Genomic DNA, 72,089 nt, shown 5'->3' with positions numbered 1-72,089 from the left:
GTCTGCCACAAGCATTTGAACTTATGGCACCTGGCTACATAACAAGTATACCCACGGAGTAACCTAATGGACTTGAATTTGATAAATCCTAGAGTCATAGCCAGTTCAATCTGAGATTGGAAAGCAAATTCACACATGAAGGGAGAAACATATACGTATGTGACATGTGATCTCCTAGCAGGAGATCTGAGACATGAGGCCCATCCCCAAAGGAAAAACATTCTGAAATTCATAGCTCTCCTCCCTCTCCACACCAGTCTTGGGAAGCTGCCCAGCCAGGAGAGGAGAGAGTCAAACAGCCCATTGTTTTTTGATCTACTCTACAACAGTCACCATGTTGCAGAGGCCCCAGAGCACTAGATCTGATTACCTGCTGATCACAATTTCCGATTGCAGAACAAGCCTGTTCCCATTAGTGACTCTATACAGTTACAATCTGTTATGCTCTAGGGAATCTTATCACAATATTCTTTTCAGGGATTTCTCATTTCTTCCACCAGTCACCACACACAAGCACACATACTCTCTACCTTGATGTGCCTGACAGCAGGGGGCCCAACTGGAGTCCGAAGGCTGGCTTAGTTTGATCAGCACTCTATACATGTTTCTCAAGGTCTGTATTTTCTGCCTTCTTTAATCCTTCCTTTATGACCACTCCCTCTAGATCCACCTTCCCAAAGAAAGATTTCAAAACTGAAAGAAGGCAGGTAGAGGGTGGATATTTCCACCAATTGTTTCCAATAAGTGGCTAATTCCAAACTTCAGTTCAGTTCAGTTCAGTTCAGTTGCTCAGTCGTGTCCGACTCTTTGCGACCCCATGAATCGCAGCACGCCAGGCCTCCCTGTCCATCACCAACTCCCAGAGTTCACTTAGACTCAAGTCCATCGAGTCAGTAGTGCCGTCCAGCCATCTCATCCTCTGTCGTCCCCTTCTCCTCCTGCCCCCAATCCCTCCCAGCATCAAAGTCTTTTCCAGTGAGTCAACTCTTCGCATGAGGTGGCCAAAGTACTGGAGTTTCAGCTTCAGCATCATTCCCTCCAAAGAAATCCCAGGGCCAGTCTCCTTCAGAATGGACTGGTTGGATCTCCTTGCAGTCCAAGGGACTCTCAAGAGTCTTCTCCAACACCACAGTTCAAAAGCATCAATTCTTCAGCACTCAGCTTTCTTCACAGTCCAACTCTCACATCCATACATGACCACTGGAAATGCCATAGCCTTGACTAGATGGACCTTTGTTGGCAAAGTAATGTCTCTGCTTTTCAATATGCTATCTAGGTTGATCATAGCTTTCCTTCCAAAGAGTAAGCGTCTTTTAGTTTCATGGCTGCAATCACCATCTGCAGTGATTTTGGAGCCCCAAAAAATAAAGTCTGACACGGTTTCCACTGTTTCCCCATCTATTTCCCATGAAGAGATGGGACAGGATGCCATGATCTTAGTTTTCTGAATGTTGAGCTTTAAGCCAGGTTTTGCACTCTCCTCTTTCACTTTCATCAAGAGGCTCTTTAGTTCCTTTTCACTTTCTGCCATAAGGGTGGTGTCATCTGCATATCTGAGGTTATTAATATTTCTCCCAGCAATCTTGATTCCAGCTTGTGCTTTTCCCAGCCCAGTGTTTCTCATGATGTACTCTGCATAGAAGTTAAATAAGCAGGGTGACAATATACAGCCTTGATGTACTCCTTTTCCTATTTGGAACTAGTCTGTTGTTCCATGTCCAGTTCTAACTGTTGCTTCCTGATCTGCATATAGGTTTCTCAAGAGGCAAGTCAGGTGGTCTGGTATTCCCATCTCTTTCAGAATTTTCCACAGTAGAACAGTTAAAATGTACTAACTTAACATTTCAGAATCTCAGTCCAGAAATAGCCAATATTTGGACTTCCCTGGTGTTAGTCCAGGGATTAGGAATCTGTGTGCCAATGCAGGGGGCATGAGTTCAATCCCTGGTCTTTGAAGATGATGCCACATGCCGCGGAACAATTTAGCGCGTGCACTCTGAGCCCACTGAGCCTGCTCTCTAGAGCCCAGGAGTCGCAACTACTGAGCCCACGTGCTGCAATTACAGAAGCCCACACACTCTGGAGTCCATGCTCTGCAACAGGAAAAGTCACCACCTAAGAGCCCACACACGGAAAGGAAGAGTGGCCCTGCTCGCCGCAACTAAAGAAAGCCCACACAGCGTCGAAGGCCAAGTGCCCCCATAGATAAATAGCCAATATTCAGTAGAACAAAAACGTGCATAACATGACGCAACGAGGTGTGTTGAAATAGGCAATTGTGTACAGGTCCTTTAGCTGATGAGATGACAGAAATAGTTCTTAAAAATTAGGACAGATTAAAAAAAAAAAAGAACTAAGTATCCTAGAGATACTGTGGCCTTTGGAGAAATTCCTATCAAACTGGATGCAGCCGTAAGAAAATCAGGTTAGTGTAATAAGATCAGACATTTTGAGTCCAGAGCACCCCTTCCAGCGTGGAAGGGCACAAACCATGCTCTGTCCTGACAACCCTGGGTAAGACAGTCTGCTGTGTGTTCCACTTTCTAGTGGACTTAGGTATGTGCTTCAGGAAAATCCTTTTGAAAACAGAGGGGCTCATTGTACCTACGAAGTTTCAGCGCTTAGAATGTGGGGTCTAGAGGAACATGAAGGAAGTAATTTTCTAGAATTACTCTCTCCTGGTCCCCTTATTACCTAAAGAATTACCTGAAAGTGGGCCGATTAGGCAGGGAACCATGAATAGAAAGACATTCCATAGACCTAGGTGGGGTGCCTCCATTGCGACCCCATGGACTGCAGCCCACCAGGCTCCTTTATCCATGGGATTCTCCAGGTAAGAATACTGGAGTGGTTTGCCATTTCCTTCTCCAGGGGAATCTTCCCAACTCAGGCATCGAACTTGGGTCTCCTGCATTGCAGGCAGATTCTTTACCATCTGAGCCATAACTCCCTCATTTCATTTAGTTCAGTTCAATTCAATCAAAATTTACTGGATGCCTACTATGTACCCAGCACTGTTCAAAGGGCTATAACAACTATGAAAGGAACACAAAGTCCTTGACCACTTGAAGCTGGCCATCTTTCTCTGTGTGCTGAACCTATATTATATGAAGGAATTATAGAACAACACAAGACTATGACTGAGCATTAAAATTGACTTAAAGTAGCAAGTTGACTAGAGTACAATTTTTAAAAATTTGTTTGATGTAATGTCTACCTAATCTCTGATTCCTTATGTACCATTTCACAAATGTATTTATAAAATCATAAAAATTAAATTAATTATTGTTTAAATGTATTAAAATCTATCATAGGGCACATTCTAGCAGAGTGAAAACAAGAAAATAGATAACACCAACTGCTAAGAAGAATATGAATCATTTGGACCTCTCATATATCAGTGATGGGACAATAAATTGGTTTAAACCATTTTGGAAAACTCGTTAATTATCTCTATGAATGTAAGTCTATATATGATCTATTCTACGGTCTATTCTACTTCTGGATTTATGTGCTACTGAAATCCATATATATTTTCACCAAAAGATATGGATAAAAGTGGTTACAGCAGCATTGTTCATAACAGCCCCAAACTGGAAACAACCCAAATGACCACCAATAGTCGAATAGACATGTACCTTACTCACAGCAGTGAGCAAAAACAAACTACAACTATAGGCAACAATATGAATAAGTCTTATGAACATAATGTGAGCAAAATAAGCCAGACAGAAAAAGATGACTACATTATATATGATTCCATTTGTTTAAAGCTCAGGTAAAACCCATCTATCGTGGTGAAACACAGGATGGTAGTTACCCTTACTTAGGGAGAGTAGTTACTGAGATGAGTGCTCAGAGGAGGATGATAGGGTGCTGGTAATGATCTGTTTCTTAATCAGAGAGCTGATTATATGCTTATGTTCACTTTGTATGAATTCATTGAGCTCTATATGATTTACACAGTTTTCTATTAAAGATTTCTATTAGTAGAAAATCAAAGCGCCAAAGAGTTGTAAAAATTAACTTTCAATAGTCTCTGATGAGGGTCAGGAATTTCAGAGTTCTAAACTCTATTTTGTCACTGATTCTCCAGAAAATTTTAGGAAAACATTATTTTCAATACCTCCGGGGTTGTTTTGTGTGTTTTTTTTTAATTTATTGTGGTGAACCTCACATAATATAAAACATACTATTTTCACCATATTTAACCGTATAGTTCAGTGGCACTAAGCACATTCCCATTGTTGTGCAACTTTCAACGTCCACTATCTCCTGAATTTTTCACTTTCTTAAACTGAAACTCTGTCTTCATTAAACACTAAGTCCCCATTCTCCCTCCCAACCCCCCTACCACCTCCTACCCTGGCCCTTGACATCTGACAAAATATACTTTCTGATTACGAATTTAACTATTCTAGGTACTTCATGTAGGTGGAATCAAACAGATTTGTCTGTATCTATTGTATATAGGAATGTCCAATGCCTCTGTTTGAAAAAAAAAAACCAGTAAAATTGACTTTCATTCTTCATTCACCATCTAATAGATTTACCTTTATGGGTGAAATATGTGAAATTGCCTAGCAGTCAGTGCTTTTGACATTAAATCAAAATGAAAATTCAAGTCCCTCATCATTTTCATGACAGGTAATAAAACTCTACTGCCCCTGAGGGATGCGTTGTTATTGTCCAAACTTAATCATTAGCACTATATAATAATTGTCCTGATTCTCTGCTGAACCCAGAGGTGAAGTCTGGGCTGTCTGCCATAAACCTTTATGTAGAAGCCAAATACTATTACGTGACAACACAAATAAGTAATAAGATGATTTCTGATAGTAGGAAGCGCTGTGTGCTCAGTTACTCCAGTCGTGTCTGACTCTTTACCACCCCAGGGACTTTAGCCCGCCAGGCTCCTCTGTCCATGGGATTCTCCAGGCAAGAATATTGGAGTGGGTTGCCATGCCCTCCTCCAGGGGGTCTTCCTGACCCAGGGATCAAACTTGGGTCTCCTGCACTAGCAGGCAGATTCTTTACCCCTGAGCCACTGGGGAAGCCCCAGGAAGTGTTCTGAAGACCATTTTAAAAGGACTACAGCTGGGAGGTGGGGTGAGGGGAAGGAAACAGTTTAGACAGGGCATCAGGGACAACCTCTCTGAGAAGGAGAGGATAAATTAATCTTGTCCCCAGGGTTTGCTCAACAAACAAGAAGGAAATTGCTTCCCTAAGGGGGTCTGGCTTAGTGAGGGCTTGTCCCCTAGGAAGCCTTTCCCATGTCTTGCAAGAGGAACAAAGCTTTCTTTCCCAGAGCCGTCACTGGCCATTTGTCAGGCCACTGGATCGCAGAGCTGGCCTCCAGTGTTTACTAAACAAACCAATGTGATTATCCTGTCAAGTTCTAAAAGAGAAAGACAAAAAATCTTAGCACAAATACAAGGCCACCTATTCAGTTAAAGCTGCAAACCAGGGCAGGGAAAAGGCTGAATATAAAACAGTCAGGGAGAGTTTTAATAAGAGTGAGTTACATAACTTGAGACTTGCTTGAGACTTGAACAAAGGCGTTCTTATCTCAAGGTTAAAGAGAGGGATTAGGCTAGGTGCAGTTTCCAAGCACTTTTCCAATAAACTTTTGGCCAACAGTGAGGCTGGACATTGGGAACTAGGGGTGACACAGGCTACCCAGCTAGCCATTCCCTGGGGTTAATTAGGGTGTCTTCTGGGCCAGGTGTGGATCCTCGGTGCTGGTGGAATTACTGAGTTTCAAAATCATTACCGTTTCACAAGACGAGAACTGTTCCAGTTGGAGGCAACCTTTGAAACCACTGGGCCAACCCATTTCTGTTCTGGATAAGAAGCCCAAGAGGTCATCCAGGCAGTTAGTACAGGACTAGACCCTCTGACACCCAGGCAGGGGCCTCTTCCCCTCCACCACACTCCTGTACCTCTGACACTCCCAGTGGCCCATGATTGCGGTTGGGAGCCAATGGCTGGGTAACACTGAGCACATTGCCCTCACCCTCCAAAACTCGGTGATAGGTGCTGACCCCTATCCTGCCCATTTGAAGCCTTCTCTTTTCTCCCGTTCCTTTCTCTTCTCCTTCTTCCTTCTTTTCTCCTCCTTTCCTTCCTCAAGCCAGCTATGTCCACAACCCACTGGTAGCATGGAGGGACCTCAGGTGGTGTTTCTCTTGCTGGTGGCACTGGAAGGCAGTGTGGTCCAGAAACAAAATATTTTCTCCTTCAGCCTTCTCTTCCACCTCTCTTCCAGTCTAAGCCTTGCCATGCCTGGTGGCCCTTCAACCTGCACCCCCAGCCTTTTCCTCCCTGTTTGCTACAATCAGTACTAGAACACCAGTCAGGTTTAAGGCAGGACCCTCCTCAAGATAACGGCATTTTAATAAGGCACTCTTTAATTCCCAACAGTTTTCAACAAGAAACAAGACACAACAAGAAACAGCAGACACATTTAATAGATAAATACTTGGTGACAGGGCTGTCCTAACCTCCCTTAGATGACAGCTTAGAGGCAGTGGACTCCACATGCTGCTGCTCAAAGGGCAATCAGAGCTGCCCAGCGCCCTGCACTGCCTCCTTCAGAGATTAATCAATAATCTCATCCTGGTATCCATCACCAGCCCTGGCCAGGACTCTGCCTTTAGTGGAACCTATATTTGCTATGCTGTAATCAGAGGTCATGCCCTCTAGTGTTATCCTCCCTGGAGACATACAACACCGGTCAGCTCAGAAATCCTGACTTACACAAAGAGGAAAGAGCTACTCCCTAGCCACTCCTGCCAGTGGGTACAGTAGTTGGGTGCCAGCCAACAGTAGGTGGGTGGCTTCAAGTTTTAAACCCAGCAGAGTGGTCCAAGCTGGTTCTATGGACGCTGAAGTGACTCTGTCTCAGGGACCTGCTGGACCAGGTTAAAGTAGGAGGCGGGCTCTGGCAGGATCGGTAGTTTCGCAGGGGTGTTGGGAATTACACAATCTCTCACTGGACGGACAGGCAGAACTGGCAGGCTCCCTGGAACAGAACGAGGCCTTGGGAAAGAGCTTTTACCCTGCACCTCTGCCAGCATCCCTCATCATTCTGGCTCTAGGTTTGGGGGCTTTAAATGACAAAATGATAGGTCTGAAATTTACTTTGCCACTCCAAAGAAAATTGTAAGACTCCCAGGGGGTTTCAGAATTTTAGAAGTGCTAGTTTGGAATAACTGCCTTCTCCAAATCCCTGCCACATCAGCCAAACATGCCAGAGAGAATGACAACTTGCGTTTTGGTGGGGGCGAGGTCTTGAGCTGCTCCTTTTCTCTTTGCTGAGCAGTGGCTGTCTTCAATTTGCATCAGAACAAAGGGCATCGGCTTCAAACTGGGTGGCTGTGGCTGGGTTGTTTTGCATTTTTCCATCATCTTATTTAGAAACAATGAGATTTTTTTCATTCTTATTGGTTCCCTCCAAGTGGAATGGTCTTTTAGGTCCAGCATACTTCAGGGTAAGTTATGGGTCAGAGAGAGCATGTGTTTAAATTTCTAGCACTGCTTTTAGAACAATCAAAGAATGATATCTCCCCAGGGTGCCCAACAGTCCCAGAGGCCAACCCTTCTGAGTCAGCCAGGGAGAAGGGATGGTTAAAATAAGAAGAGGACAGCCTCTTCAGTGGCCTCCAAGGGCTGGGCCTGATGGCTTCTGATTGAGCTTCTGGAATCTGCCATCCACCTCTACTGAGTGTAGCCATAGGAAAGTGCCACAGTATATCTCCATGGTGTCTCTGGCATGAATGTCATTCATTGAAGACATAGTGTATTCATCACACAAGACTCTCTTTTTCAGGATCCTCAGAACAAATTTTGTTCTGGTCCTAATACTGAGGATAGACATACATCTCTTGAACCATAATGCTATAATACCTTACGGGATTTTGTTTTCTTGGAAAAAGTCTTAAGAACCCAGTTATATATCCTGCATGGATCCTGCATCTGTGGTTCTGTCAGCGCTGCTCTGAGAAGAAATTGCCTGCCCAGACTCTCAAATCCCAGAGGGCATCTCCCATGGACAGCCAACCCAGACCCTGGGCTTCAAGAAACCTGCGTTCATGCGTGCTAAGTTGCTTCACTCATGTCCAGCTCTTTGTGACCCCCATGGATCATATCCCACCAAGTTCCTCTGTCCATGGGATTCTCCAGACAAGAAAACTGGAGTGGATTGCTGCGCCCTCCTCCAGGGGATCTTCCCAACCCAGAGATCGAACCCATGTCTCTTGTGTCTCCTGCATTGGCAGGAAGGTTCTTTACCAACAGTGCCACCTTGGAAGCCCCAAGAAGCCTGACCTTAGCCCAGACATTCCCTGGATCTAATTTCTGTAGCTATATCATTCATCTAATAAATAGTTGTTTGACAATTAACTGCAGGGCACCTACTATGAGTCAGAAGATATGGCCCGGGACATGACAGGCAAAATTCCTTATTCTTACAAAGTTTGCAAGTTGATAGATTCACCCAGCTGAATCTACTTGAGTTTATAGCTATTCCAATGAAATTAACAGGCAGCTAAGGTAAAAACCTCAGAAAAAGACCAGAGGACCAAAATAACAACAGCAAAAAGCTGATCTGAGCCAAAGTGAATAAGGACACCGAGAGGAACTGAAAGAATTATATTTCTATTTGCTGTGAAACCTCAAGCAAATGACAACCTCCAAGTCTCAGCTTCTGCATCTAAAAAGTGATGACACCACAAAGGTTTATCGTGAGAAATGTGAGGGAATATTGATTAAGCTCTTAACACACACTGATAAAGCTCATGAATGTGCTCGATAAGCACTGGCTCCCACCACCTCCAATATTATCCAAGGAAAGGGGCTCTTGACATGGCATTTTGGCCTCATGGCCAGTTTCAGTGCTATGAGAGGAAATGTGGGGAGGAGGGAGGTTGCCATTCTATAGGAACCATGCCTATGGGTCACCTGAAGTCTTATTACTCCCAGTACACTCACACTTCAATTAGTATTATATGATTATTATCATTGTTAGTATTGTTTTGTTGTTGGCGATGCTGGGTCTTCACTGAGGCACACAGGCTTCCCTAGTTGTGGTGTACAGGCTTAGTCACCTCTCAACATGTGGGATCTTAGTTCCCCAGCCAGCAATCGAACCCACATCCCCTGCATCGCATCGGACCACTAGGCAAGTCCGAACATACTTCAATTATTTCTAATCACAGTAGGCAGTAAGGTGACGTCCGTTGTCCCTTCCATTTTACTAATGAGAACAGTTTCCATCTTACTGATCTTAGTCAAAGTTAGAGAATTTTAGCACAAAGTCCAGACTTTCTAACTTGCATCTCCTGTTTGCGTGGTATTTCTTTTGAAGGAAAGAAAAAAAATCTGTGTGATCTTTGTTCCTCTTTTGGCAATAGCAGGCATGTCACTTGCCATGGACAAAAGTCCGAACCGTGCACATTCTAATTCTGGAGTTCTTTGCAACTGGTTTAGTTATTATTTACCTAAAGTTTCTGGTCAAAATGCCTCATTCAATGTAACATCAAAAGGACTGTTGGTTGCAGCCCTGGGATGCACAAAAAGGAGAGTTAAGAAGATTCCGAAAAGATGTGGTTCCCTCTTTGGCTCCCATCTCAGCCTCAGTGAATGGTTCTCTTGTATTTCAAGAGGCTGATCTTCAATACACAATCTAGGCAGTGAACATCACATTTGAATCAACAAGATCCTAAAATCCCAGGATCTTGAAAACCCAGTCTCCTCAGCTTCTGTGCATCGTCATACCCATTAACCCCCACCCACACACATCCCTCTACCCCTCCCACACCTTCATGGTTCTGAAGACCCTCTCCAAGGCCAAGAAGAGAGGAGCTCTGCAAACAGAGTGATGGGTGAGTGGAAATACCCACATGCCCCCACCCTATCCTCATCCCCTAGGAGCTGAGAGAGACTTGAAAGAAATGGCCTCACAGCATGAAAACTAGAAAAGGCTAGAAGACACTGAAGAAACAGCATGCCACCAGTCATTTCTACTCATGCAAGATGAGTAGGCCAGTGACATAAATAGGCAAGAGACACGTCTCAAACTCTCGTGCCTACCATAGACCTTACAAGTTGATCATGGCATGTCCTCTGTTAGCAGCTTGGCTGGCCTCTCTCAGCTGGCTGAGTTTGGGTACCTTGGAGCAGGGGACCCTAAGGAGCTGAAAACATCCACTGTCCCATCAAAAGAAATGGAGGGAGGAGGGAAGTTGGGGCCTGAAGCTCAGAGCACTTCCTTCCAGTCAATGTTCTGGAAGGCAAAGGTCAGAGATTCAGCTCTAGGTACCCTTGGCGAGCACTTGTCAGAGCTTTCAAGCACAGATCTAAGCCTAGTGGTCGAGTATACAGGAAGAGGAGAAAACCAGTCCCAGGAAATAGGCCCCTAAGTTCTCCAATTTTATACTATTTCTGTATATTTCTGTATTTCTGTATTTTATACTATTTCAAGTATATTTGAATATTTTTTCACACCCAAGGCTCTGCAAGTTAGTCTATTTACTAGCATGCTTTACTGATCATGTATGCTAATTGTGTGAATCTGACCTGAATCTAACTGATTCTCTTGATATTCCCCTAATCAAAGATCATGAAAAGTATTCTACCCCCATGAACTGAGTGCCTACTAGGTACAGGTCAGTAAATGTCCCAAGTACTTCACATATACAATTTCATTTCATCTTTACAAAAGACTTGTAGTATTTATTATCTCCAGGTTTTAGATACCGAATCTAAAGGCAGAAAGAATAAGCAACTTATCCAAGAGCACAGCAGCACATGATAGAGCCCAAATGCAAACTCAGATATGTCTGATTCCCAGGGCAGTGACGGGAACAGCCATGACATGAAGCCCTCTTTACTTCACTTTCTCCATGTAAATACTGAAAAGAACTCCCAGAGCCTTCTTTCTGAAAAAGGTTCATGGTGTCTACAAGATGATCCTATTCTACTCACACTAGTGTGAACACTGGCTAAAAACCACAACTTCATAAGGATGCCAGTGAGGGAGACTGATAAGATTAGGTGGGTTTGAAAAATGCAAGGGTAATCAGCCTGTTAGAAAAAAGGCAAGAAGGGGAATAGGAGAGAAAGTCTAACAACTCTGTTGTAATATTTGAAAAGCTGTCATGTAGAAAAAGAAATGAATTTTGTTCATTCATTCATCCAAGAAATTTTTCTCACATTAATCACGTGCTGGGCACTGAGCTAGGTGTTAGGCAACAGTGAGAAACAAGCCAAAAATACCTACACAGTGTGACTAGGAAGACCAATTTTAAAGGAATCACTGAGGGACTTCCCTGGTGGTCCACTGGTTGAGAATCCACGTTCCAATGCAGGGAACATGGGTTCGATCCCTGGTCGGGGAACATGCCACAGAACAATTAAACCCATAGGTTGCAACTAGAGACGCTCTCAGGATACTACTACTGAGCCCACGCACTCTAGAACCACCACAGCAAGAGAAGCAGGCAACTAGAGATACTCCACACGCCACAACAGAGAGCCCTGTGCCATGATGAAGACAGGGCAGCCAATTTTTTTTAATTAAAAAAAAAAGAAATCATTGCAAGTATAACAGTTTGCAAGGTAGTAAAAGGAGATGACAAGGAGCCTGGGTTTTAAAATGAGTCTTCATGGGTAGAAATATCAGTGGGTAGAAGTGAAAGGGAGGCAGATTCCAGGGCAGAATAGGAAGAGCTGTCCTGAGCTCCCAATCACTGGGAGGGTTCAACTGGAGATTGGATGACCACATGCCAGAAACCACCATCCACAGGAAATGCCCACACAGGGTAGGAGGTTAGCTTAAGCACTCTCTACCAACTCATATTCTCCAGTTCTGCCATCTTAGACCTCACTTCCAACAGAGTGAATAAAAGCTCTATGAAAGAAAGGTTTTTTTCATATTTTCAGGGGGTTGGTGGGCCCTTCTGATCCACTGCTAATGAAAACCTGGAATAAGGAAAACTCACTGGGCACAGACTGTGGCATCCAGGGCTTAGAGAGTTTTTGGACACAGGCCACGTTTTTAGGAACCTACCCCATCACTGCTAAGCACCAAAATTCAAGAGCTCCTCCCTGCTTACTTCTCATCTCCTCAGCCTTGCCTCTCGAGAACAGTTGAGTATTCATCAAGTGTTCATCCTGGAGTGATAAGGAGGAATGCTCTTGTTTTCTATGATAAAGCCTATTTTTTGTTTCCCTGCTTAGGCGAGTACCCACAAGCCTGGGATATTTATCTGTTTATTACTCATGCCAATTTTTGAAGCTTGCAACTTAGAATCAAGCCAGGGATATCTGCTATAATATTATACAAACCTAGTTAATCAGTGTGGAAAACTCAGGAGAGAATATATACATGTGTGTGTTTGTGTGTTGCTCACATGTGTGTGTTAGTTGCTCAGTCATGTCCAGCTCTTTGCGACCTCATGGACCAGGCTCCTTGTCCATGGAATTCTCCAGGCAAGAATACTGGATTAGGTAGCCATTCCCTTCTCCAGGGGATCTTTCAAACTCAGGGATCGAACCTAGGTCTCCCTTATTGCAGGCAGATCCTTTACCATCTGAGCCACCAGGGAAGCCCATATAAATATGGGGATATATATAATATACCCCCTTTGACCAAATTATTCAAGTTGGCATGATCCCATCTCACAGATCAATTTCCCACTTAATCATAATGCTTTCTAGTCACATGACATTGGAGAGACAGCTTACACAGCATGTTCTCATTTGATATCTCTTCACTCTCCGTGTAGTCCTCTTCAGTGGGCTTGGCTGGTGTTATCACAGCAGGCTCTGGACTATGAGCCAGACGGATGGGCTCTGGCTCCAACCACTTCCTTGACTGATATACCTGGGCAATTCCACTTAACTCTAAACTTTAGTTTTCCTTTCTGCAAAAAGGAGCTTAAACACCCAGAGACGGATGACACTAATAAAGCCTTAGCTTTAGGATCTGCCACTTGCACAGACTATGAACCTAATTTTGAATTCAGTTCTGTGTCCTTTTCTTAAAACAATCTCCAAATTGTAATAAGCTTTAGGACCCACAAAACCTAGATCGGTTTTCTAATAATAGCTTCTCAGTCTATTACCAGAAAGCAAGAATAGGACAAGCATCTCTATGACTTCACCTCTGCCACCTGGTTCTTACTGATCACCATTCATCCTTATATAGTCGGTGGGCTCTGCTGATGCCCTGCTGGATGGTTGCAGGGCACCTAGCTTCCTTTCTCTAGAGAATCTGCCCTCTGCTGCATGGGATCCCCTCATTCTACAGGCTTTACCACCACCCACATCCAAGGCAGCTAATCAAAGTCTGAGTGATGGGGAGTGGCCCCCTCCATGTAACAAAAGGCAGCAGTCCTTCTGAAGGTAGGACTAGCTATGGTGTAATTCATGCTTCCTTTTTATATTATATTGTGTGTTTAAATTAAGGTATAATTGATTTACAATACCATAAAAGTTTCAGGTATATGACAGAGTGATTCACAACTTTTAAACTCATGCTTCTTAGGGATTAGACTGAAGCTTGACTCCAGCCCAGATGACATCTTTGCTTAGCTTCTTCCTCTGTCTCGTTCAGCTTCTCTCACTCCCTTTCTCCTAGAGCACTGTGCCATCGAGACATGCACACTGAAACCCGGCCTGGGGCATGGCTTCCGTGGTACCTGAGCTGAGACAGAGAGCGATAAGAAAAATGTCCTTTCTTTCCTATCTCAAAACCTGTCTGGTCTACTTTCAAATACAGTCAAAAAGCCATGAGCCTCCAAGACCCACTGCAGTTGATACTCAGCTGCCTGCAGAGATGTGACCTATGACCAGCTATCTGAGGTCCATCCTGGGCCCTGAGCATAGTCCACAGACTAGGAGTTCTACGTACCTTTGGAATTAGGCAGTGGGAGAAAGAAGGTGGTGATGCTGAGCATTTGGTAAAGCCCTACTCTGTGACCATCCCACCCTTAATATCTTCTCGAAAACATTTGCTTTGGATATTAGAAAACAAACCAAAAGATGAGAAAAGAATGACTGGTGGCATCGCGTCTCCTTTGATCATTCTTAGGACACTTGCCTGCAGGAGATTTATAACTAGCTCTTTGATCCCAGTTGAATAGAACAGGGGTCCAGACTCTCCAGTGTTGCCTGTCCTTTGAGAGAGAGACTGAGCTTAGGAGTAACGAGATTTAGAGCCTGTTTCTGTCTTACTTTTGACTTGGTTTGTGACTTGGATGGAATTTATCATCGCTTATCATTCCCACATGGGACACAGAGACATACGCACCCCACAAAGAGTCTCTGAGAAGCATCATCCACCATTACCACATATGGCCTATCTGACTAACTGTCCTCTGCCATCACTTTTGGCTTCAATTCCTTCTCCACCTTCCTGTTGGAATCAGAGCCTATCCCTGAAGCCTGGTCCCAGTGGCTGTGGCCATGTTCATTCTAGTCTCCTCCCCAGGACAAATGGACCCTTGGATAAACATCTTGTATATACATGGGACACCCAAACTCTCCTTAAAAATACCACCCTGTGCCCTGCCTGCTCAACCCAAGTAGAATCCCCACCTCCACCCCGGCCAACCAGCCCAGCCTGGATCAGACACAGCCTCACTCCCCAGCCTTAGTGGTTTGAACGATGGACTCTGCTCCTGGTGGAGATGGGTCTACAGCCATCTTCCCCACCCATCAGCTTAGCTCCTCTCTACCCTCAACTCATCATTAGTTGTAACTGTCTCCCTCCTCTTCTTTGGGGGCTCACAAGAAAGAAAATGACAGTTTTTAATATATTTTTCTAAAAATATCAGCAAAGACAAGAAAGGTACAAGATAAAAGACTCAAAAGAAATATGAAGCATGTACTTTTAAATTTTTAATCCTTCAAAGGAAGAATCAAAGATAATTAAAATATTAGTGAAGGGAGCACAGGTAGATTTATACTTGCAGGGAGAATTATATTTGCATATTCTTTAAATTATAAAATAGTGTGTTGTGCCTGAGCAGGGAGAGAGAAAACCTTTCTACTTCAACAGCTTAGCTGATTGAAATGATAAAGTTTGCAGAAGCCATAAAGCCTATGAAATAATTGCACCTGGTGTGCACTACACATATCATTGATGGTTTTATATAAATGCCAGAGAGATGTGCTGAGTGATTCTCAAAGAAGCACAAAGAAGATAATAGGCTATCAGGCCAGACAGAATGAGATGGCTTTTGTTATTCACCTGTGTGTGTGTGTCACTCATGTCCAACTCTTTGCAACCCCATGGACTGTAGCCTGCCAGGCTCCTCCATCCATGGGATTCTCTAGGCAAGAATACTGGAGTGGGTTGCCATTTCCTTCTCCAGAGGAACTTCCCAACCCAGGGATCAAACCCGCATCTTAACCGGGACATATTAACCAAGGTGCCTAACAGTTTGCAAATATGTCATGCCACGCTCATTTCTTTGCAAATGCGGCATGCAATGCTTGTTTCTCTGCTAGGTCAGGAAGGTGGGGTGTGGGTGACTGAATAAAAGTGGACTGTCCCTTGCAGTGTCCTCGGAGCAGAGAAGAATGATCTGAGAGGCTTCATCTTGAGACCCGTACCCAAGCCAATGCCAAACCAGGCTGGCTGGAAACCAAGTAGCAGTGGGAGACAGGTGGCTTCCAGGTGTTGGGCTGGACACTCCGGGAGCAAACTAGGAAGACAGAGGTAAGTGCAGAGGCAGGAAATTGTCTACTTGGGAAAGAGGCTGAGGCACCTTTCAACAAAGCCACCAGGGCCCCAGCATGGCCAAGGAGGAAGCCATTTAGGCATCAAGTGGGTCTGGATTATATCTCTTCCTCCTGGAATCACAACTCAGCCTCCTCATCTGTACAGCTCACCAGTCTGCCACACTGAGAAGGGGCACAACCCCGAACTTAGAATATCTAAGCATCTGGAACAGGGAGTCACACTTTGTTTTCTTTCATGGAAAGTCTCTATTTCTTTTATCTTGACTACGAAGTAATGTAACTGACCATATAGGTCAAGTAAATAAGGCAGGTAGATATGATTTGGGACACAAAATCATGCAGTCTCTCTGGTGTGAGCTTGCAGTGATTCAGGTGACAGAGCTGAAACTGCCCTAAAAGGGAACAGGAGACGTCGATCTGGGATCCCGGCTTTTTCACCGACTGTATCCTTGGAATTAGGAAAGTCACTTCACCTCATATTCCTTCAGCTTTAGACTGTAAATGATAAAGTATTCTTGTTTAAAATAGTAAATAGGATTTTCCTGGAGGTCCAGTGGTTACAACTCTGTGTTTCCACTGCAAGGGGTGCAGGTTCAATCCAGGGATGGGGAACTAGGATTCCACGTGTGGTAGAGCAAAAAATAAAAATAGTAACAATACAATGAAATAGTAAGTAAACTGGAAATTGATCTGTCAATACAAGGTACTGTTAGGCATACGATAATTAATTTTCTAAGAATGAGCCTCAAATATACTTAAATCAAAATATATTAAGCAAAAATTGCATCTGTCTTTGATGATTCAGAAGGTATTTCAGCACGTACTTCAGGCTCATTATAAACATTCTTTACCATTACATCATAAATCTGTGAAAATACCAATTAACAGAAAGTTCTATTTGATAGAATGGAACCTAAGCCAATTTCTTAATAATATTGTATTGTTTTCAAATTGACATACTACGGAATGATCTACTGAGGTTATTGCCAAAACAGCCTTTAAGGTTTCTTGAGATAAACGCATACTTAGGCCTAGAAATGGAGAAGGCAATGGCAACCCACTCCAGTACTCTTGCCTGGAAAATCCCATGGACGGAGGAGCCTGGTAGGCTGCAGGCCATGGGGTCGCTAGGAGTCGGAGATGACTGAGTGACTTCACTTTCACTTTTCACTTTCATGCATTGGAGAAGGAAATGGCAACCCACTCCAGTGTTCTTGCCTGGAGAACCCCAGGGATGGGGGGAGCCTGGTGGGCTGCCGTCTCTGGGGTGGCACAGAGTCGGACACGAGTGAAGTGACTTAGCAGCAGCAGCAGCAGCATCAGGCCTAGAAAGGTTTGTTCCAGCACTGTCTGTTTAATCACCACTCACTGGTCTCCAACGGGTTTAAAGGGATGACGTTAGGCATTACGATGTGTGGTCAGTGATTCACATGCAAATCATTGTTTTCAGGCAGGAAAATCAAACATCTGGGCAACAAACCTTGTAAGATTCTAAGTTATAGGGAGGTTAGGCAGCCTTGGTGATTAGTCTCGTCCAAAGAGAATTTTAAAGGCTTTCATTAACTGCAAGTCTGAAAACTCCTGTTTACCACAGTGACACAAAAACTGCATTCCAAGAAAAACACCTGTTTTCCTCCAGACTTCTTGGAAACCAAACACTGTGGTGACCATTCCTCTGTGAATAAGTGGTCTGGGAACTGAACTAAAGCTGTCCCATCGAAGCTGTAAGTTGCCTTGTCTAAATTCATCCAACATTAGGAGACCCCATTTGTAATTCTGCTCTAAGGCGGAACCAGAAAGAAAAAGTAGAAGCTTGTTCTTCACGCCAGGACCATGCGTTAAAATCTCCAGAGAAATAACACCAGGTGTAGCAGAGGCAGAAGGACAGAGGAACTGATGAATGAGTGACTCAAGCCAGGGAAGGACTGGGAATGAGACTGAGAAATAAAAATCATGCTGAAGGAGGTGATCACACTCCTGGCATATATACATGTGGACAAAACTGTAATTCAAAATGACGTATGCACCCCTGTGTTCATAGCAGCACTATGTACAATACCCAAGACATGGAAAGAACCTGAATGTCCGTCAACAGATGAATGACCAAAGAAGATGTGCTATATACATAATGAAACACTACTGCTGCTACTGCTGAGTCGCTTCAGTCGTGTCCGACTCTGTGCGACCCCATAGACGGCAGCCCACGAGGCTCCGCCATCCCTGGGATTCTCCAGGCAAGGACACTGGAGTGGGTTGCCATTTCCTTCTCCAATGCATGAAAGTGAAAAGTGAAAGTGAAGTCGCTCAGTCGTCTCCAACTCTTAGCCACCCCATGGACTGTAGCCCACCAGGCTCCTCCATCCATGGGATTTTCCAGGCAAGGGTACTGGAGTGGGGTGCCATTGCCTTCTCCACCATACAAAAAGAACAAAACAGGGGATTCCTGTTGGTCCGATGGTTAGGCCTCCACTCTGTCACTGCTGAAGGTGCAGGTTTAATCCCTGTTCCTGGAATTAAGGTCCCCGAAAGTCACAAAGCATGGCCAAAAATGAAATAAAACAAAAGACAAATAAAAAGAATGAAATAATGCCATTTGCAGAAAAATGGATACAACTAGAGATTCTCATACGAAGTGAAGTAAGTCAGAAAGAAAAGGAAAATACCATATGATAGCACTTATATGTGGAATTTAAATGATATAAATGAACCTATCTACAAAACAAGAGATCCACAGACTTGTGAGTTGCTAAGTGAGAGCAGACTTGGGGTTGCCAAGGGGGAGTGGGGAGGAAGAGGGATGGACTGGGAGTTTGGGGTTAGCAGAGGCAAACTATTACATTTAGAACGGATAAACAACAAGGTCCTACTGGATAGCACAGAGAACTATATCCAATCTCCTAGGATAAACCATAATGGAAAAGAATATTTTAAAAAGAGTGTACACGCTGCTGTAGAGCAGAAATTGGCACAACACTGTAAATCAACTATACTTCAATTTTTTAAAAAACCCAAAATTTTAAAAAATCATGCTCGAGAGGAAGGAGAAGCTACTGAAGGAATTTGGGGTATGAAGGTGACTCCCATGTCGCGTTGAGAGAAGTTTTGTGAAAACTTCCTCATTTTTGACACAAAGACAAAAAAAAAGCATCATTAGTGATGAAGGAGGTAACTAACAGGTGAAATAGCACAAGAATAGCCACAGTAAGAGAGCGTGCCTTTGCATGAGTTCTAAAAGGGTTCAACCCAAGCTAGAGCCTTGCTTCTCAAAGGAAGTCCATGGGACTTCAGCATCAGTCTCCCCTGGGGCGTGTTGGAAAATGCAGACTCTCCGGCCCCACCCCAGACCTACTGCATCAGAATCCACATATTGACAGGATTAGCAGGGCACTCGACGCACAGTAAGTTCAGCCCTAGGATTTTTAGAGCAGTTGCAACCTTATCTCCTCCTTTTCTTCATTCTCCTTCTTTTCATTCTCCTCCCCTTCACCTTTCATCATCTTTCTTAAATTCCCAAAACAAGTCATGCATGAAAATCAGCATCTACTTGTCTCCACTTGGTCCCAATTCAAATATGCAAATACACCTCTTCTTGGTCCTCATTCAAAACACAAACCAGCTTCAATCCATAAATGTGTGAACAAAACAGTTACACTGGGCCCCAAGAGAAACAGCAGGGCAAGACTCTTCCCCTACTCGATCTATATTTATGTCATTTATTTAGACAAAGCCCTAAGTGTACATAGTACTTTGTGGGAGAACATGCCAAGGAAAAACAACAATCCCTGCCCATTAAAAAATATTTTTCTTTTTCTCTTGCCACCCTAGGGAATAGCCAGGGTGGAGACAGAATTATGAAACCTGTGTACCAAAATATATAAACTGAATAGAAGGAAGTCACAGGTATTTGGTAGGGCCTCCAGTCATTTCTAAGAAAACAAGCAAGACTTTCTCAAACAATACGCATGAGTAGATTTTTGCTGTGTGTGATAACAAGCTCTCCATTATTTGAAAGGAGGCTCCCCCACCCCACCACATAAACACCACAGAAAGGTATTTTTAAAGGCATTTTGGACAAAAATGTCCACTTAGAAATGAAATTTATAAAAGGGAATTTTTTTAAGCAGCAGATTTTATGACACTTGCTAAAAAAACAGTTGAATAAAATATGGAACAACCGTATGTTAAAAATATCATGGAGCCATTCAAATCAGGATTCCAGCGATATCTAATGTGCAAAACATAGATATTATAAGTGGCAAAGCAGAATACGAAACTTTATATTCGCCATCATCCCACTTTTATGTAAATTTTAAATAGGAACTAAGTATACCGAAATGTTGGTAGTCTGTATTGAGTCCTGCCCCAAGGCCACAGGTGCAAGGCTTTGTACCAAGGCCACAGAAGAGGAGCCCAGAATCAAGGACATCTCCAAAGCTGACTGAGCCCTTTTGTAACCATTGCCAAAAGCCCCCTGATATTCACTAACAAGCTTCCCGACTCCCAGTTAGGCAAAGATGCCCACTTCAGTAAGCACCCTATAGAGCCCTAACCAATCACCTAATGCCAACCGTCCAGCAGGAATTTTCTTCGTCTTCAGGCTACAAAAATTGGCTATTAACCCACAAAAACTGTTGACTTTCTGGTGTGTCAGGAGGTCAGCCCACTGGGCTCACAGTACCCACATAATATCTGCTCTTCGTTCTTAATAAAAACTCACTCCTGCTGAAGTGCCCTGTGTCTGGAAATTCTTTTCCAACCCGTGCATCTCTAAAATTGATATTGAGAGTGATTTAAACATTATCCTTTATGCTGATCTGTATTTTCCGCCTAGTACATAAACATATACAAATAGTGCATGCACTTTTCTAAACAGTCACATTTGCTTTGGTAAACATTCTTTCTTAACCCCACTAGCTCTCTCTCCACTACCTTCAGTTCAGTTCAGTTCAGTTCAGTCACTCAGGCGTGTCCGACTCTTTGCAACCCCATGCATCGCAGCACGCCAGGCCTCCCTGTCCATCACCAACTTCCGGAGTTCACTCAGATTCACATCCATCGAGCCAGCGATGCCATCCAGCCATCTCATCCTTTATCGTCCCCATTCTCCTCCTGCCCCCAATCCCTCCCAGCATCAGAGTCTACCTTACCCAAGTCCATTTAATAATTCCTCCTCATCCAGAATATTTGGTTCAGAACCATGGTGACTGTCTCTATTTGAAAATTCACGCTGGCTCTACACACTGAGAAGAGTAAAGCAGGACTGAAAGGAGTCAGGATGAGGAAACGTAACAACTACCCTAATCTTCCTAAATAAGCCCCTAGATGTGAGACTTAAAGACTTCGTTTCAGAGTGTTTTGACTTCCCAAGCACACCTATTATTCGTTGATATAGAAATACATTCTACAGTCCAAAAACATGGCTTCTGCACTATCCAGCCGCTCGAGAATGGAAAGGATTTTAAAGACCATCTAGCCCACTGAGTCTCAATTATGGTGGGACTTCTCTGGTGGCCCAATGGCCAGGACTACCCTGCTTCAGTGCAGGGGGCCCAAATTCGACTCCTGGTCAGGGAACTAAATCCCACACGCCACAACTAAAGATCCCACTTGCCTCAATGAAGATCAAAGATCCCATGTGCCACAACTAAGCCTGGTGCAGTGAAAAATATATATATATATAATATTTTTTTAAAATTTGGTGCACACTGGAATCTCCTGGAGAGCTTGGGGGAAAAAAAAAAAGTCAGGATCCTACCCTCGTATTTTATTGTGCCTAGACATTTGGGTTTCCTTAAAGCTCTCCAGGTGGTTTAATGTGGATCACCATAGTCACTGGCACTCTAATTTAAATCCACCAAAACCCCACTAGTGTTAACTCCCTCCAGTCTAGCCTAATGTGTCCAGCATTACCCAGCTTTATCACAGGCTTCTAGGGCATGATCAGGTCCCTGGCCATTGACACAATAGTGACCTAACCACAGTGACTACAGTGGGCAGCCGTGTGCTATTACTGTGGAAGAAGGAGAGGATCAGTGTTGGTGGACAAGTTCCAGTCCTGACTATACAGGCATTCTCTCCCTTTCATAGCCAAACAGACTCAAGTTAATTTCTTTGCCCAAGAACTCCAAACTAGCAAGTGGCTGGGTCAAGATTCTTACCCTAAAACCTCAGTCTCTCAACTTCGCTATAGGACAAAGCATCAAGTGAATTTAAAAAAATATATATATATATTTTTTTTTTTCCAATAATTTTAGATTTATAGAAAATTTGCAGAGATAGCCCAAAGAGCTCTTGTATGAACTTCACACAGCTTCCTCTAATATTAACATCTTATTCAACCAGGGTACATTTGTCAAAACTAACACATCAACACTAGTATGTTACTATTAACTAAACTACAGACTTCATTTGGATTTCACCAGTTTTTCCATTAATGTCTTTTTGTCTGTTCTAGGATCCCACATTGATCATTAATATAGTTAATGTAACAACACAGGAAATGTCAAATGCATCCAGTAAAGAGAATCCTCCCTTGGTGAGAGATACCTAGACATGAAACTCAAAGAGGAGGGACCTGACTTGAGCCAGGTGGAATGTGGAGTTGGTTTTATGGCAGACAGGTCAGGGCAAGCATCCCAGCTCTCAGTAATACCAGATATGCCTCAGTGTGTACTAACCGCCCAGGGAACTTGCAATTTGCACTGGATGAAAGATCAAAAGCTCTAATCATGGACTCGGACTAAACAAGACCAAAAGGCTGAGCATTTCCAAGCAAGAGACAGGAGACTTTCTCCAGGCCTGAAGCCGCACTCCCTGCCCTAGACATGGGAACAGTGCAAAGCCTCAGGACACAGGCTGACTTCTGAAGCTAGTTCTCAAGTTAAAGGAACAAAAGCAACAAATTAAATATTTAGACCTGCTGCTCCTGAGGAGTCTGCTCTTTGCCTCTTCAGGGACCGACTTTGTCCAGAGGTGCCATGTGGCTGGTGGTAGCACTGAGCCAGCCCCAGGCTGGAGGGAGAAAAGTGAAACTTCACTCAGAGCTGCCTGGTACCCTCAGGGGTCTCCCTGTTCTTGGCTTCTCTGCTTGCGAGGTCACTGGTCTGTGAGCTGGACGCGGCGCCTAAGGCAGGCATGTTAGCATTCCAACTTTATTTAACTTGAAATAAATTCTAGATTTAGCTCTTCAGCTAGGATAGAATTCTTCCTCTTCTCCTCTTCTCCCTCTGCTTGCCTCAGGGTCAAGTCTAGGATGAAGCAAGTGAGGGGCCCAGAGTATAAAATATAAGCAGGCTTTGCACGACCTTGAGAATGAGCAGCAGCTTCAGTTCTGCACGCTGGGGCCTTTCTCGTGCCTCAGCTCTGCTCCATGTCGGTTACCTCCTTCCCCATCCACCATTCACCCCTCCACCTCTGAGGTATCATCATGAGGCTTTAGTGTCTACAAAATAAAAAGGGGTCAACAACCCCCCAGTTTCTAGTTCCCCCAAGTTACAACCAATATAGTTTTAAATCTCTCTCTTTTTCGGGTGGGGAGAGGCTACACCGTGCGACTACTAGGATCTTAAGTTTCCTAACCAGGTATCGAACCCACATCCCCAGAAGTGGAAACGTAGAGTCCTATCCACTGGACCAGGGAAGTCCCTACTAATACAGATTTAACTGGAATTGAGGAGGTTGGGGACTGAGAAAGACGACAGGCTTGACAGCCTCTGAGATTTCTGACGTGGGGGAAAAAGTGGGAGAGCAGGCAAGTGGGCTGGAGGGATCTACTTGGCAGAAAAGAGCAGAACTGCACTGGTGGCCGCTCACCACTCTTCTGGACATCCAAGCAGGGCTAACGCCGCAGAATTGCCCCTAAACACCTCAGTCCTAATTTTCTCACATGAAGATGGAAGGAATTTTAATTGCTGAACAGTTCTAAGCTTGACTACACATTAGTATCACGAGGGGGCTTTAAAAACACAGGTGCCTGAGCCCCACCTCTGGAATTGCTATTTAATTAGTCAGGCCCGGCCAGCAGCACTTTTTAAAACCCCTCAGCTGGTTCTAATGTGTTGCCACGCTTGAGAACCCCATGGTAGGTGAGCTCTAAGACACCACCTCTGACATTCTCTGATCCTCTGAGAAATAACAGGGAACCATTTCCTGACTTGGCTTCTCTGGACAGAGCACTGTTTAAATGCTGTCATTAAAATGACTGAGTTTTTAAAAAGGTTAAAGGTTTTTAATTAAGTCCCTGGTTCCCCGGGAGAAGGAGGCTGAGAAAGAGACAACAGTGATAACAAGGTTAGTGAGTGAATTTTCAAACAGAAACTGCTATAGGAGCTCATGGCCGCAGGGACAGCTAAAGTCAAAATTAAGTTGCTTCACAGGCTCAGAAGCCAGCGGGCTTGACCTTGGGCCATGGCTGGGCTGCCCTAATGGTTATGCAATTATCCTACCCCCTCAGAGTGGATGCAAGACCATGGGTAATAAGCCAGCAAGCTCAGCTCAATCTCCTGGGAGGACACCCATGCCAATTAAATGAGAGGTCATCCGGGTCTGATGAGGGTGGTGGCCAGCCTGGCTTTGAAGAGGGGTAGGCTCTGCTCTCAGAGAAGGCAATGGCACCCCACTCCAGTACGCTTGTCTGGAGAATCCCATGGACAGAGGAGCCTGGTAGGCTGCAGTCCATGGGGTCGCTCAGAGTCGGAGATGACTGAGCGACTTCACTTTCACTTTCATGACTGGAGAAGGAAATGGCAACCCACTCCAGTGTTCTTGCCTGGAGAATCCCAGGGACGGGGGAGCCTGGTGGGCTGCTGTCTATGGGGTCGCACAGAGTCGGACACGACTGAAGCGACTTAGCAGCAGCAGCAGTAGGCTCTGCTCTGCAGTGGCTGTTGAGGCCTCAGTAAATTGGTCACAGGCCGGCACACAGTGTCTGAAAGGCCCACAGTCCATGGAAGATTAGCCAACAGTAGATTGCAGGAGCAAAGTCCCAGGGCAGAGGTACAGACATACCTCATAGGGGACAGTCCTGGTATGGGTGCCTAGTGTATTACCACAGGGCTGGCTCTTGTCCAGACCAGAAACATTTTTTGCATTCCCTTCCTCCTTTTTATTACTCCTCTCTGGACTTCTCCTCTGTACCATGGACACCAAGTGCAATGAATACCAACTGATGCTTTTAAAGAGAACTGCTTCCTCTGAGAATGCTGTGAGGCAATTTCTGGGGACTTGGCAGGCAGTTCTCAAAACCAGAGGGCTTCAGTTGGTCTGAAATATGGTCTGTGCATCAGTATATTTTTCGAGCTCCCCAGATGATTCTAACATGCAGTCAAAGGAATTCCCTGACAGTTAGGACTTTGAGCTTTCACTGCTGAGGGCCCAGGTTAGATCCCTGTTTGGGGAATTAAGATTCCACGTGCAGTGCAACCAAAAAAAAAAAAAAAGAAACCCCCCCCCCCGCAAAAAAAGAAATCACCTACTGATGCCTTTTAAACTTAATACTTTTCAGTAATCCATTCACTCACCAATAATGACAGTAGTTGGTTCCAGGGATATAAATATGAGTGAGACCCAGGCTCTGCCCTCGGGGAGCACACAGTGTTTAGGGGAGACAGACACCTAGTGTTATTGTGTAACAGAAGTTGGCCGTGGACTTTGTATTACTAGGCACCCCAATCTGGGTAAAGGGCAAGCTCAGCCGCAGTCACGCATGCTGGGAAGAGGCAGAGGCTAACGTGTCTAAGGGGGGCTTGGAAGGAGGGCCTGGGCCAGGGAAAGGCGAGAACTCCCCGGCCTTTCTGGGCTTACTCTCTAGATCTGAATCCTGAGGAGTCTGGGATTTAGATACACTCAGAGCTACTCTATTGGACAACTCCAGGGGGTGTGTTTGTGTTGTATTTTACGAAAACACTGCCTGGAGAGTTGTGCACGGAGCTGGCCTTACCAGTGGTGGTGAGGGAAGCTGGCCCGACAGGGAGGCCCATGAGAGGTTCAGCTGAGAGGTGCCTGTGCCATCTGACAAAGAGGCCCCTTAAGCAAATATGGGAACAGATCTGGGCCTTTGAGCTCTGAGAGCCGCCATGTCTAGAAGCCAGGAAGAGGGCTCTCTATCTTCCTTCCCATTCTGCCAGAGCTTTCAGTGAAGCAGAAGCAGGACAGGTCTGTGGCCATCCTGTGGGCTGGCATGGTACCCAGCCCCAGCATCCCCTGGGGCCAGGGCCACTGTGGCTTCCTGAGAACTGCAGGGGGACTCACTGAAAGAGGCTGGGTGGAAGGGACACCAGAAGACCTCTTGAGGTCCTGCCACCATTCTGCAGCCAATGGGCTTTGGATTTAAATATTAATGTGATCTCATTTGTGCCCATAACCTAGTGAGGCCTGGGGAAGTATGGAAATGGGTTGAGGACATTCCAGTGACAGTTAAGTATTGCACAAGATATTTAAGGACTGTGTATGGGCAAGGAGAAACCCCAAGGAGAATGGTATCCCTGAGCAAAGGGTCGGGAGAGTCAGGGGAATCCTTTCTGCAACACCCTCTGAGCTGGGTCTTAAAGGATAAATGGGGCACTTCCCTGGTGGTCCAATGGTTAAGACTCCTCACTTCCAGAGCTTCTACAGCAGGAGGCACAGGTTCAATCCCGGGTCAGAGAACTAAGATTCCCACATGCCATGTGGTGAGGCCAAAGAATAAAGTAAAGGATGAATGGATCTCAGCCAAAGGGACTGAGAGAAGCAATCAGAGACAGCATGCACACGGGCGCATGGCAAGAGCCTTCTGTGGCCAGGACCTAAAAGGCAGCTGGGACCTCACTGGGATGCAGGCTAAGCGAACAACAGTGGAGCAGTGTGGACCTGGTCCATGGTGGGTGGAGACGCCCCGAAGAATTCTATTCAGGATCCTGAGGTAATCTGAGACATGGGAAATCTGTCCAAATCTGTGGGACCCTGTGCCAGGTTAGGGGGGAGATGCTGAGAAACGGTTCTTGCCACCTGTGCCATATCCTGCTTTGAGGGGCAAAGGAGAAGAGAAGTGGGTATTTGCTGACTCGCCAACCAGCCACTGTTTCTCCACAGCTGACTAGAGGAGTTGGCCTCTAGTGCCCTCTCCACTGCTCACTACCATCGAACAAAGGGTGGCTTTCAACTTCCAGACAGTGCAGGAACCTCGCCTTCCTTCCCTCTGTTTCATCTTATAAAGTATCTATCTCTGCAGTCAAGGGTAAAGCAAAAGGAGCTCAGCTTTGGACTTCAGGGGTCTGCTCTGCACATGGGAAGTGGGGGCTGGCAGAGTGAGTTTCTTATCCACCTACCACCAGCTCGCTGTGACTTTCCTTTGACGGCCAAACACATTTCTCCAGACCTTCAGAGTGATTCTCATCGTTGTTTGGGTCAACCTGCCACATCTTCCCCATAAGAAAGAAGCACGGAGCCCCTGGGCTTGTTGATTCAATAGCCATTCCTATACTTTATTTTCTCAGACCCAGAAAAGATTAAAAAAAAAAAAACCTAAACTAAACTCTCTGACTGTGAGAAGACACTGCAGACACCATGCTGGATAAAGTGAGAGAAGCATTATTTATTCAACTGTCTTGATTAGTGGGTGCCAGACAGCTATTAGAACAAAAATCATGCTTTTGGGCAACTGTGTCTATTTATGTCATGGTGAGCCTCTGCAGAGAGCCCAAATAGTGCTTGTTATCTTCACCTACATGAGCCAAATGTTTGGAGAAATAAAGATGTTGTATGAAATTCCCTATCTGTCACTTTTACACAGATTGACATATAATGGAGCAGTACTCAATCGTGTTCCATTTCGTGGCTGCACAGCTTCCACAGTGAAGGAAAGGGGAAGGAGGGGGCTTCCTGGGACTAGGGGTCCATGGAAAACTCTATCTGCTCACCCTGCTACCCTCCTCTTCTCCTCTGTTTACCCATCTGGTCCTTCCCCAAGTCTAGGGTTCATTGTATACTAGGTAAGCTAATCCTGACTGGCTGCTAGAATTGTCCACCTGTAACTAGTGTTTTAATCTAAACAGATCTATCGGGAATTCCTTGGCAGTCCAACGATTAGGAATTCACGCTTTTGCTGCCAAGGGTGCAGGTTTAATCCCTGGTCAGGGAACTAAGATCCCACAAGCCGCACAGCCAAAACAATAACAGACATATAGACACAGGTCAGCACACATCAACCAGAGAGAGTCTTGGGTACCCCGGTGCCACTGGCAGCCACTGTATTAGGTTGTCGACCTGTGTCCCATGTCTGAGACCCCTTGGACTTTGTGTCTTGTTCCTGGATCCCCGGAGAATGTAATCTAATTCAGTTCCCTTGCTTTGACTGCCAGTGCTGAACTGGCACTAACCCGAAGCTCTCCTGGGAACACACCCCAGCCTACAGGTACCAGTGAGCCCCTTGCTGGGCAACTTCTAGTTTCTCACATGGAGAGTTGGACATAAATGGAAAGTAAGTTAATTTTTACCAGACGGGGCAGTTACTGAGTCCTCCCAACGATCCCACCTCACTCAGATATCCAGCTACAACACAGAGACCAAAAGGAGCCAGCCCATTTCACCAGTCAAGCTACACAGACTAAGCATCCCATTAAGGCAGACCTTCCTTTAGAAAAGCAGCTGCAAACACGGCATAATCATCGCTCTTGCTGAAAGGCTCTTCACTCACCTGTTGAGCCTTTGTGTGTTGGTAACCACACTGAGGTACACTTCACACCTAGTGGTCACCGTTTATCGCCCCCAAATCATTCTTTGAAACCAGGGGCCAATTACTATTAAGCGAATTTGGGATGAAGTTGATGAATTAATTAGGACCAACTCAAACTAGCTTAAACAAAGAACAGATTGCATTAGAAGGATGCTGGGGGCATTTATAAGCTCCAACGAACGAATCAAAGAGTCCAGTCTTAAGAAAGGCTGGGATACAGGTGAGTCTCAGAAACAACTAGAATCAAGGACCCCATCTCTGCCAGTCTCTGCTTCTTCGTACAGGAGATAAAGTTTCTATTCCTCTAAGGCCAGCTTTCTCCTCATGGTAGAAAACCCGACCACCAACAACTCCTAGCTATTTCATCTCCTGGCTTCATCCACTGGAGAGGGGGCCTCCAGCCCACTCCCTTTGAGTCTGCCATCTAAATCTTCAGAAGGAGATCACTGGTCCATTTTGCTTCCACTGCAGGCCCTCGATGGGAATGGCGACACGGCAGATACAGCATGACATGACAGCCCTCCCCAAAGGGAACTGTCAAAAAAACACAAACAAACAAACAAAAGGAAAATGTCACAACTGATCAGAAAAAGTGAGGGTTATCACCTCAACTTGTTCCTGAGCTCTACCAATCCCAGCCTCATTCAGCAAAACAAGAATTTCTCTGTTGTGCCCCAGCTACATCAAAGAGAGAGGCTGCAGTGTGTTTTAGATAAGCCACTCTGGAATCCTTACCACTTATTGGCTTGTAATACAGAGGACCCCTTTTCTACCACTGTGCAATGGAGGAAAAAAATCTGAGCTGCCCAGTCTGAACAGTCCCTGTGTTTTAAACAAAGAGCCTGCTCTGTATTCTGGATGAGGCCAATCCTCAACAAAAGGCAATGGATGGAGAGATGAAGCTCATTAGTTCTGGAGTTGATTAAGGGCTGAGTTCAAATGTCTGCTCCAACATGTGTAGCTGTGAAGCCACGGTCTCAGTTCTACCATCTGTAAATGAGAATGGTTGATACCCACGGCCTAGCACCCATGGAGTTGGTGTGACGATTTGAGAAAGTGTATGAGCTCCTGGCACAGAAGGCTTGTTATGATGCTAGATCAACCTGGTCTTCCGTGGATGTTCTTTGGCCCTTTCTTTTTTTTCTTTAAAAGAAAACAATCTAATCATATTATTTTGCTACAAAGCAAAGAATGATCAAATGAGAAATCTGAATGCTTTGTACAGTAACAAAAAACATCAGCAAAGTAAAAGTAAAACATTGTACAAAAATGGCCCTTTCTTTCTTTTAACATTTATTTATTTGGGCTGCATTGGGTCTTAGTTGCAGCTCGAGGGATCATCGCTGTGGTGTGTGGGCTTAGTTGCCCCACAGCATATGTGATCTTAGCTCCTCAACCAGGGATCAAACCCACATGCCCTGCACTGGAAAGTGGACACTTGGCCACTGGGCCACCAGGAAGTCCCCCTCTCCCTCTCTGATATCTTCATTCCCCCTCTGGCCACGTCCCAGGATATTCTGGGCTCTGCCTCCAAGCTTTGCCATTGTGTTGTTCCAGTCACTCAGCAGTCGTGTCCAACTCTTTGTGACCCCATGGACTGCAGCACACCAGGCTTCCCTGTCCTTCACCATCTCATGGAGTTTGCTCAGACTTACCTATTCTTCCTATATATGATTTCTTGAGGGATCTTTATGACATACACATTCCCACCCTAATTTTAAATCCTGCATGACTCATCAAAACTGTTAAGACAAGTCTCTTAGCATGGACTCTAAGGCCACTGTAATTTTGGACCCTCCTAACTCTTGCACCTCACTTTGTCTACTCTAAGCTCTCACCAAGCCGGACCATTCACTATTGCCCAAATCTGCCAAGCTTTTTCCACAATAATACGTGTTCACACATGCTGTCCCTCTTCCTACAATGGCTTTCCCCTGGCTATCTCCTACTAGCCTGGCTAATTAGCTTTCAAGATCTGTGTGATCAGGAGAGTCCTAGAAACTTTGGTGACCTCAATGCTCCTTCTGAATTATATATGATTTGCCTGGCTCTATGTATGCCAGAGTATACCTCTGCCAAATTCCTTATCACATTGTACTTCCTTGTTTGTCTTTGCTACTAAATTCTGAGTTTATTGAGGGTGAGACTGCATTTCCTGCACCAAGCACAGAGCCTGGCGTAAAACAGATGTTCAGTAAATTGTGAGTGCTAAAACACCAACGACATATTCGTGAAACCATGCATACTGGAAGAAATGAAGAAACATTTTCAGGTGGCTAAGTGAGCCAGCTGGACATAAACCCATGACCTAGGCCATAACAATCCAGCTGACACACCCAGCTGCTCCACAGGAAACAGAATCCACTTCATGCATTAAGCTGGAAACCTATCTACAAAGTTCCTATTTCTTGTGATCCTGGTCAAAATGATTAATTTTGTTTTCCTTGCATACAAGCAGAGTTTATAACTCTGCAGAGAATAAATGAGACAATGCCCATAAAATTAAAAAGTATCACCAAAAATCTTTCTGAAATTATCTGGATTACTTTCAGAAGATGGTGACTATCCCCGTCTCTAAGCCACAGTTAGCCCGTGTTCCTAAATATCAAATCATTGTCTAAGATAATGCTGGTCATTATCTGTCTCATGTTTGGATGTTGCATCTCAAGTGGAGATCAAGGGACTTCCTCGGTGGTCCAGTGGTTACAACTGTGAGCTTCCACTATGAGGAGCATGGGTTTGATCCCTGGTCAGGGAACTAAGATCCGGCATGGCCCGCAGCCAAAAAGAAAAGGAAAAAAATTCAAGTGGAGACCTGGGTATACAGTTTACACCCCTCATGAATTTTCAACTTTCCAGGATTCACTGGAGCCTGACTGCAGCCCAGCACTGTCCTTAGAGGGCATGCTGTGGGATCAAGTCACAAGTAAAACTTCTATAATGAGCTCTTCCTGGTAGAGCCAACAAAAACAACCCTCAGATGAAATGTAACCTGTTCTGCACAGATTTCTAGGCTTTCACAGGTGAGCTGAGTAATAAAGTGAGCAGAGTAATAAAAGAAAAAGTTGAAATTAACCATGAGAATAAGGTTTGCTGTGTTCATCTGTGAGGATTATGTATTGGGTTTTAACAACACCTGTAGTAAACATTGCTAAGCTTCTTCCTGCTTATAATTATTAATAACTTGCAGAGGAAGTCATAATAACTGTCATCTGGGAATAGCACTCAGAGAGTGCACAACTCTGAAGAAGGTGAACTAATTCCTAAGGTCAGGTGATGTTCAGCAGCAATGTCAAAGTATGCAGTATAGAAAATAGTTAATAAGGTAACCATGAAGAACAAGGCCATAAATTCATCTAAGAAATCTGAATGAGCCCAGGAAGAAAGAACCACAGCCGCGTTAGGGTTTGCACATTTCTAAACTTTGTTCTGATGGTGCAATTTGTGGTTGGTGTCCCCTAGGTAACCAGCATATGAACCCAGGGTGTCAACCTGGGGCAGAGTGGAAGTCAGCAAGCCTCCGTTCTTGGCACAAACATTTAGGAAGCACGCACTGAACACCTGGCACAGTAGCAGGTCTATTAAGATAAGTTCCTGGCCCTAAGGAGCAGGTAATGGTGCACATCAGTATGATAAGGGCAGTTCCAAGTCTGCACAGAGTACCAGGAGCGCCCAGAGAAAGGAGTGGCTAGTTCTTCCTGGGAACATAGGAAGAGGTATCTTTGAGAACATGACCTTTTTTTTCCCCCCCCCACATTATGTGGCATGCAGGATCTTCATTCCTGATTAGGGATCAAACCCATGCTTCCACAATGGAAGCATGGATTCTTAACCACTGGATGGCCAAGGAAGTCCCAAGGACATGGCTTTTGAGCTAAGTCATGGAAAGCGCCTCTGGCTGGGAGGAAAGGGTGTTTCAGGTGAAAGAGAAAAGCAAGCGCTGTTGAATCTCTGCTGGCCTGGAACCAAGATGAACCCCTCCAGGGCCTGGGCCATGAACCTCAGAGTGAAACTCAACAAGGAGTGGGGAGAGCCAGGGGGGTGCCAGCCTAGACCTGTGCAGAGCTGGCAGGTCATCACCAACAAAGTCCAGATCAGTTGGCAACAGAAGTAAAGGGTCAGAGCTGGCAGAACAGGAAGAGAGAGGAGACCTAGAAAAGAAGGAGGTGCCTGTTTATTAGAGGCTGCCACTTGGTTGGTCTGGCTTACAAGTGTGGACCAGATGAGACAGGCTTCCAGGCACAGGGGTGGGGAACCCAGGGGTGGGCGTTTGGGGAACAGCAAGCGTCCAGGAGAACAGGAGCATGTGTTCTTGGAGAAGTGAAGAGGCAGGAGGACAACCCAAACAGTGGGGCAGAAGCCGATCAGGGTGGGTCTTCCCTGCTGCCTGAAGAATTTGGGCTTCACTTTGTTCAGTTCAGTCATCCAGTCGTGTCCGACTCTTTGCCACCCATGGACCGCAGCACACCAGGCTTCCCTGTCCATCACCCTGTCCAACACACAGAGCTTGCTCAGACTCATGTCCATCAAGTCAGTGATGCCATCCAACCATCTCATCCTCTGTCAGCCCCTTCTCTCACCTTCAATCTTTCCCAGCAACAGGGTCTTTTCCAAGGAGTCAGTTCTTCGCATCAGGTGGCCAAAGTATTGGAGCTTCAGCTTCAGCATTAGTCCTTCCAATGAATACTCAGGACTGATTTCCTTTAGGATGGACTGGTTGGATCTCCTTGCAGTCCAAGGGACTCTCAAGAGTCTTCTCCAACACCACAGTTCAAAAGCATCAATTCTTCGGTGCTCAGCTTTCTTTATGGTCCAACTCTCACATCCATATATGATTACTGGAAAAGCCATAGCCTTGACTAGACTGACCTTTGTTGGCAAAGTAATGTCTCTGTTTTTTAATATGCTGTCTAGGTTGGTCATAGCTTTTTTCCCAAGGAGCAAGTGTCTTTTAATTTCATGGCTGCAGTCACCATCTGCAGTGATTTTGGAGCCCCCAAAAATAAAGTCTCACTGTTTCCATTGCTTCCCCATCTATTTGCCATGAAGTGATGGGACCGGATGCCATAATTTTTGTTTTTTGAATGTTGAGTTTTAAGCCAGCTTTTTCACCCCCCTCTTTCATTTTATCAAGAGGCTCTTTTGTTCCTCTTTACTTTCTGTCGTAAGGGTGGTGTCATCTGCATATCTGAGGTTATTGATATTTCTCCCGGCAACCTAGATTCCAGCTTGTGCTTTATCCAGCCTGGCATTCTGCATGATGTACTCTGCATATAAGTTAAATAAGCAAGGTGACAATATATGGCCTTGATGTACTCCTTTCCCAATTTCGAACCAGTCTGTTGTTCCATGTCTGGTTCTGTTGCTGCTTTTTGACCTGCATACAGATTTCTCAGGAGGCAGGTAAGGTAGTCTGGTATTCCCATCTCTTAAAGAATTTTCCACAGTTTGTTATGCTCCACACAGTCAAAGGCTTTGGCGTGGTCAGCTGTGGCTCAGCCAGTAAAGAATCCGCCTGCAATGAGGGAGACCTAGGTTTGATCCCTGGGTTGGGAAGATCCCCTGGAAAAGGGAAAGGCTACCCACTCTAGTATTCTGGTCTAGAGAATTCCATGGACTGTATAGCCCATGGGGTTGCAAAGAGTCAGACACAATGGAGCAACTTTCACTTTCATATGTTTTTTTAGAACTCTCTTACTTTTTCTATGATCCAACAGATGTTGGCAATTTGATCTCTGGTTCCTCTGCCTTTTCTAAATCCAGCTTGAACATCTGGAAGTTCTTGGTTCACGTACTGCTGAAGCCTGGCTTGGAGAATTTTGAGCATTACTTTGCCAGCATGTGAGATAAGTGCAACTGTGTAGTAGTTTGAACATTCTTTGGCATTGCCTTTCTTTGGGATTGGAATGAAAACTGACATTTTCCAGTCCTGTGGCCACTGCTGAGTTTTCCAAATTTGCTGGCATATTGAGTGCAGCACTCTCACAGCATCATCTTTTAGGATTTGAAATAGCTCAGCTGGAATAGCTCATCACCTCTACTAGCTTTGTTCGTAGTGATGCTTTCTAAGGCCCACTTGACTTCGCATTCCAGCATGTCTGGCTTTAGGTGAGTGATCACATCATTGTGGTTATCTGGGTCAATAAGTTTTTTTTTTTTGTATAGTTCCTCTGTGCATTCTTGCCACCTCTTCTTAATCTCTTTTGTTTCTGTTAGGTCCATACTGTTTCTGTCGTTTATTTTTTTTATTTTTTATTTTTTTTTTTATTTTTTTTTTTCTCTGTCGTTTATTGTGATTACCATTGCATGAAATGTTCCCTTGGTATCTCTAATTTTATTGAAGAGATCTCTAGTCTTTCCCATTCTATTTTTTCGCTCTATTTCTTTGCGCTGATCACTGAGGAAGGCTGTCTTATCTCTCCTTGCTATTCTTCAGAACTCTGCATTCAAATGGGTATCTCTTTCCTTTTCTCCTTTTCCTTTAGCTTCTCTTCTTTTCTCAGCTATTTGTAAGGCCTCCTCAGACAACCATTTTGCCTTTTTGCATTCTTTTTTGGGGGGATGGTCTTGATCACTGTCTCCTGTACAGTGTCACGAACCTCAGTCCATAGTTCTTCAGGCACTCTTATCAGATCTAATCCCTTGAATCTATTTGTCACTTGCACTGTATAATCGTGAGGGATTTGATTTAGGTCCTACCTGAATGGTCTAGTGGTTTTCCCTACTTTCTTCAATTCATCTTGTAGTCAACTGGAAAACCCATAGTATTTTAAGCTGGGGAGGGACAAAGAATATCATTTTAGAAAGAAAGAATACTCAGGCAGCACCGTGGAAGAAAATAGCCTTTTTTGAAGGGTACAACCATGCACCCGTCTCAGAACACCCTGGATGCTCATTTAAAATGAAGAAGCATCATTTTAACTGTGCCCTAGGTCTACTGCATTTGAATTCAATGGAGAGACCTAAGAATCTGCATTCCTGGTTATTTGGGGACACATTAGAGTCTGCAAGCAGTGGCCTGTGCAAGAGAAGATAGGGCCTTGTACTAAAGAGGAGACTAGTAAAGAAACAGGTAAGCAAACACCCTGTCATACAGGTAGCCACACAATAAGTATTTATTGATGGTTAAGTGAGTGAATGGAATAGAAACAGGTTTTTGAGACTGATGGGATTGAGAGGGGTCTACTCCAAAATATAAGATACTTATACTTAACATACATTATATGTTACAAGGTACTATAACATAGCTTTTTTTTTTTAATAATTGGCATATAATTTTTAAATATTTATTTGGCTGTACCAAGTCTTAGGTGAAGCATGTAGGATCTAGTTCCCTGACCAGGGATTGAATCCAGGCCCCTTGTATTGGGAGTGTGGAGTCTTCGCCTCTAGACCACCAGGGAAGTCCCAACATAGCTATTTTTACGGGTCATAACTGGATGAAGATCGGCAATTTATACAGTTCAACTGAATGATGAAACTTACATGTAAGTTTGTTTCTATCAGTGCAGTAGTATGTCACTTGCTCTTTGAAACCAGTGGAGACTCCAGGGGATGACCAGAGAGGGTTTTAGTTCCCTTCTGTAATCTCTAGGTCAATGTGGAAAGGGTTCAAGAGATTTGGGGCTGATCAAGGAAAGCTAAGGGCTTCTCAGGTGGTAAAGAACCTACCTGCCAGTGCCAGAGACACAGGAGACTTGGGTTCAATCCCTGGGTCAGGGAAATCCCCTGGAGGAAGGCATGGCGACCCACTCCAGTATTCTTACCTGGAGAATCCCATGGAGACAAGAGCCCCGTGGGCTACAGTCTATAGAGTCACAGAGAGTAAGATTCGACCGAAGTAACTTAGCACGCACTCAAGGAAAGCTATGACTGCCAGAGGCATTAACATGCAAGCTGTACAGCAGAAATTAACATTGTAAATCAACTATACCTCAATAAAACAAATGTTTTTAAAATACAAATTAAAAAATAAATAAAGAACAACATTGCTGGGAGAAAAAAAATACAAGCTTTACTGAGCAGTGCCCCAACTGGTTTGCATGAGATGGGAAGACTATCCAGAAGCTTATGGTAGGGGGCCACTGTCCTGAAGAGAAAGAGGGCATGGGGAGGGGCCTCTGAGAGGGGGCTTACAAGTCTACGAGATGTCTCTCAGCAGCATGGTGGGGAGTCTCTGGATAGACAAGGCCAAGGGCCATGGCACCTTGGAGTTGTATCACCACAAGGCTCTATCTTATCAATGGAAAGCAGATGCTAGATGAGGTTTCATGGGATATGCAAAGCAGACAGGCTCTAAAAGGCTTAACTAACTACTTGTCTGGGTTGTTTTAAAAATAAGCAGGTATGTAAAAATTTGAGTTTGGTGCAGGCTAACTTTTGAGCTAATGGGTCCAGCCTGCAGTGAATAAACCACCCAGGGGCCAATACACAGAGTTCTTTGGCTCATTTACGTAACACCGTCCTGGCCTGAATGACCTCAGCCCCATTTCTCCCACGTTCCCACCTGCGCTCTAGGGCAGGAAGGTTCCCCTGTCATTTCCTCCCGCTTTTCCATCTTGGGCTGTGCTGACAGCAGTGGCCATCTGTGTGTTTGGGGTGACCCCTGCCTCTAGCATCTGAGAATTCACCTCCTCCCTTCCTGGTCCCTCCAAACCAAGGATGGTAGTGACATCCAAAGACTACTAATTTTCCAGTTGTCTCCTTGGCCTCTGGCTGATTTCTCAGTCTCATCCATCACTTGTAAAACCAATTCTCCCCAGTCAATTCCCTCTATAAACACTCTGGGTGATTTCGATTTCCTGCTTGCACCCTGCTAGACACAATCTCTTAGTTCTCTCCAGGCCTCCAAAGTATGATAAAAATAGAGTGTAAAACAGAGACAATTGATATTTTCACAATCTTATATAAAATGTGAATGAAGACACCTGCTTAAAAAAAAAAACAACTGTTTATCTAAAGTGTATGATCCAAGGTATAGGGTGCTAGCATCCTCAAGATAAGGCCCCCAGCCTGCTTACCCACCCTTTCATCCACACATAAGCTCTCCCGTGTTGCCATCCTGCAGTCACCCTGCTCACAGCAACGATTGTGTCGTGAGGCAGCCCATGATCTCATACTCTGGCACTGCAGAGAGAAGGGTGAGGCCGCCTCCAATCTAGCAAGGAGAGAGCTGTGATTCTGAGTGGGATCCCCACTACAGCACATCAACCGCTGGGGGTTCGACTTGCCTCGGAGAGGTCTCTGCCTCTTAATACTGGCCAGCCTCACTTAGTTACCCAAGTCCTGCTTTACAGCTTCTTAAGACAAACAGTAAAATCACCTGCGGTCCCACAGCCCAGAGATAGCTCCTGCCAACATTTTGGAATCTCTCAAGACTTTTTTCCCTGTAAGTATATAATCATTCTTTTACTTCAGTAAGAAGTTGTTCTAGAGTCTGTGTTTTTCTTTCTTTTTTTTTTAACTTAGAATATTGCAGACCTTTTCCTTAATCCATTAAAAATATTCTGCATCATCATTTTTCATAACGCATAGTGTTCGAGAAGATATGGATGTCCTACCATTTTATTTGCCAATCCCCTTGAACTTCCAACGTTTCCCTGGAATAAAAAATGTTCCAACAAACATTCTCATCATGTACATCCTTAATAGTGTCTTCAGTATAAATGCCTAGAAGTGGAATCTCTTGAGCACAAAGTATGCATATTTTAATACTTATGGCAATTTTGCCAAATAGCTACAGGGAGGTTAGCGTTTTGTTTTGATTTAGTTGCTTTTTAAGATTTTTGTTTTTTTAGATAATAAACATCAGTGCTAATAAGATACAGAGGGGAAAAAAACTAAATTGCAATTTCTGGAAGGCAAGGATGTTCATCTCATATCCCTTACAGTGTCTACTCACCACAGTGCAATATATGCTGAATTTCAAAGACAGATTCACAAGGGTATATTCAACCTCTATAAACTACTTTCATAAAGGAAGGGCAGACCAAGCTTTACGTGCTTGGTGCAGTGGTTCTCACCCCGACTACAAATTAGAATCACCCTGGGAACTTTCACAGTTATAGGAACCCGGACCCTACCCTAGATCAGTTAGTTACATCAGGATCTGGAAGTGGGGATGGGCAGTCTCAGCCCATCTCAGTACGTTTTCAAAGCTTCCCAGAGAATTCTAATGTGAAACCAGGGCTAGGAGCTGATAATCCTTAAAAAATGACAGATAATTGGAAAAGAAAAAGTAGTTTTGTTTCTTTTACCTAATTGTCATGAAGAATATAAAATAATAGAAAATGAGACAAATGAGACAATTTGGCAATATGTAGCCAAGGCTGGTTTCACAGTATTTAATCCAAGAGAGTAGTTTCGTGTCTTTTAAAAGCAGTGTGTTTTCCCCTGCACCCAAAATGCCAAGCTTTCATGAAACCCTTATCTTTTTGTTATCCCTATATTGAAACCAGGACACAACAGATGGCAGGGTAATGGATTGTGTCTGCTCAAGTTAGAGCTGCTTTTATTTGTTAGATGTGCTCAACGTGTTCAGTCGCTCAGTCATGTCCAATTCTTTGGGACCCTTACAGACTGTAGCCCACCAGGCTTCTCTATCTACAGGATTTTCCAGGCAAGAATACTGCAGTGGGTTGCCATTTCCTCCTGCAGGGGATCAAACCCTAATCTCCCGCATCTCCTGCACTGCAGGTGGATTACCACGTGGCTCAGTGGTAAAGAATCCACCTGCAATGCAGGAGATGCGGGTTCGATCTCTGGGTCAGGAAAATTCCCTAGAGGAAGAAATGGCAACCCACTCCAGTACTTGCCTGGAAAATCCTGTAGGCAGAGGAGCCTAGTGGGTTACAGTCCACAGGGTAGCAAAGAGTTGAACGTGACTGAACGACGGAACACACACACAAAGGTAGCATGTTTTCCCCTGCACCCAAAATGCCAAGCTTTCAGGAAACTCCTATCTTTTTATTATCCCTATATGGAAACCAGGACACAACAGATGGCAGGGTAATGGATTGTGTCTGCTCAAGTTAGAGCTGCTTTTATTTGCTAGACATCAAATTCATATTGACTGCGGGCCAGGCTGACATGATTTATTTCGAATGAAAATGGAGGCATCATGGGCTCTGTCTTTGCTCATTACTGTAAGACAAAGTCTCCTCTGTGATCAGGACACGCTGGATGGCTGATAACAGAAACTGTTAGCAGGGGCTACAAGAGGCTGTTCTTGTCCTCTATGTGACTACGTATTGGAGAATCTCCATACGCTGGACCTAGCAGCCCACATGTCACAGCAGTGAAGTTCCCCACCCTGAGTCCCACTCCTCCAGATCAATCAGCAAAATACAAGGGAAGTCCCACTTCTATTTATTTTTTCCTGTTAACACTTTATTTATTTATTTCTTCATGTGCTCTCAAAAATACAGCATGACATTTTGAAAAGAAAACGCGGCAGGGACAGCCTATTCATCTTGCAAGAAACCATCTGCAGTGACATGAAGGCAGTCCTAGTCCACGGCTCTCTGCGATCCCTCTTCAGCGCCACAGTGTGATCTCGCAGGAAGCCTGGCTGCTGCCAGAACCACTCCCAGCTTCCTATAGAGGTTGGCTAACAGCAACTCAGGCCTAGTGGCAGAAGGAGAGCAGAGGAGAAAGAGTCCAGGGCTGATCAAGAGTGGCTACTCATTCCCCCACCCATCCATCGGGTAAAGAGCAGAACCCGGCAGTGGCTGGGAACACTCCCTACACCCCCACCCCAACACTGGACCAGGGTCAGGGATGTGGAATGGGCATTTGAAATCTGACTCAGACTTCCCGGTTTACAGATGAGAAAATGAAGCCGGAGGAACAACTGATCTGCTCAAGATCCTGCAGTGGTTCAGTGGCTGCATGGGGTCACAATGAATCGGACACAACTGAGAGTGAGTAACAACTGCAGAGACTCAGTGGTAGAGCCAAGGACGCAGATCTGATTCCGAGATTCCTCAGCTTTTCCTCCCCAGTAATTCTCAAGCTTGGCTTCACATTAGATCACCTGTGAGCCTTTTTAAAAAAAATTATTGGTTTAAGTATGGCTGATCTGCAATGTTGTGTCTCAGGTGCACAGCAAAGTGACACATGGACGTATCCTTTTTCAGATCCTTTTCCCTTGTAGGTTATTACAAAAGACTGAGTATAGTTGTCTTGCTATATAGTAGGTCCTTGTTGGTTATCTATTTTATATACAGTAGTGTCCTTGTTAATCTCAAACTCCTTATTTATCCCTCCCCCTCTCACTTGGGCCCTTTAAAGCAAATAAACCTACCCAGCCCCACCCCTAGAGATCCTGGTTTCACTGACCTCAGGTGGGGCCTGGATGTGGGTATTATTACAGTTGCCTAGGTGATGAGTGTAAGAACTGAGTGCCCAGAGCCCTGGCCTAGCTTGACTCAGCTGTGTGTTTCATGAAGAGCCCAGCCCTTGCTAGAGACCGGAGCTGTGAAAATGAATTAACTCAATTCTTGTTCTATAGCTGCTCAGCATTTGGCAGAAGAGCCTTCTGTGAAGAGCTCATGCCAGCAGCAGACTGATAAGAGTACCACTATAAATATAATTAAGTAACTGCAGTGGTTAACTCTGTATGGGAAGGTTGAGGGAGATGGTATTTGAATCCACACTTAAAGGTAAAGCATCTGCCTGCAATGCGGGAGACCCGGGTTCGATTCCTTGGTCGGGAAGATCCCCTGGAGAAGGAAATGGCAATCCACTCCAGCACTCTTGCCTGGAAAATCCCATGGGCGGAGGAGCCTGATAGGCTACAATCCATGGGGTCACAAAGAGTCGGACACGACTGAGCAACTTCACCCACTTTCACTTTAAAGGATGAATAAGATGAATGAGCTTCTAAGAGGACTAGATGCAGAAGGGTTTCCAGAGGGAGGTAATAGCACATGCAAAGGCCCAGAGGCATGAACCGATATGCACATTTGTAGTTTGATGCATCAAAAGCAGGGTGCAAGGTGACAGCAGTGGATACACAGCGAAGGAGGTAGACGGAGGCAGGGTCCCAAAGTCCCCTATGTAAGTCATTCTCAGGGTTGAGGACAATCCTGAAATGACGGTGAACCACTGAGATACGTCATGTAGGGAAAAGGACAAACTACAATGTGCCTTTTAGGGAAACTACTGCACTGATGGTGTGGATGATGAATTAGAAGGGAAGAGCCAGAGGCAGGGAGACCAGCCAAGAGGGGAGGCAAAGAGTTGATGAGGCAGGGGTTCTGAATGAACCAGGCAGGGGCCACAAGGACTGCAAGCTGTGGACAGACAGGACCTGAATTCTGAGCTCTGCCCTGATGCATCACGTTTAGAAGGTGGAACTGAGGACTTCCCTGGTGGTCTAGTGGCTGAGTTCACAGTCCTAATGCAGGGGGCCTGGGTTTGACCCCTCATCAGGGAACTAGCTCCCACAAGCCACTCCTGCACGCCACAATGAAGATTGAAGATCCCATGTGCAGCAACTAAGTCCTACTGCAGTCGAGTAAATAATAATTTTTTTAAAAAACAGAGGAACAGAAAAGACATCTAAGAAGTTGGAGTTGATAGGATGAGGTGGTTGGCTGGCCAAGAGGCAAGAAAGTCTGACTCTAACCTAACTTCTCCCTTTCTCTTCATATACTCTGAACTGAACCCCCTTTCCACTTCCTTTGATTCTGCTGTCCCCCTGGGTCTAGGGCACCAACCCCTCCTACATCTCCAGATGTCATATATGATATATCCTGTCGGTCTCAAATCAATGATGCTTCCTTTGAAAACCTGGTTTCTGAATGAAGAAGGAAGGAGTGGAGTTCAGCAAGTTTATTCTACATGTTGCCCAGAGTAGGTCACTGCATCTGGCCTCCTGAGAAGTCTGCCTTCTCAGCTGCATCAGTTCAGTTCAGTTCAGTCGCTCAGTCGTGTCCGACTCTTTGCGACCCCATGAATCGCAGCACGCCAGGCCTCCCTGTCCATCACCATCTCCCAGAGTTCACTCAGACTCACGTCCATCGAGTCCGTGATGCCATCCAGCCATCTCATCCTGGGTCGTCCCCTTCTCCTCCTGCCCCCAATCCCTCCCAGCATCAGAGTCTTTTCCAGTGAGTCAACTCTTCGCTTGAGGTGTCCAAAGTACTGGAGCTTCAGCTTCAGCATCATTCCCTCCAAAGAAATCCCAGGGCTGATCTCCTTCAGAATGGACTGGTTGGATCTCCTTGCAGTCCAAGGGACTCTCAAGAGTCTTCTCCAACACCACAGTTCAAATGCATCAATTCTTTGGCGCTCAGCCTTCTTCACAGTCCAACTCTCACATCCATACATGACCACAGGAAAAACCATAGCCTTGACTAGATGGACCTTAGTCGGCAAAGTAATGTCTCTGCTTTTCAATATGCTATCTAGGTTGGTCATAACTTTTCTTCCAAGGAGTAAGCGTCTTTTAATTTCATGGCTGCAGTCACCATCTGCAGTGATTTTGGAGCCCCAAAAAACAAAGTCTGACACTGTTTCCCCTGTTTCCCCATCTATGTCCCATGAAGTGATGGGACCAGATGCCATGATCTTCGTTTTCTGAATGCTGAGTTTTAAGCCAACTTTTCACCTCTCCTCTTTCACTTTCATCAAGAGGCTTTTTAGCTCCTCTTCACTTCCTGCCATAAGGGTGGTGTCATCTGCGTATCTGAGCTGATTGCTATTTCTCCCGGCAATCTTGATTCCAGCTTGTGTTTCTTCCAGCCCAGCGTTTCCCAGCTGCATGGTAGCCTTCAAACCTTTGCTGAAAGTCACCTACTCAGGGAAGGCGTCCTTGACACCAGCAGACACTGGTCGTGTCCCCACAGCACTCTGCATTCCTCTGTCAGTATTTAGACAATTGTTCCATGTTGTCAGTCATTATTGTGTTGCTCAAGCATCTTTTAGGGTAAATAAGCTCTTTTGAAAAACGGGGGCACTGCCTTCTTAGTCTGTCTCCTATCCTAACACACTACACAGAAAATAGATATTTGATAAAAGTTCATCCAATGAAGAAGGAAATGGCAACCCACTCCAGTGTTCTTGCCTAGAGAATCCTTTGGACGGAGGAGCCTGGTGGGCTGCCGTCTATGGGGTCACACAGAGTCGGACACGACTGAAGGGACTTAGCATCAGCATCCAATGAAAGAATGTCAAAAGCCAAATTTCTGACATGTTCTATAATAACAAGGATGATGATGACTATGAGACACTGTAATCCCTCCCCTGGGCACCTCGGATGTAACACTCCAGCATCATTTGGAGCCCAAAGGTGGAGTATTATACCAAGGAACCACATCCGTGTAATTTGAACCAGTCTGCAGACCACCTGCAAGACTCTCTAAGACCATCACAAGGCTGGGAATTACACTTTGAGGACTGCTTCTAGGGCCTTCTCTCAGAGGAGCCTTTAGCCATGCACAGAATAGAAGGTAGAGACAAAACTGCCTTGCCCAGGAGAAACAAGGCCTATCCTGGTCATCTGGGCCATTCTCCTGGCCTCCTCAGGTCATTCACATCTTCCAGAAGCACCTCCTCCTCCAGGAATCTTGGACCTTGGCTGGGTATTATGAAGAAACTTCTGACTGACTGATATATGAAAGGTATACATTCATGATTGTTTTCTTAATCCTCCCCAGGGTTATCTTTTGAAAGCACTGGAAAATTCATGGGAATCTCAGACACTGTAGCAACTTAAAGGAGAGAAAAAAACAGGCCCTAGCTGTGTCCCCTCACCCCACCTACCATGAGAGAGATACATATGGGAGTCATCATTCCAGCCCCCTTGAGCCGGACAGTGGAGCACGAAGTCCAAGTCTTGACTCTGAGCTGGTCAAACCTGGAGTCAGCCCAGCAGTCAGAATTCTGCTTGAGGGCCACATCGCTGGAACTAAAAGGAATGATTCCATCTGGAGCAGCCTCTCTGCTCACTTGTTCCCCAGCGGTAACCGTGATGTTCAGGCTAAGGCCATGTATCCTGGGGCTGGGGAATGGGAGAGAGTGGTGGGAAAGAGAAAGGGAGGCAGGACTCCCTTCGGGGGCACTCGTGGATGAGGGAGACATTCCGAGGAGCTCTTCTGAATCCAAGAGGATGAACATCTTCCAGACAGGCTACGTTTCTCCCTGGGAACCTGAGGGTGTATTATAGCCACTTGGAATTCCCCTGCAAGGCTCTGGCTCTGCGGGAAATTCCTGGCTGTTCTTGGCACATGCAATTGCTGCAGAAGGAGACACACAGGTTGGACAAGGGCAGAGCAGGTATGGCTGGCCCAGCTCTTCATCTTTCCTGGGCAAGTCCAGACTGGATGGCCTTGCTTCAGGACCACAGCTCTGTTTGGAAATGAGATCAAGAGGAAAGTTCTGGAAAAGAAAGAAAGCCCCGCTTTCTGGAAGATCGTCAGCTTTAAATCATCCAGAGAAATTTAAAGGCCTGGCTTGACACCCTTAAAGAAGTGAAAGTATCAGTTGTTCAGTTGTGTCCAACTCTTTGTGACCCCATGGAATGTAACCCGCCAGGCTCCGCTGTCCATGGAATTCTCCAGGCAAGAATATTGGAGTGGGTTACCATTTCCTTCTCCAAGGGGTCTTCCCTACCCAGGAACTGAACTTGAAATCTACATTGCAGGCAGATTCTTCACTACCTGAGCCACCAGGGAAGCACGGACACCCTTATGTGTGTGTGTTAGTCACTCATGTCCAACTCTATATGATTAGGTAGGTGATCCCATGGACTGTAGCCCACCAGGCTCCTCTGTCAGTGAAATTCTCCAAGCAAGAATACTGGAGTGGGTAGCTGTTCCCTTCTCCAGGGGATCTTCCCAATCCAAGGATAGAACCTGGGTCTCCTGCACTGGAGGTAGACTCTTTACCATCTGTACCACCCTTGACACCCTTAAAGCAGATGCAAATAAAGGGTGGGATCAGTGAGACTGTGCTGAGGGCAAGTTAAAATAAAGTTAGTCCAGATGAAGAACATGACATCTGTGTCCAGAGTGTTTCTATACCATCTGCTCTTGGAGGGGTGGATGTGTTCTCTCCAGGAAATAGCTGGAAGCCTCCAGAATGGGTTCTCCACCAGGCTGCCCAATCTGATAGTATTCTTTAACCCCAGATTCTTTTTGCCCTCCACTGTAAATTCTACCTGAAGCATTACTGGCTGGAGGCCATTTGAATTTTTAGAGAAAAACACTACTTTAGAATGAAGGGCTTGTTAACAGCTAAACACAGCTCTAGGGTTTGATGGACTAGCTTCCTGTTTTGCTTTGCCTGTTCTGCTCTGTCTTTGTTCTTATATTTCCAGAAATATACAACCACCCCCCTAGAACAGATGTGCTGACCTGAGCAATTGCAATGACTACACTCCGGTTTCAATGCTATTAACATACACATCTCCAAAAGAGTGCCTACTCCCAGCACGCAGCCTGCAGCCACTTTTACTTCACTTCTTATATAAATCCTGGCTAAAATCTGGGGAGTGGGGAATTGGTTCTTTTGGACAGGAGTCCACCTTTCCCCACATACAGCCTTCCTTAAAATAAAGCTATTTTCCCTTTACCCAACCCCTGTCCTTCAGATTGGCTTACTGAGTGAGAGTAGCCGAGCCTGAGTTTGGTAACAACAGCAGCTGCATTTCCAGACTGTACTTCTTCCACTCTTAACTTTAGGAGGCGGTTCTTACCTCTCTCTCTCCCGATCTAGCTGGTAGAATTTTCCTCCTCAATAGGAAGTTCTCACAGATTCCAGCCCCAGAATATTCAGAATCCACCTAAAGGCACCTCTGAAAACTGCCCCCAGGCTGGAGCTTGGTACATCCCAGAACTTATCCAGCAGTTTCTCCCTTTTCCAGGACATGGTCCACCCAACAGAAAGGCCATTTTCCAAATGGTCTTAAAGCCTTCCCCTAGGGTCTCCCTCTGAGTTGAGTTGGTCTTAAGTAAACTTAGGAAAGTTTAAAGTTTAGTTACTTTACTCTGAGTTAAGTTTACTTAAAGTAAGTTTACTATAAGTTAAGTTTACGTAAGGCTGAGTTGGTCAGCCTTAAGTAAATACCCATTATGTGCCAGGCACTTTACCAGGCACCAGAAATACAAAAGGAGTAAGACTAGAGAGAGGAAGTAGCAAACCAGAAGGTCCTTTCTCTGCTAAGAGTGAACTGACAATAAAGTACGATACCTGTCGTATGAGACAGGTTTAACTGGAAGTTCTCAAACTGTTTACATCATCCATTTCTCTCAGCCTCAATCCCCACCTTCACTGCAGCCAGTCTTCAAGTGTTGCCCCTTGCCCCAGTGATAACTAAGCCAAACTCTGTTGCAATCCCCTCCTAACACAATATACATCTGTGCTAGAGGAGAGACTAGGAGGCAAGGAAAACCTGGTCCACCCCTGCGTTCCACCTGTAATTGCCTGTGCCACCACTGAAACCAAGCAGGACCCTGCAGGGCTCTTTCAGTCTCCAAGATTTTCCCTGAGTTCTAAAGGGCAGATTAAAACAGTTGCTAATCAGGGACAGGAAGGGCTGCAAAGACAAGGGGGGTACAGTTAGAAAACCATACGGCAGGGTCCTGGTTCCACCTCAAGCGATACACATAACAGTAAGCTCTTTAAGATGTCAGCATTCTTCATACCAGATAAGACTACCTGAAGTTACACTGAGATACCAAGGGAACATTTCATGCAAAGATGGGCTCGATGAAGGTCAGAAATGGTATGGACCTAACAGAAGCAGAAGATATTAAGAAGAGGTGGCAAGAATACACAGAAGAACTGTACAAAAAAGATCTTTAGGACCAAGATAATCACGATGGTGTGATCACTCACCTAGAGTCAGACATCCTGGAATGTGAAGTCAAGTGGGCCTTGGAAAGCATCACTACAAACAAAACTAGTGGAGGTGATGGAATTCCAGTTGAGCTATTTCAAATCCTGAAAGATGATGCTGTGAAAGTGCTGCACTCAATATGCCAGCAAATTGGGAAAACTCAGCAGTGGCCACAGGACTGGAAAAGGTCAGTTTTCATTCCAATCCCAAAGAAAGGCAATGCCAAAGAATGCTCAAACTACCACACAATTGCACTCATCTCACGGGTGTTCTTTGGAAGCACTGATGCTAAAGCTGAAACTCCAATATTTGGCCACCTCATGCGAAGAGTTGACTCATTGGAAAAGACTCTGATGCTGGGAGGGATTGGGGACAGGAGGAGAAGGGGACAACAGAGGATGAGATGGTTGGATGGCATCACCAACTCGATGGACATGAGTTTGAGTGAACTCTGGGAGTTGGTGATGGACAGGGAGGCCTGGCATGCTGTAGTTCATGGGGTCGTAAAGAGTCGGACATGACTGAGTGACTGAACTGAACTGAACTGAGGTTACATTAAAGGAACCAAAAAAGCTCATCAGTTCATCAAGAAGATCAGCTGAGACTGGACTAGAGGCGTGGAGGCCCTCCACATACCCTAAGCCTGTCAGCAACCACCGATCCCTCCACTGACCTTGAACCATTGCTATTAAACTTCTCAGCAAATTCTCCAGAGTCGGGACATACAGTGTTTTAGGGCAGGAGACCTCTGTGTCCCCCTTTTCCTGGCAAAGCAATAAAGCTACCCTTTTCTGTTTCACCCAAAATTCTGTCTTTGAGATTGGATTCAGAGCTGGTTCACAGAGGTCAAGCTTTCAGCATCACCATCTTGATCCGTTCATCTGCCCCAAGCCTACATCAGCAGTCTTCATGGCCTGCCCTCTCTTTGCAAAAAGGGTTAGGAAAAATACTAGTGCTAAAACCAGCCTGAGGGTCTTGACCCACTTTGTAAACACAGCTGCTGTGCCTTTAAGAAGATGATGCATGCAGCTGAGTCCATCTTTCACTGAATTTAATGCAGGGAAGGTGTGTTCTCTGCTTCTTAATTTTTTCTTGTCCTGCAAAGTCTAAGGACTTGGGGAATTAGTGCAAAACTTCCCTTTTCCCTGTGGAACATAGAGAGGTTGGAGCAAACATCAAAGTTTAAAGAGTCGTCGTATTCATTGTAACACTATATTCACATTCAATAAATGGGCATTTTCACTCTACCTTTACAGCAGGTTCGGGTCCTCAGCTCCCTGTGTGGGTGCTAGTTCTGACCATTCACCAGCAGTGTTTGAACCACAAATTGTTCACTTTATTGTGACTGTTTGTACTGATGAAGAATTAGGTCACCAACTGCCAGTTCTCAGAACTGGGTCTTGGACCTGACTGTAAATATCGCATGAGCCACCACTGGCAATGTGATCCTGGGGAAATTACTGAATTTCCCCAAGGCACAGTTTCTCATCTGTAAAATGAAACTAACAATAGTACTTACTTCATAGCATTGATGCAAAGATTCAATAAGAACAAACAAAGAGTGTAGCTAACACCTGTTGTGGCTCATAATTGGTGGCTCAGCAAATGACTCACTTGGGTGGGAGGGGAATAATGTCCCTTTGACAGCCATTGTCTATTAACCAAGAGGACTAGAAAGCAACAGTTCTGCCTATTACAATCCCCAAACCTCTTTCCCCTCTATGTAGCTGTGACTTCATTCTTTCTTAGTTGTTAACCTGCTGCTCTCACTATTGCAGAAAGTGTTAGTCGGTCAGCCGTGTCCCCATGGACTGTACCCCACCAGGCTCCTCTGTCCATGGGATTCTCCAGGCAAGAATACTGGAGGGGGTTGCAAAGAAGAAGCTGTTTCTTTGATTTGCTTTTTGTTGCTTTTGTTATTATAATCATACTTAACAGCTTGCCTGGAGAATTCCATGGACAGAGGAGCCTGGCAGGCTCCATTCCATAGAGGTGCAAAGATTCAGACATGACTGAACAACTAAAAAGATTTTTTTAAAAAAAGATTTTCCTACATGCATTGAAGGGCAGGGAGTCCACTCCACTCCAGGGCAGGTGATGAGGAAAACTCCCTCTCAGAGTTTTCTTGGGGACATGGTGGCCAGCGTCCCCTCCTGTTGTTGCAGGGAGAAGCCAATTTTGATTCCACACGGGAAACTGTTTCTTTGACTTACCTTTTGTTGCTTTTGTTATTATAATCATACTTAATAGCTTGCCTCAGAGGACCCTGCCCCTCTGCCTGACTGTAAATTAAAGTGTCTTTTTTCAGCTCACAGAGATAATCTGACCCTCAGTTTAGTTCAGTTCAATCGCTCAGTCATACCCAACTGTGACCCCATGGACTGCAGCATGCCAGGCCTCCCTGACCATCACCAACTCCAGGAATTTACTCAGTCTCATGTCCATTGAGTCTGTGATGCCATCCAACCATCTCATCCTCTGTCATCACCTACCCACCTGTGAACAGAAGAGATTAACACACCCTTTCCAAAGGCTGGGCATTCCCTCGGAAATGTTTTGCAAGATTGAAGACCCTCTCACTTTACTTCCCCACTGCCTCTTCCTCTCTGTTCTGCCTTTTGATGTTAGTTCCTCATTGCTTCCTTCTCTCTGACTCTACAAAAGAACTTAGCATCCAGACCCCAGCAAGATTATTTTGAGGTACTAGCCTGCCATCTTCTCCATCAGCCAGCTCCCCAAATAAAGTCTTATTCCTTGCCTCAACATCTCGTCTCTGGGATTCATTGGCCTGTTGTGCGGCAAGCAGAGTGAGCTTGGACTCAATAACACCACCAAAATGTAAAGTTCACTGAGGACACAGTTACAACCCTGTGGTCAGCAGACTCTACATTAGAAGACAGTCAATAAATATTTGTCTGTAGTGGCATGAATATTTTTCAGTTGACTGGTTGAATATGACTTCTGATGCTTATTGGTATCAGTACCCAGGAAATATAAGGATTCCCAGGTGGACTGGAAAAGGTCGGTTTTCATTCCAATCCCAAAGAAGGGCAATGCCAAAAAATATTCAAACTACTGCACAACTGCACTCACCTCACGCTAGCAAAGTAATGCTCAAAATCCATCAATCTAGGCTTCAACAGTATGTGAACTGAGAACTTCCAGATGTACGAGCTGGATTTAGAAAAGGCAGAGGAACCAGAGATCAAATTGCCAACATCCACTGGGTCATAGAAAAAGCAAGAGAATTCCAGAAAAACATCTACTTCTGCTTCATTGACAATGCTAAATAAAGCCTTTGACTGTGTGGATCACAGCAAACTGGATTCTTCAAGAGATGGGAATACCAGATGGGAATATCACCTTCTCTGCCTCCTGAGAAATCTGTATGCAGGTCAAGAAGCAACAGAACCGAACATGAAACAACAGACTGGTTCGATACCGGGGACAGAGTACGTCAAGGCTGTATATTGTCACCCCGCTTCTTTAACTTATATGCAGAGTACATCATGAGAAACACTGGGCTGGAGGAGGCACAAGCTGGAACTTCAGATATGCAGATGATACCACCTTTATGGCAGACAGTGAAGAAGAACTAAAGAGCCTCTTGATGAAAGTGAAAGAGGAGAGTGAAAAAGTTGGCTTAAGGCTCAACATTCAGAAAACAAAGATCATGGCATCCGGTCCCATCACTTCATGGCAAACAGTGGAAACAGTGGCTGACTTTATTTGGGGAGGCTCCAAAATCACTGCAGATGGTGATTGTAGCCATGAAATTAAAAGACGCTTACTCCTTGGAAGGAAAGTTATGACCAACCTAGATAGCATATTGAAAAGCAGAGACATTACTCTGTCAACAAAGGTCCATAGTCAAAGCTATAGTTTTTCCAGTAGTCATGTAAGGATGTGAGAGTTGGACCATAAAGAAAGCTGAGCACCGAAGAACTGATGCTTTTGAACTGTGATGTTGGAAAAGACTCTTGAGAGTCCCTTGGACTGCAAGGAGATCCAGCCAGTCAATCGTAAAGGAAACCAACCCTGAATATTCATTGGAAGGACTGATGCTGAAGCTGAAGTGCCAATACTTTGGCCATCTGCTGCGAAGAGCCGACTCATTAGAAAAAACCCTGATGCTGGGAAAGATTGAGGGCAGGAGGAGAAGGGGCCGACAGAGGATGAGATGGTTGGATGGCATCACCAACTCAATGAACATCAATTTGGACAGGGAGGCCTGGCATGCTGCAGTCCATGGGGAGGCAAAGAGTTGGACATGACTGAGCGACTGAACAACAACGGTGGCTCAGGGGTAAAGAATCCACTTGCAATGCAGGAGACACAGGTTTGATCTCTGGGTCTGGAAGATTCCCTAGAGGAGGAAATGGTAACCCACTCCTGTACTCTTGCCTGGGAAGTCCCATGGACGGGGAGCCTGGTGGGCTACTTTCCATGGGATCACAAAGAGCTGGACACAATTTAGCAATTTAAAACAATAACCCAGGAAATATACAGTCTAAGACAGGAGAGACATGGGTTTAATATTTGCTAACATTTTCCCTTACCTGCCACCTATTTTTTTTTTTTTTTTTTAAGCATTAGAGCCAAAGTGCTTGGACCTTGCTGCTTTGCATGACTGGATTAGGTTGCATAAGAGAATTTTGCAAAGGAAAAAAAAAAAAATTCATCCCACCAATTTACATCTCAATTCCTGTTCCTCTCAAAAGCCTCAAAGTCCCTCAGCAATAATCATGTTCAAGGCAAAGAAATTAAGAAGTTTGGCTGGGAAGCTATTAAATGAGTCTCTGAAATGTAGTAAAAGGCATATCCAAAGGTCTGTCCTTCCCCTAGACTGTTTTCTGGCCCTGCCACAGGAGAGCAAGTACTGGAAGGGAGGCTTCCTCTTGGATAATGAGAGATTTATGCAAATTGTGTTGCAAATTGCTGTGTGGTACATTCGATTCGTCATTGTCTGGGTGAGATCACGTTCCTGTGCACAGAGGTGTGTACAAAGTATCACCTGTGATAACAACAAAAACCTACAATATGGAGTTTATAAGGCACAGAATCCCTCAGTAATAAAAATCATCAAGGTCCAAATAACCCAGAGGTTCTTCTTAGCCCCTTTCATCAGTGTTCCAGAGAAGATCTGCTGTGTTTTTTCCTTCCCATCTCTTAGGAATCATAGTGATAATGAGAGATTGAGAAAGGAAAGTGATGGATGAATATGAGTGGATTATTAGAGCTCAACAACAACTCAGGAAATATACAGTCTTGGACTGCAAGGAGATCAAACCACTCAATCCTAAAGGAAATCAATCCTGAATATTCATTGGAAGGACTGATGCTGAAGCTGAAGCTCCAATACTTTGGCCATCTGCTGCGAAGAGCCAACTCATTAGCCAACTCATTAGCCAACCCTGATGCTGAGAAAGATTGAAGGCAGGAGGAGAAGGGGACGACAGAGGACAAGATGATTGGATGACATCATTGACTCAACGGACATGAGTTTGAGCAAGTTCCGGGAGATGGTGAAGGGCAGGGAGGCCTGGCGTGCTGCAGTCCATGGGGTCACAAAGAGTCAGACACGACTGAGCAACTGAACAACAGCAACAACATTAGAGCTCAGGGTTGTTGTATATTTTATTTCGGCCATGCCTTGCACCAGGCAGGACCTTAGTTCCCCTTCCAGGAATGAAACTCATACCCCCTGCAGTTAAAAAGAGGAGTCTGGTTGGAAAAGAATCCAACAGCCCAGTCTGACTTATAGTGATTCTGAAGGAGTCCAACTCCAGATAGAGAATCCGGAAAGAGGAGGATTTTGTTTGCTTGTTTGTTTTAATAGAGCAGTAAGAGGAGGAAAGTTTTCTCACTGCTATCTGTAGATTTATTGCTTGGGGAAGAAAGACTCCAATCAAAGATGGGAAGCTCCTCTCATTAGAGAGGCTATCTGTCTTCACTGAAGACTCAAACCTCTATACAAGGCTTTGTGTGCCTGGTGGACACGACTAGATGATTGTCATACCCATTTTCAAGTCAAAATTCTTTTTTTTTTAAGTCAAATGACTTTTATTTATTTTTTACTTCAGGTTTTTTTGTTTAAATCATTCTTTTTCATTAATTTTTTAAATTATGAAAATATAACACATTTAAAGGAGACTTGGAAAATAAAGAAAAAAGTTACATATAGTTCTACTATATATTACAATTGTTTGTTTTTAGTAGATAAATTAATATTTTTAGTAGGATTTTCAGTATAAAACTCTCAGAAATTAATAGAATGAGTTTTGACTTACATTCATTCAATTAAGTCAAAATCCTTAATATGACATCCATGAACACCCCCAAAGAGGGCTGTGAATGCCTTAAAAATATCTGCAAAACTTTAAACCTAAAATACTTTTAAGTGACCTGTGATCTCCAAAAATATTAAGGTAAAACACCACATAAAAAAGAGAAGGAAAGGAGCTTCCCTGTTGGTTCAGTGGTTAAGACTCCATGTTTTCAATGCAGGGGGCATGGGTTCAATCTCTGGTCAGGGAAGTTCCACATGCCATGCAGTGTGGGGGGGGGGGGAATTGGAAGTTATCACAGATCCAGTAATATGCTGGCAAGGTTTGGGGAACAGGGACTTTTTGCACTACTGGTAGAAACAAAAATTGGATCATCTCTAGAAGGCAGTTTGGCCTTTAGAAATATGCAGAGCTTTTGACCCAATTAATTCCACTTCTAGAAATGTATCTCAAGGAAGCAGAAAGAGATGCATAAAAGCATTTATAATTAAGGGTGTTCATCTTGGCATGAAAAACGAGAGACAAACTCAATGTCCAACAATCAGCATTTATTAAATATTGTGCTCCATCTATCATGAACAAGTATAGCAATAAAAATCATAGTATAAAAAGATACGGAATGATGTGGTTATGTGCTCATAATGTTTTTAAAAAAATACAAATCGGGTAACGAAACAGTATTGCAATATTCGACCTAAATCAAATCCCTTATGATTATACAGTGGAAGTGCGAAATAGATTTAAGGGACTAGATCTGATAGATAGAGTGCCTGATGAACTATGGATGGAGGTTCGTGACATTGTACAGGAGACGAGACCATCCCCATGGAAAAGAAATGCAAAAAAAGCAAAATGGCTGTCTGGGGAGGCCTTACAAATAGCTGTGAAAAGAAGAGAGGTGAAAAGTAAAGGAGAAAAGGAAAGATATAAGCATCTGAATGCAGAGTTCCAAAGAATAGCAAGGAGAGATAAGAAAGCCTTCCTCAGTGATCAATACAAAGAAATAGAGGAAAAGAACAGAATGGGAAAGACTAGAGATCTCTTCAAGAAAATTAGAGGTACCAAGGAAACATTTCATGCAAAGATGGGCTCAAGAAAGGACAGAAGTGGTATGGACCTAACAGAAGCAGAAGATATTAAGAAGAGGTGGCAACAACACACAGAAGAACTATACAAAAAAGATCTTCACGACCAAGATAATCACGATGGTGTGATCACTCCAGACATCCTGGAATGTGAGAAGTCAAGTGGGCCTTAGAAAGTATCACTAACAAAGCTAGTGGAGGTGATGGAATTCCAGTTGAGCTGTTTCAAATCCTGAAGGATGATGCTGTGAAAGTGCTGCACTCAATATGCCAGCAAGTTTGGAAAACTCAGCAGGACTGGAAAAGGTCAGTTTTCATTCCAATCCCCAAAACAGGCAATGCCAAAGAATGCTCAAACTACTGCACAATTGCACTCATCTCACACGCCAGTAAAATAATGCTCAAAATTCTCCAAGCCAGGCTTCAGCAATACGTGAACCATGAACTTCCAGTTGTTCAAGCTGGTTTTAGAAAAGGCAGAGGAACCAGAGGTCAAATTGCCAACATACGCTGGATCATGGAAAAAGCAAGAGAGTTCCAGAAAAACATCTATTTCTGCTTTCTTGACTATGCCAAAGCCTTTGACTGTATGGATCACAATAAACTGTGGAAAATTCTGAAAGAGATGGGAATACCAGACCACTTGACCTGCCTCTTGAGAAACCTATATGCAGGTCAGGAAGCTACAGTTAGAACTGGACATGGAACAAAAGACTGGTTCCAAACAGGAAAAGGAGTACGTTAAGGCTGTATATTGTCACCCTGCTTATGCTGGGATGGATGAAGCACGAGCTGGAATCAAGATTGCTGGGAGAAATACCAATAACCTCAGATATGCAGATGATGCCACCCTTATGGCAGAAAGTGAAGAGAACTAAAAAGCCTCTTGATGAAAGTGAAAGAGGAGAGGGAAAAAGTTGGCTTAAAACTCAACATTCAGAAAACAAAGATCATGGCATCCGGTCCCATCACTTCACGGCAAATAGATGGGGAAACAGTGGAAACCGTGTCAGACTTTATTTTTTGGGGCTCCAAAATCACTGCAGATGGTGATTGCAGCCATGAAATTAAAAGACGCTTACTCCTTGGAAGAAAAGTTATGACCAACCTAGATAGCATATTCACAAGCAGAGACATTACTTTGCCAACAAAGGTCTGTCTAGTCAAGGCTATAGTTTTTCCAGTGGTCATGTATGGATGTGAGAGTTGGACTGTGAAGAAAGCTGAGTGCCGAAGAATTGATGCATTTGAACTGTGGTGTTGGAGAAGACTCTTGAGAGTCCCTTAGACTGCAGAGAGATCCAACCAGTCCATTCTAAAGGAGATCAGTCCTGGGTGTTCTTTGGAAGGACTGATGCTAAAGCTGAAACTCCAGTACTTTGGCCATCTCATGTGAAGAGTTGACTCGTTGGGAAAGACTCTGATGCTGGGAGGGATTGGGGGCAGGAGCAGCAGGGGACGACAGATGATGAGATGGCTGGATGGCATCACTGATTCGATGGACGTGAGTTTGAGTGAACTCCGGAAGTTGGTGATGGACAGGGAGGCCTGGCGTGCTGCAGTGCATGGGGTCGCAAAGAGTTGGACACGACTGAGCGACTGAACTGAACTGAACCGAAAGGATGGTGGTGGTTTAGTTGCTCTTTGCAACCCTGTAGACTGTAACCTTCCAGGCTTCTCTGTCCATGGGTTTTCCCAGGCAAGAATACTAGTGTGGGTTGCCATATTCTTCTCCAGGGAATCTTCCAAACCCAGCGATGGAACCCAGGTCTCCTGCATTGCAGACAGATTCTTTACCTCAGGAGGGGCTGTCCACTGCCCACCCCTGAGACACACACCATTGGGCAGGGCATACTTCTGTCAACATTTGGAAGTAGAAGTGAGGGAAGGGAGGCTGGGGCTGCTGCTGGTCTGGACAGCACCCAAGGACTGTGGGAGGTGCCATGGTGGCACCCAGCCAGTGGCCAAGCCAAGCCCCAGTCTGCCCTTCGCAGAGCCTTCGGTATAAGAATCCGGGTAAAACATGGGTGAGGCTTTCAAAATTCCAAGTGAAGGCGAGCGCATCCCGACCTGCTTCCTGGAAGGCTGGTGGTTTGTGGTTTACTGCACCTCCCGAGGAGCAGGGCAGCCTGAGGCCAAGTGAGAACAAGTGTGGGAGTGAGTCACTGGAGTGAGAAAGAAAAGTGCAGTGATCAACACAGACTCTAGTTGAAAGAGGGTGTGGGAGTTGACAGCGATGGGGGCGGAGATACAGACAGACTTCAGCTAACTTTGAAGGAGAACCAGTTTTTCCAGCAGAGAACTGGACTTTCTGAGGTAGCCCCCAACTGACACAGAACTGTGGTTTAAAAAAAAGAAACTCACATTTTTTTTTTAACTTTTTATTTTATATTGGAGTATAGTTGATTAACAATGTTGTGTTCGTTTCAGGTGTACAGCAAAGTGATTCAGTTATTCATATACATGTATCTATTCTCTTTCAAATGTCTCTCCCATTTAGGTTGTTACATAATATGGAGCAGTTCCCTGCGCAATACAGTAGGTCCCTGTTGGTTACTCATTTTATATATAGCAGTGTGTACATGTCAATCCCAAACCCCCCAACCATCCCTCAGCTCCACCCTTCCCCGCATAACCATAAGTTCATATTCTAAGTCTGTAAGTCGCTTTCTGAAAAACCCACTAGTTTAGACTGTAAGAAAAGGCCCAATCTGAAGAATATACTCATTGTGACTTTTTAATATGTGCAGAACCTCGAACATTATTCTTCACAGCCATGTACTAAAGTAAACTAACACTGGCATGGTCCCCAGATTAAAAACAAAAGAGTCATCTGAAGCAGTAAAGCTAAATTTCCCCAGCTCAACCATTTTAAAAGGGGACACTACAGAATCTACGCAGTTGGTTTTCTGCTCAAGTGAAGTTCCCAGTCCTAAACTCTGAACTTTCATGTGGAAATATATATATATATATATATATATTTATTTTTTTTCTGCAAAAGCTGAAACTGATTCGGTAGAAAATGCACAGGATTTAGCAGAACTACCACCTACCCAGCTCTACAGTGATCCAACTGGCACGCAAGTTTGAGTTTTAGCCCCGCATCTGAGAATGGGGACTCACCTCTTGAGCCACGGTTTCCTTGTCTGTAAAGTGGAGGTCACTCCTCCTACAAACTTCTACGAGCAACTAGTATATGTCGAACACTGGGCATCAGGGACATGAGAGAACCTGCTTCCTGTCCTCGCAGGGAAGGGCAAATGACAGCCACAGTCCATCTTTGAATGCTGCAAGTTAGAAAATGGTTTTACATTACTGAACTAGTGAAAAATCAAAAAAGCATATTTTGCAACCTGTGAAGAATTATGTAAAATTCCAGTTTTAGTGTCCGCAAGTAAAATGTTGCGACGCAGTCGCATTTGCTAGTTGATATAGTGTCTGTGGTTGCATCTGTGCCCCTACGGCAGAATTGAGCCATCGTAACCAAGACTATATAGCCCCCGAATCTGAAAGTATTTGCTATCTGGCTCTTCATAGAAAAAAATTTGCTGATCCTTGGACTAAAAAGAAAAACAAGGTAATTACAGACTCAGACAAGCTCTAGGAAGTTAAAAAGGGCAGGGGGTGGAATTTCTCGAGGCTGTTATGAAGGTGAAGATGAGAGCGCTCTATGGCGCTATGTAGCACCCTGTTATCTCCCATATCTGGAGGGTTTCCAGGCCCCCCGGGCTCTGGGAACCAACCCAGGGAAACTAAGCAGAGCACTGACTCCACCGCCACCGACTGGACGGGGCTCTGCAGCCGCATCAAGTCCCGCCTGTGCTCCCAGAGTCTGGGAAGCAGACCCGGCGCTCTCAGGCTGCCCTCTGGGAATTCACCTGTACTCTTGCCAAGGGTACTGTTTGCACCACACCAAAGGTTACAGGGCAACGCTAAGATGCTTTGCCGCACAGGGACAGAAGGAAGACGGGCACCCTCCATTTAGTGTCCGTGGGAGTCGCTTTGGAAGCAAAGCCCACCGCTGTGGCCTCTGTCTCCCTGAGGCTCTTGTGAAAATGACTCCTTTGGTCCCTTCCTTCTGCGCCTCCCACTGGCCCTGGAGATAAGGCCAGAGACTAGTACCGCCTTGTCTGTGGAAGACTCTTCCATCTCCCTCTCCCCGTGTGTGTCCTCCCCACTCCCCTCCCTCCCCGTGCAAATGGCTCCTACAGACCGTGTACTTCGGCTCTGTAATCCACCATATTACCTGTATGGTGCACAGATGTCACTTCCTAGTGCACCTCCCAGGCTGCCACCCAACTGCTTGTCTTTGCTACCGCAGCTCCCTTGCACACAAATACACAGCCAAGTAGTTGTTTCAAATCGACAAAATATTGGCTGGAACTTGGAGGCCAGCGGTTCAGGAGCCCCAGGGGACTCCCCAGTCTCCTCCCAGTCCCCAGACAGGGGCCTCATCACAGCCTACACAGGCAGCAGCTGCCTTGGGTTGCCTGTGGGGCACAGTGGGCTGCCCTGATCGTCAGGTTGCGGCCCTGGCATCCTGCCTGGCTGCAGCCTGCCCCTGGCTCATGAGCTGAGCCATGAAACTCCTCACCTCCCAGCCCCACCTGCCCAAGCTCTGACAGGGACCACCTGCTGGGCAGGGCCCAGTGCCTCAGCGCTTCCCCAGTGGAGACTCATCATAACCTCTACCAGGCCGTGCCTGGGCTGCCCAGGCCTCCTGAACCTTGCAGGCTGTGTGCCAGGATGGGTGGTACATCACCATTCATCCTCCCCCCAGTTTTTAAAAAGCATCTTCAGTTACCCTCTTTAAATCCAGAAACTCTCCCTGGCTGGCGTGAGATTGGGAGTTGGACATGAACAACCCTACTGTTCCAGTGGGTCAGCTCTGGTCTTTTCTAGGCTGGCCTCTTTCCCTCACCTTGAAGGTCCTGTGCCTCCAAGGTCCCAGCCTGACTTGGGGCCCAGACTCTGTGAACTATGACTGCAGCTGCGGTCATGGCTTGGTTCCAAGCTCTAGCAGGGCTGAACAAAAGACGGGGAGACCAGTGGAAAAGGCAACTGTTAACACACATCACACTGCCACTGGGTGGGCTCAGAAACTGAAGCAGGCCATTCACAGGAGAAAAAGGCAGCTGGTGACCCAGGAAGTGGGCAAGACTAAGAGTGGGCAAGGGGTGACAGACCAGCCCCACTCCCTTCAGCAGGAGTTAGTGGTGAGTGGCGTTTTTTGTTTTTTTATTTCATTTTTTTAAATTGTTATTATTATTTGGCTGCACCGTGAGGCTTACAGGATTGTAGTTCCCTGGCCAGGAATTGAACCCAGGTCCCCTGCAGTGGAAGCATGAGTCCTAACCACAGAACTACCAAAGAATTCCCCACATTTCTGTCCCTTTAAGCAGACAGAAAGGCAAAGACAAATGTGCACATGCAAGTCCCAAGGGATTACCCAAATCTCCCTGGCTTCTCCTCTTCTCTCTGACCCTCCTAATCCGGGATGTGATCCTATTAAGTAGATTAAAGGTGGCTGGGACCATGTGAGGTAGGCTGTAGCTCTAGACTCTTCTGCAAGAGTCTGTATTAATTTTAATTCAATTAGCAAACCTGGACTTGTTCACCCAGATCTCTGATTCTCCAAGACAAGTGTGAATTGACACAAAATTTTATGAGGAATTTAACATTTATGGTACTCTCTGTCCCTACAGCCATGCCCTTAAAAAGCAAGCTCCTAGAGGCTGGTAATCAGGCAGGTCTCAGGAAAACTTCTTTCATTAGGTGGAAAGTTGGATAGATGACTTCCAAGGTCCCTTCCTAACCCTAAGCTTTGATGACTCTAAGGTTCATAGACACTAAATTGTAGGACAAGAAAAGCCATCTAACAACCAGGGTTGAAAAAAAGACCTGACGATCTGTTTTACCCAGGGCAAGGCAAGCCCAAACATTTCAAACGAGAGCTGTCTACAAAGAATGTGTTTGCAAACCAGACAGAATTTAAAATGAACTTCAGCCAGCGAACGATAAACCTTCCCTAAAAAGGTAATCAGATGGTGAGTGACCAAACTTTGGAAGTGGTATTAGGAAAGTTTTCTGCACCATTCCAAATGCTTTCACACTTGAACCCCAAATGGATCAGTGCACTGGTTTAGGGGAGAAGTCAAAAAGTGAAAAGTTAGGATAAATAAAACACCTTTTACAGCGGGCAGCCTTGGGGAAGCTCCAAGAAATGGAGCTCTGAAAAGGAAAGCAAAACAGGCTAAATCTTCAGGATTGCAGTGCAAAAACAAAACAGGGATAAAGTGAGCAAGCTGTGGGCTCAGAGCTACATGAGCCACAAAGGAAAGCATGAGACACCTCTGCCCAGGAGGTGAGGGGGTGTGAGGGGGCAGCGGCTACCTTCCTCCTTTCTCCCAGATACCCTTCCAGACAATCAAGGCACCACAGTTCTCCTTCCTTCGAGGCACACACCATTCAGCCTTGTACCTTTTATTGGCATTGGGGGAGTGGGAACGCTTTGGTTTTGACTACATTTTAAATTTTTCTTCATTGTGAAATAGATCATACTTACAAAAAACTGTGTGTAACATATACGGACAGTTTAAAGAAAATAAAAAGCCAAGCACCATGTACACAACACCCAATGTAAGCAATCAAATATTGCCAATACACTGAAATCTCCTCTGTGGCCCCCCTTCCCCACTGTCTCCCTCTCCCTTCCCACCCCCAGGCCAGCCACTGACCTAACACATGTGCTGCCCACTCCTTTGCTCTTCTTTACACTTCCAGTCCATTTGTTATACAGCCCTAACCACTGTATTCTTCAGCGGTTCCTGATTTTGAACTTACTGTCATCATCTCAGTCTGCTTTTTATGCTCAATAGTTTTGAAATCCATTCATGTTTCATCTTCTCTGCTCTATAGGATTCTACACCACGATTACTTCTGTATTCTATCGTTTGTGGACATCTGGATTGTTTGTTTTCTTAGTTTTTATAAATGACGCTATTAGGAGCATTCTTCTCTGTGTCTCCTGTACAATGTGTTTGCCTGCTAAGTCACTTCAGTCGTATTCAACTCTGTGCAACCCTATGGACTGCAGCCCACTGGGCTCCTCTGTCCGTGGAGATTATCCAGACAAGAATACTGGAGTGGGCTACCATGCCCTCCTCCAGGGGATCTTCCCAACCCAGGGATCGAACCTGAGTCTCTTATGCCTCCTGCATTGGCAGGCAGGTTCTTTACCACTAGCGCCACCTGAGAAGGCCCTCCTACAGAACACATGCCAGAACTGCCTAGAGCAGAGCTACTTGGAGAATGGCCCTGCTGACCCACTGCTGTTGCTGCTGTTGAGCTGCTTCAGTTGTGTCCGACTCTTTGTGACCACGCGGACCATATAGCCTGCCAGGCTCCTCTGCCCATGGGATTTTCCAGCCAAGAGTGCTGGAGCTGTAGACCCACTGCTGGTGCTCAAACTGCCTCCACTTTGCAACAAGATGAGGAACTTCCTCCAGCGCAGGAAGTCAAGCAACTGCATTATTAAGTACACTGTGTAGTTCGCCTGGCATTTTTCATAGTAGGACCCCGTTGGGAAGAAGCAATGAATTTACATTTTGACACAAGCTCCCTATTGCTTCCTACCTCCGGCGTTTTGCAGAGCACTTGGTGCCCTCAGCCTTTTTTCTCCAGCTTCATCTACCAACCAGGTCATCAGTCTCTAATCAGTAAAGACTTTGACCCCTCACTCAGCCTCTCAATTTTGCTCAATAAAAATGAATGAAAAGATGGATGAGCCAATTGCCCTTCCCCACCCGCACAACTACCTCAGGGGCTTCTATGTTCTTCATGAACCCCACCTCCCCAGTTAATTTGTCCAGGGACTGGGGAAGCCCCTGACATACAAGCTGGGAGAGTCAAAGTCCTTCCTAGCGTTTTCACCTTGGAACCAAAAAATGGGGTCAATATATCTCCAATGCAGAAGCTAGACTGTCGTTCACCAGGGCTGTCGGCCACACTCGTTACCACGTGGGGTGGAAGCTGGTCTGTGGTGACAAGAAACAGACACGGAGAACAAGATCAGACCAGGAGCAGGAGCCTGTCCGCGCTGCAGTGCCGGACTCCTGGTTCCTGGGCCCAGCTACATCCTGCCCTTACCTTTCCCCAGTCAGTCATTCAGCCCCGTTCCTGGTTTCTCCTCTTTGCCTAAGCTGGCTGGAATTATGTTTCCATGTCTGGAAAGGAAATGAATACCCTGTCCTTTAGCTCTAGCAAGAAAGCTGTAATCAAGGATGACTGTTAAGCCACAAAGCTGGTTTTGAGGGATGTTTTTGAAGAATGGTGGTCAGTCCTTCAGATGTCTGTTGGTGCAAAGACCAAACCAAGGGACTTCCCTGGTGGTCTAGTGGTTGAGACTTTGCCTTCCAATACAAGGGATGTGGGTTTGATCCCTGGTCAGGGAGCTAAGATTCCCACAAGCCTCATGACAAAAAAAAAAAAGTTTCAAGTCATTGGGAGATTTGAGGTTACCACATTGTGGTGTGGGTCGTTCCCTCTTCCCCGTCATGGCTCAGGTATTGGCTCAACGGCTTTGCTCGGGGGAACCCGTGACCACACCTGCCTCGACTCTGATCTCACACAAGGCTCCCGGAAGCCCTCTTCACCAGGGTTTTCCACTGAGGTACGGAGTGATGTAGGAAGGGGGACGAGGGGGACAAGGAAGGCTCCTGTCTCCCACCCAAATATAACCCACGTGTATGAGGAGGAGAAAACAGCTAAACAGCAAAAGTCCAAGAAGAATTTCTGACAGCAGCTGGGACAGCTGGGGATAATGTTTGAGGGAAAAAAAGAGAGAGAGAGACGCCTTAAGCAGAGGGCACTAAGACACAGCAAGAGTCTCCCAGGGAACAGCCAGTCCAGAAATTATTCATTTAAAAGCCAGAGGATTTTTTTTAACATCACTTTTACCACAAAAATCAAAAGCTCTTTGTGGGCATTTTGTCTGTCCTCTGTTCAACCTAAAAGTGGACACGAAACATAACTACAGCCACTATCATGGTGCCTGAGAGGACGGACACAGCAGCAGGTCGCCCCACTCCCGCCCCAGGTGTCCTTGGGTCCCCTGGCCACAGTCTGTTTCAGAAGTTGCCCAACTTGGGCATGCCCCTGTAGTAGATTATCTTGGAGCTCCTCCCAGATTCCCTCAGATCTCTTTTGGTGGATTCTGTGCTCTCCCGTCAGTATATTTTCTGTTTTACAAAACTATCACCACACATCCCATTCGAGTGGATGAATTACACATGGTAGCCGCCTTCATCCAGGAAGGGCAGATTAATCTCTCTCTCTCTTTTTTTTTTTTTAACTCTGGGTCACTGTCAAAAATGTTTTGGACACTCTGACTTCAGGAATAACTTCCAGTTAACCTCTAGCTTTTAGATTTCCCACAGATATAAAATACACACACACACACACACACACACACACACACATGCTCTTGTAGGTTTTATATAAGGCAGCAAACAAAATTTGGGGCTATTTTAGTAAAGATCCAATTAACCAGAATACTCAGGGAATTTAACGTCCTGGTTAATTGAACCTCTGTGTTAATAAGGACAAATTAAAAATCCTTGTCAGAATGCAAAATCATAGAAACTCTATCGGTGGAAGAGACGCTGGGAATCAGTTTTTACCAACTCCCTCACTCTCCTGCTGGCAGAAGCTGAGGCCCAGAAGGAGGAAGCAGCTCGCCATGGGCTCTGGGGCCACAGGGGTAGAGGGGGTTGGGGTGGAGGGCGGAGACGGGACCCAGACCCACAAATCACCAGCTCAGAGCTCCTGTGATACTGAGCTGAATCTTGGTAAAATTGTTCATAACCCTGGCGATTGCTTCTCAAAATAAAATCCCAGTTTTCAGCTTGTCTTGGGCATTTTCTTTTTCTCATAAGTTAGTGCAATTGGTTGTACAGAATTTACAGCAAATACCAAAGAACTGCTGGTGGCATCAAAAGAGTGTAGTCAAGCATCTCTCTCTCTCTCTGATTTATTAGAATTCATTTCTCTTTGTTTGCTCTGCTCATGTTTCTTCACATACATTATTAGTATTCCAGACACAGGGTGAGAGCCTTTTTTTTTTTTTACTATTCTTCTTATCTTGCTTTAGGCGAAGAGAGGCTCTGTTCACTTTGGATTCCCTAAGCCGTCCCCATGAGCACAGTTTGCTACTGTCTCTGTACTGCGGTTGAGTCGCTCAGTCGTGTCCAACTCTATTGTGACCCCATGGACGGCAGCCCTCCAGGCTTCTCTGTCGATGGGATTTCCCAGGCAAGAATACTGGAGTGTGTTGCCATTTCCTTCTCTAGGGGATCTTCCCGACCCTAGGATCAAACCCGCATCTCCTGCTTAGCAGGTGGATTCTTTACAGCCTGAGCCACAAGGGAAGCCTCATGAATTAAATAATAGTTCCTATGCAGACTTCCCAGGTGGCTCAGTGGTAAAGAACCTGCCTGCCAAGGAGAAGATGCAGGTTTGATCCCTGGGTGGGGAAGATCCTCTGGAGAAGGAAGTGGCAACCCGCTCCAGAATTCTTGCCTCGAAATCCCATGGGCAGAGGAGCCTGGCGGGCTACAGTCCATAGGGTTGCCAGAGAGTTGGACACGACTGAGCAATGAAACAATAGTCATATAGAAACTGAAATGCCTAGCACTGTCCCTCAGTGTCATGAACTGTTCTCTGCACACAGCGAAACCTTTTTAAAACAAAATATTTCTTTATGTGTTTTGGCTCCATTGGATCTTAGTCGTGGCACAGGGGCTTTCCACTGAAGCACAAGGACTCCTCTCTTGTTGCAGCGCTTGGGCGTAGTAGCTGTGCACAGCATGCTGGATCTCACGTCCCCAACCAGGGATCGAACCTCGTCCCCGGCACTGGAAGGCAGATTCTTAACTACTGGACCACTAGGGAAGTCCCACACACATATTCAGTCTTTCAACACATATATGTACAAGCCCTTGCTACGTGCCGGGCACTGTACCAGGCACTAGAGATGTAGCAGGAAACAACACGGAAAATTTTCTGCTCTTACAGAGTTTACTTTCCAGTGATTACAAATGAACAGACAGTAAACAAATCCACAAGTAAATATATGGTACGTGTGATGGTAATAAGGGGGAAGGTGGGGGGAAGAAAGCAGGATATAAGAGAATAGGGATTGCTAGAGGTGGGTCAATATTATATACACAGAGTGAGCAGGGGAGGCCTTGCTAATTGAGGTACAAAAACCTGAAGGAACTGAGGGAGTAAGGCATGCCACTCTGGGAGAAGAGAGTTCCTGGATGAGGGAAAAAAGCACTAAGTGAAGAGCATTTATGTCAAGCTACAGGATGGCATCACCGACTCGATGGACGTGAGTCTGAGTGAACTCTGGGAGTTGGTGATGGACAGGGAGGCCTGGAGTGCTGCAATTCACGGGGTCGCAAAGAGTCAGACACAACTGAGCAACTGAACTGAACTGAACTGACACATAGTTTTCATCATATTTCTGACTTGTTAAATCCTCCTTACTAGTGACACAGTCCCAGAGGTTATTAGATGTTGATTTAAGAATAAGTTGCATTGGTTCATTCTGCCCACCAGCACAAGCGCCAAGTTCAGAGACTTTGTAATGAAAGGTAGAGACGTTCCCTTGCTCTCAAGATTGGTGAACAATCAAAAAAATTACTACTCACAAAAGTCAGACCTATGATGGTAGTTATAAAGGAGAAAGAAAGTGAAAGTGAAGTCACTCAGTTGTGTCCAACTCTTTGCAACTTCATGGACTGTAGCCCACCAGGCTCCGCTGTCCATGGAGTTCTCCAGGCAAGAATACTGGAGTGGGTTGCCATTTCCTTCTCCAAGGGATCTTCCTGACCCAGGGATCAAACCCAGGTCTTCCACATTGCAGGCAGATGTTTTACCATCTGAGCCACCAGGGAAGCTCTAGTTAAAGCAGGGAGGTAACCAAGTGAAAGTCTAAGGGGATTTCAAGCAGAAGCAGCAGCAGGACTAAAGCCACAGAGCCAAGAGAGTGGGTGGCGCACTCAGGGACCTTCAAGTTGTTTGGTGTGACTGGGAGGGGAGCTTCAGGAAATGGGAATAGAATAAGGTAGAAAGGAGACACTACTCTCCGTAATACTATTGAAATCTTTCCTGGTTGAAACCAAGAAAGCATTGTGGAGGGATGAAGAGGCTTTGAGGCGGGAGGTCCTAAAGAGGAGTATCAGAGCTACCTCAGAGTCATAAATTTTAATATTTGAAGCAGAGGAATGATATGATCAGATTTGTCTTTTATAAAGATTCCATTTATATGTGAAGAATAAAAAAGGACAGACTGTTAGCAGGAAAATCAATCAAGAGGTTGAAGATGCTGATGGGTCCAGAGGAATCCAGGTGAGAAAGGCAGGCAGCCCTCCCTAAAACACTGATGAAGACACAGTGGGATGAAATGGAATGAAATTTGTATAAATCGGTAATGAAATCAATACTGGGGCATACATAAGAAGTTTAATAGGAAAGAAAGTCATTCCCTCATAGAAGACAGAGCCAGAGGATAAAAATTATGTTTTGTAGGCTGTTCAGAATTCCTCAAATGACACCACTGTAATAAAGCAAGGCTTATTACTTTCAGAGATGATTGCATTAACATGTAGTTGTAGAATTGGCCAATTAATTTTGGGGTAGTAGATTCCAACTAGAGAATACCATAAAGTACAAGATAAAATACAAAACAATGTGGTTAACGCTTCAGAAGCCATACCAGGCTTTTGAATATGATCCCTTCCTAGGAGGCTAAATGAATAGTATCCAAATGAATAATTATCCCTTCCTTGGAAGCCAGACATTTGTTCCTACGATGTTGCCACTGCTGATGACCACTTTGGACTTCTCTGGAGGACCATCCTTCATGACCATATCCACAGAACTAGAAAATCTTCATCTTTTGGGGAAAAATTTGATATTTAGAAAAGACGAAATGTTATTTGCTACCGGCAGATCAGTGGTTGCCTGGCACAGGGTAGGCGGGGACATGGGAGGGGCAGAATGGAACACAAGAGGCACAAGGAAACATTTGGAGGCGACGGATGTGTTTATTATCTTAATTATAATAATGGTTTCATGAATGCACACATGTCAAAACTCATCAAAATGTACACGTAAATATATGCAGTTTTCCATATGTCAACTATATCCCAAAGCTGCTTTTTAAAAGTTCTTTGTTACAAAGAATAATAACTAAGTCTCATCATCCTGCTAAGAAATCCCCCTTTATTTATTTTTTTTAATGAAGAGATAAAAGAATTTTTTCTTGTGTGTCTTCCAGACTGACTTGAAAGCAATTCTTAACTGCATGCTCTTCTTTGTTTTAAAAAGTAAAATTAGGGTAGAATCACGGAGACGAGTGATCTGCCCTCTTTATAAGACCCCCATGTGGATGCGTAAGCTATGAACACATGTTTTTAAGCTTTGCAGGCATACCCTGTAATCCAAATTGGAACCCAACAACTTGGCATCTCCTGCTTCTTCTCCCTCTCCACAAGGGACAGCTCTCAGATTTCCCCATCCACAAGTGTATTTTTTCCTTTGCTTAGCTTATCTGGATAAAGGGTTGGGGAGGAACTTGTATCATTGATTCCACTACCTGGGGTTTGGGTTTCAGATACTGAAGACCAGCCTTACAGAGCTGGAATCTCAGAAAGGTTTTCTTGCCCCACTACCACCCCAAACTCTCTTCTGATCAGTCTTGTCATTGAATAAAGGTTTCCCATTAGAGGATTCCTTCCTTTTGGATTAACCATCTTATCTCCCATAATCCCATCTGAAAACAGGATCCTGGAGGGCAGGCCTGGATGGTGTGCTAAAGGCTAGAGGTAGCCAGGGGCACCTTGCATATGAGGTGGTACCCAAGGGTGGAGGGAAAGAGAGTCCAGAGAGGGGAGACAAGGCACCCCAGGGGACCTAAACTAAAGCTACTTCTTCATTTCCTTAGTTTTTATTTCTTCATTCAAAATGTGTTTATTAAGCTCCAATATCCCCACCTTAATTCTACTTCGGGACTTAGTAGTGAGCATAGCTATATAAAACAGAAATTTAGGCAAGTTAATCAGCAAGCCAAAACTGCACTCAGATGTACATCAACAGCAAGAGAGCGGATCTATGAATCAGCAGTTGGTCCCACAACTACTCAGGAGGCAGGTGCTCATATCACACCTTTAGCAGCAGTTTGGAATTAAGTGAGACAGAATATTGACAAATGGAAGTTTTAGTGAAGTATAAAAATATGAATACAAAGCAGGTGGGGAGAATACTAAAATAGTTCATCTAAAAATAGTCTAATCCCATCCAGTGGCCAAACCCTATTAGGTTTCCTGTTCTTTTGAGTTCACAGTTTGTTTGTAGCCAATGTTGGAAGAGAAGAGGGTCTTCTTTGCGATCTTGATACTCAACCGCACCCTGGCCCATCCTCCAAAGCTGAGCCCAAGAACTTATTCTTATTTATTAATTTTGGCTGTGCTGGGTCTTTGTTGCTGCAGGGGCTTTTCTCTAGTTGCAGAGAGTAGGGGGCTACTCTAGTTGCAGCGTGCAGGCTTCATATTGTGGTGGCTTTTCTCGTTGCAGAGCCCAGGCTCCAGGGTGCTCGAGCTTCAGTAGTTGCGGCACCTGGGCTCCGTAGTAGTCTCGGCTCCCGGGCTCTAGGGCACAGGCTCAATAGTTGTGGCACACAGACTTAGCTGATCCAAGGTATGTGGCATCTTCCTGATCAGAGATCAAACACGTGTCTCCAACATTGGCAGGCGGATTCTTTACCAATGAGCCACCAAAGAAGCCCCCAAGAATTTATTTTTAGAGACCGGGAAGAAAACGTTGAACATGGAGCTTTCAGGAGCTGGAAAGGTTTGGAGTGATTTAGAAGGAAAGTTAGTTAAGTCTTTTAAATCCTCCTTTTGATTCGTCTGCCTTCAAACAAAGTTAAAACTGCAGTGAACCATCCATAAAATTCCCTAACATTTGGCATCTCCTGTGTGCCAGGCCTGCACACAGCTGGATGCAGAAAATGCAAAGAAGCACGAAGCAAGGTCCAGAGTAGAGAAGATCATATCACACTCAGCAGTAACGCAGGGTCCTGAGAAGCAAAATCCATCCTCAGAGCTCATTCAAGAGTCTGGCAAAGGTGCAGCTGTGTGGAGCCACTCCTACCAAACCTTCTCACACCAGAGTGTGTCCAGCCAACACATGAGCCACAGTTTTGCAAAAGGCCCACGGCCTCTGCTGAGCATAAAAAGCCAAAAAGCCTGATGTGGTCTTCAGAACACCAATGAGGTCTCCCTATGAAGAAGGAAGTCTCAACCTCATAGGGCCCTTTGCTCTTTGGGAAAAAAGAGGGTGAACCCACAGCCTCTGTTTCCCTGTTAGGTACTTAATTTCTTTCTTTCTTTTTTTTTTAATAACAGTCAGGTTTTTGAGGCAGCAATATGGTGTCATAGGAAGAAAACCAGGGCAAGGGATCACCAAATCTGTACCTAATTAACTCTGTGTGATTGGCCAGGCAATTTTAAGTCTATGTCCTAGTTTTTTCATCAGAAATACAGGACAAATAATATCTGCCCTACCACCTTGAAGATTTTTTATGAGGAGCACATAAAAATAGGCAGAAGCAGCCTTGGAAAAGCATGTGTAAGAGCTGCACTATTCATGAAATGTAAATGAGGATGGGAGGCATGAGGGTGGCACCACCCATGTCAACCAGCAGTGAAGTCATTACCACCTCCCCTCTGCCAAGCTTGATGTACTCAGCAATAAAGAAGCCGCAAGATTAGTGTCTGAATCCCCCCCTAAATGAAGACTGTGGCTTCCTGCCTACACCCACAGGTGCTATTAATTCCACAAGAATTGGAATTTATCCCCCTCTACCCCTCCATCTCCATTCTCCCTAGATGGATAAATGACAGATGATACACAGATGATAAATAGATAATATGTTCAGTCGCTTAGTCATGTCCAACTCTGCGACCCCATGGACCGTAGCCCTCCAGGCTCCTGTCCGTGGAACTCTACAGGCAAGAATGCTGGAGTGGGTTGCCATTCCCTTCTCCATGGGATCTTCCCAACCTAGGGACTGAACCCGGGTCTCCCACATTGCAGGCAGATTCTTTACCATCTGAGCCACCAGGGAAGCCCCAGAGAGACAGATAACAGATAGATAGACAGGGAGATGAACAGAGAGATATAGGACACTTCCAGCTGCAGGTAACCAGATAACCCATCTAGAAGTGGCTTAACCAATAGAAAATTTAGAAAATTCTCATACAATTCCCTGTTCCAAGACTCCTTAATTTAGCGGGACAAGGGCTGGCTTATGTCCTCAGACTTATTGCCATAGGGCTGCACAAGGGTCTCTTCAGCATCACACAGCACTTTCTCTCCCAACTACATCCAGAAGCAGGAGGGAAGAGTTTTCTTAAATGCCTCTTTTGATTAGGGCAGAAAATATCCCAAATGCTCCCCTCTTCACACACAACATGCCCAACATAGAACCAGCTGCAAAAGAGGCTGGAAAGATTTTCAACTTCTCTAGCGGGAGTGGGGACTGGCAGCAAGGAAGACGTGGGAGGCAAGGGTGAAGGGAGCGGTGCAGAAGAGACAGCTTTAAGAGGCAAGAGCGTGCAGAGGAGGAAGCTCATTCTCACTAAATAAAGCAGAAGGAATTTGTTTCAGGGTATTAATTGGCCAACAAAATCGGGCTGAAGAAGCGGATTCTGGGCTGAGTATTCAGAAAAGAGGCCTAAAGTCACCTGCAGAACTGAGCAGCCAAGTAAACCTGGTCAGTGCTCAGAAAGCCAAAGGTTCTGGAACCACACTCTGCCATGGCCAGGTCAGGAAGCCATGGGGACTGCTGCCAGCTCCTTGACTACCTGGTGTCTGCTATGGACCACACCAGCTCAACAAATGGCCCACTCCACCTCTTGACACCCACAAGGCCAAGAACTGGGTGCTGACATCTCCATTAGAGATACTACAGGAAAACCAAGCACCTTTCCAACTGAATTTGCTGGCAGAATCTTGGCCCTATCTCAACTCAGTGGTCCCAACTTTATAATAGAGCGTAGGAGGTACTCCCAGTCTTACTGAGAGTAGTCCCCCACGTCCTTAAGGGTTAACTACTCACACTGAAGTGAGAAAGTCCAGAGACGTGGAGAGATGTGAGCAGCTGGAGCAAGGGAGGCAGCATGGACAGCTGCAGGCTTTGATTTTTTTTTTCCCCTCCACTGACATAAAACCACTCCTGTTGTGAATCTCCGACAGGCTGGGGATTTGTTCATTTTGTTTGGAAAGGTTACAGGGTCTTAACATTTTCCTTGGGGGTTCCATTTAAAAGTTATAATAATGTCAGA

Source organism: Ovis aries, chromosome 3 (genome assembly GCF_016772045.2).
Source record: "Ovis aries strain OAR_USU_Benz2616 breed Rambouillet chromosome 3, ARS-UI_Ramb_v3.0, whole genome shotgun sequence".
NCBI classification, from domain to species: Eukaryota; Metazoa; Chordata; class Mammalia; order Artiodactyla; family Bovidae; genus Ovis; species Ovis aries.
Note: the sequence above shows the minus strand (reverse complement) of the source record.